This window comes from Onychomys torridus, chromosome 13, assembly GCF_903995425.1.
Source record: "Onychomys torridus chromosome 13, mOncTor1.1, whole genome shotgun sequence".
NCBI classification, from domain to species: domain Eukaryota; kingdom Metazoa; phylum Chordata; class Mammalia; order Rodentia; family Cricetidae; genus Onychomys; species Onychomys torridus.
In genome coordinates, this window is record NC_050455.1 from 52,706,532 (window position 1) to 52,778,620 (window position 72,089).

At 45.3% G+C, this 72,089-nt stretch overlaps 1 protein-coding gene across 1 annotated transcript; it reads left to right on the forward strand.

Annotated features, from left to right (window-relative positions):
• Window positions 1–804: 804 nt before the first annotated feature.
• Onecut2 (one cut homeobox 2) lies at window positions 805–51,287 on the forward strand. The gene is made up of 2 exons (XM_036204282.1): window positions 805–2,134; window positions 46,302–51,287. The coding sequence occupies exons 1-2, from the start codon at window positions 898–900 to the stop codon at window positions 46,586–46,588; spliced, it is 1,524 nt and encodes a 507-aa protein (XP_036060175.1). The 5' UTR covers window positions 805–897; the 3' UTR covers window positions 46,589–51,287.
• The last annotated feature ends 20,802 nt before the right edge of the window (window positions 51,288–72,089 follow it).

A 72,089-nucleotide genomic window follows, 5' to 3' on the forward strand; every position in this document is an offset into this window, starting at 1 on the left:
GTCTCGGAAATCTACCTTGCATTAGAACACATTAGCGCCTGCATTTTAAAAGCTAGACTGCTAGCTCCCTGCGAGGGAAATGGCTAGCTAGGAGACGCGCGTTTGTTTTTACCGTACCACAAGCTTACGGGAGTGAAGAAAAGCTTTGAGGTGAGACTAAAGAAACCGAAGCAATCAACCCAAATTGTAGCTAGCTGCCCAGGAGAGGCGGAAAGCGGCATCTCTCACATAACCCCCTTTGGTCCCCCGCACTCTTGCTTCTTTCTCTCTCCCCAGCACCCCCCTTCTCCTCCCTTCTTCTCCTTGACGCTTGGTTCCAGGAGCAAAAAAAAAAAAAAAAAAAAAATGGGGAGGGGGGGTGGCGAACCGAGCTGTCAGCCAAACCTGAAACACTCAGCCCCGCCCCTTCCGCATCCATTGGCAGCTGCCCCGAGAAGGTCTGCCTTCCGAGGCCGTTCCTGCCGCGGATTGGTTTCTCTTAATGCCCATCGAGCACGGTCCCGCCCCGGGCCCGGGAGGATAGGTTGGCTGCTCCGGCAAGCGGCAGAGCCCTTCTGGACAGCTCCCGCTCACCCAAACAGAAGACGTCGGCGCCAGAGTGGGCTCGGACATGGCGAGGCAGCGCGCCCGCACAAGCGGCGGGGCCCGGTGATCCCTCCCTCCTTCCCTACCCCCTCCCCTCTCCTGCACGCACGCCCTGTCCGCCCCCACCCCACCCCCACCCCGGGCGCGCCCGCCCGCAGCCCGGGGCACACACCCGCACGCACGCCCCAGCACACACTCCCGCACTCCCACGCCCGCCCCCCGGAGCCCCTTGGCCGAACCACGCCACGCGTGCCTAGCCAGCCCGCCGGCAGCCCCCGCCGCTCCCACCGCCCCCGGGCCCCGATGGACTGAATGAAGGCTGCCTACACCGCCTATCGATGCCTCACCAAAGACCTAGAAGGCTGCGCCATGAACCCGGAGCTGACAATGGAAAGTCTGGGCACTTTGCACGGGCCGGTCGGCGGCGGCAGCGGCGGGGGCGGCGGCGGGGGCGGAGGGGGCGGGGGCGGGGGCCCGGGCCATGAGCAGGAGCTGCTAGCCAGCCCCAGCCCCCACCACGCGGGCCGCGGCGCTGCTGGCTCGCTGCGTGGCCCGCCGCCGCCGCCAACCGCGCATCAGGAGCTGGGCACCGCGGCGGCGGCGGCGGCAGCCGCGGCGTCGCGATCGGCCATGGTCACCAGTATGGCCTCGATCCTGGACGGCAGCGACTACCGGCCTGAGCTCTCCATCCCGCTGCACCACGCCATGAGTATGTCCTGCGACTCGTCCCCGCCAGGCATGGGCATGAGCAACACCTATACGACGCTGACGCCGCTCCAGCCGCTGCCACCCATCTCCACGGTGTCAGACAAGTTCCACCACCCGCACCCTCACCACCACCCTCACCACCACCATCACCACCACCATCACCATCAGCGTCTGTCGGGCAACGTCAGTGGCAGCTTCACCCTCATGCGCGACGAGCGCGGGCTTCCGTCCATGAACAACCTTTACAGCCCTTACAAGGAGATGCCTAGTATGAGCCAGAGCCTGTCTCCGCTGGCTGCCAGCCCCCTGGGCAACGGACTGGGTGGCCTTCACAACGCTCAGCAGAGCCTGCCCAACTATGGTCCGCCGGGCCACGACAAAATGCTCAGCCCCAATTTCGACGCGCACCACACTGCCATGCTGACCCGCGGTGAGCAACACCTGTCCCGAGGCCTGGGCACCCCGCCTGCGGCCATGATGTCTCACCTCAATGGTTTGCACCACCCGGGCCACACTCAGTCCCACGGGCCAGTGCTGGCTCCTAGCCGCGAGCGGCCCCCGTCGTCCTCCTCGGGTTCGCAGGTGGCCACGTCGGGACAGCTGGAGGAGATCAACACCAAAGAGGTGGCCCAGCGTATCACCGCCGAGCTGAAGCGCTACAGCATCCCACAGGCGATCTTCGCACAGAGGGTTCTATGCCGCTCTCAGGGGACTCTCTCCGACCTGCTCCGGAATCCCAAACCCTGGAGTAAACTCAAATCTGGCAGGGAGACCTTCCGCAGGATGTGGAAGTGGCTGCAGGAGCCCGAGTTCCAGCGCATGTCTGCCTTACGCCTGGCAGGTAAGCTCAGGGGCTGCCGGCAGCCAGGCTGCTGGGGAAACTGCACCCGTGTGCTTGTGCAGCTGGTCTGTGCGCGGGTTCTGGTCGTCCGCCGTGTGCTCCCTTCTCTCCTGCATACGTCCCCTTTCTTCTTCTTCTTTTCCTTCCGTTTTCACTTTCTCTTCTCCCCCATATTTCTCTTCTCCCTTTTTTCCTTCTTCTCTTGTTTTCTCACTCATTGCTTCTGAGTTCCCATTGCCCCCTCCCTTTCATGTGTCCGCTTATCAGTGTGTTGACCTTTCTCCTCCTCCTACAGTGGGAGGCGGGATCGGGGCTCCTGGTGTCCCCTAGAAGCCCTTAGCCCAAACCGGTGTACTTGAACTTTCTTAGGACAACACATTCCCGTTTTCCAAGGTGCCTAGTCTCCTAATGTAGATGCTTTTGACTGTTGGGGGGGGGGGGTTGCTCCTTAGAAAAGAAAAAGTTATTCGCTCCCCCTCTACCCACCAAAGCAAGCAAACTTCTTTGGTCATTGGCAGGAGATACACCCTTGCCGCGCTGGAAACTAACGGACAGGATACAATGCCGTTTCCAGAACCTATCTGAGGCTTTGGTGTTAGTCCAAGGACTTTATGACCCACCAAAAGAGCGGAGTCTGGCCGACTCCGGTGTCACTGACTACTGAAAAGAGGGTGCAAAGACGAAGGTTGAGGCTGTCACATTCATCGCTTTGGGAAGAGACCCCAGAGTAAGGAGCTCCTTGCCTCACTGGCCTGCAGCCCTTGCTGGGCTACAAGCCTTTGCAAGGGTTTGCTGAGGTTTGACAGGACTCCAAGAGAGGTTAAGCTCTCGGGAAGAGGTGCTGAGAAATTAAGATGCGAGTTAGTTAATGCTTCTTGGCCTCAGCAAGCCGTAAGCTCCGCCTTTGCATTAAGCGGGCGCTGATTGTGCGCGTAGCGGCGTGGCGGGGAGGGCGAGCAGCCCGCGGCTGGGGACCGGTCAACGCGCGGGTTACATTGTTCTGGAGCGGCCACGGCTCTCTGTGCCTCCTCTAGCGGCCGAGAGGCGAGGTACAGCCCTCTATTGTTCTAGGAACACTGAAACCTCCGGTGTGGGGCGGTGGGTGCGAGACCGAAAGACGCAGCCCAGGCTGCGGCTGACTCAGTAGCGAGCTTTTTGTACTGCACGCAGACTCCTCTTCCAGAGAGCCACGACTGCTCTCTACCCCTAGGCCTGAACAGCGGACCCAGATGGGCAAGGTGTCCAGACCTCCCACTGGTGAGGACATACAATACCCAGCTGCAAGCCTGGCTGGGCGACTTTTCAGAAAAGGCTTGGTGCTCTAGAACAATTAGTGTTGGCCTTAATTTGCACAAAGCCCGCACTGAGGCTCCCGCAGTCTGAATCAGGCCCTCATTGCTCACTGGCGCTCTGGGTCTGCTAGCTCAGGTGTCCACTCCGGACCCCCAGAATTTTCTTTCACCACTGAACCAGGCTTGTCGGGTGCATCCTATGGTTGCCTAGCGGGACTAGGTCACTACTTCGGAGGAGGAGGAGGAGGAGGAGGAGGAGGCGTTTCCGCCTCCTTTGGCTACTGTTGGATTTTGTTCCCTGCTCAGTAACCTCCCCTATCAATCTAAAAGGGTAAACAAACAAACAAAAACCAAAAGAGGGAAAAAAAACAAAAACAAAATAAAAACGAGATTTGATCCAGAGACCTCCAGTCAAAATCAGTGGGCCGAGGACAGTTCTGGAGTTCAAAGTCGACTTTCTCTTTTTTTCTCCTTTAGTTTATTCTGCACCCTCTCCCTGCATTTTCCTCAGACTTGCTCCTGGCCCCTAGCAAAGACAAAGCTGTGGAGGTCTGGTGACAGCTCCCATTGTAGTAACTCTTTGTTTTAGACTCCCCTCTCCCCCAATACGGGAGGCGCTAGCTCCAAGGGGTCTCCAGCCTCGGCTGGCTTCCAGCGCTTGGGGGCTAGAAGGAACTTGGCAGCTGCTCTTTGGGGTACAGGAAAAGGCTGGATGACAGCTGTTCTTCTCTGGCCCATCTCGGAGCGCTGCCGCCCCCTCACGCCCGTCCAGCAAAGAACAAGCCTGTTTGAAAACCCTAGCGTTCTGCCTGTGTAGGTCTTGAAAGTTAAGCCTCGCCTTGCTAGGAGATCTTGCTGCAGTGCGTGAGGAAGAGTGTGGTACCTGGGGCTCTCAGCCGCAAACTCCTGGAGAGTTGCCGGGTGACTCTTAGAGAGAGGCAAGCCTTCCAGACCACAGACCGTGTAGAGTGATTTTCGGCGGGGGACCCTGAAGGGGAAGTGCGCCTAGGACCCGGCCTTGCTCAAACATTTAAATGTGAGTCTGTTTTTATTACCCTAGGTGAAAAGGGACAAGAGCCTTCGCCTTTTTATCTCACCGTTTTATCAGCAACTACAAGTGTGTCGAGTGGTTATTATCACACAGGAGGCTTTTCAGTACGGGGTCAGTAGATCAGTCTCTTCAGACACCGCAGCAAAAGCTGGGACAAGTAAATAGGAATTATGTGCTCAGTAGAGTAGGGAACAGAAGCACACAGAGGAGAAAAGGGAGGCCTTTTGATTGTTATTGATCGATGGGAAACCCCGCTGGGAAGCAGCCGGGGACCAGGCCTTTGGGACCCTGGGGTTAAGCAAGCCAGCGACTCCCCAGGATGGCCGTCTCAGCCCAGCACCTACACGATCTGGGACCACTTCCGGCCACACATTCACATTATCGTTGTTCATTCATATAGTGTTCTCTCTCTCTCTCTCTCTCTCTCTCTCTCTCTCTCTCCCCCCTCACCCCCCTTTATCATTTTGAGACCCATCTGGACAGGGATTGGAGGGACTCGGAATTAAAACCTTTTGATTTGGCCACCATATTCAAGCTCTACTTTTAGGTCAAGTACATCCAGTCTCCCGAAGACTAGATCTTCCAGCCTGCCCATGCACGCTCCGGGTCTCTCTCTGCTGCTGGCACAGCCAAGTCCAGGTTACTCTAGAGAGGACCCGGGAGGATGCTGAGGAGGCTCGGATTGTCCCAACCTAGAAATCAGAGAAAGGAACTCTACCTGCGCTGGGTGGTGAGAACCGCAAGTGGTTGCAACTAGCAGAATAGGCTGGGAGGGGCCCAAGACGGGATCCCGCTGGGCGGTTCTTATTATCCCGGCCTGAGGACGACAAACTCCCGCAGGTTTGAGCACACTTTCTAGGGCTTTGATCCTCAAGGGCCTTCTGCACCAAGCACAAAAGCGAACTAGGAGGAACCTGGAGAGCTCAGGGGAAAAACCGAGTTCATTGCCAAGTGGAGGAAAACCGAGATTTTAAAGATTAGGGTTTTTTTCCCCCTCATGAAGGAAAACAATAGCGTGGCTGCCATTTCTTTCCCAGCTGAGGTTTCTCTGCCTCCTGGGCACCGGTCTCTGAGATTGGCCCTCCCAGAGCCCGACTCTAGTGCCAACTGCGGGAAGACAGTGCAGCCGTCTCCAGAAAGCAGCCCCCCAGACAGTCAGGATGGAGCCCACTCAGTTCAAGGTAGTCTAAGACCCCTAACCAGCCCGACATCGTCGGACCCACTTGACGGCCGCCGCAGTGGTATGGTCGGAGCATTGATTGGCCTTATGGTTTCTGCCCAGGCACACTTGCGTGCGCGTCTCCAGCCGCGAGGTGCAGGTATAAGATGACGCGGGGGAGCGGTTTTTGCTAAACTGAACGACTGGAAGAGGGCCTCCACCTAGAGTTCCTTCTGTCCCCTACCCAGCCTTCCCCACCATCTTGTTTCTCCAACCCGGGCCCAGCCCGCCACTCCCAGGGACTTAGTTCCCGGACACGAGCCGGGAGGCCAAACCCTACCCACGTCCGTGCAGAACAGACTGATCGGTTAGTGTTCTGGTTGATCCGATGAATAACTGAAAAGCTCACTACTGGCGTCCGTGCTTTAAGTCCCTAGTCCCCAAAGAACGCCTTCCTAACACAGATTGAGAACGGCAGGAGCTTGCGGAGGAGGCGGGACGCGAGGGAGCCGAGTGAATCCAAGGAGTATTCCAGGCCGCCGGGAACGGTGGATTAGAGGGGCCGCGCATTTATTTTTATTCCAGGCTTTCCACCGTGTGGTTATGTCACTTTCTCAAACAAATGTGTATACCGAGGGAGATCGATGCTGATAATGTTTAGAAGATTAAAAGAGCATTAATGCTGGCAACAATAACGTAAACGTGTGGACCCAGATTTCATTGATCTGGAACCTGATCCGGCGCGTTTCCAGTAAGTCCGACGGCGGCGCGCTCTTCCCAGAAGAACGCTCGCCAGTGCCCAGGATCCCTGGCGCTCCGGCCACGCCACTTCGCCAGCTGGGGCCAGGTTCTCGGGTCTGACCGCAACTCCTCCCACGAGTAGCCAGCGGAGCCAGCTCCATTCTTGCTAAGGTTTTCTTAGCCTTGCGCAGGACTTCTGAGCCCTCTCCCCAACCCTGTGCACACACTGTACACTCTCTGCACTCCCTGGAGTGATTCAGTTGGTGGCCTGGCAGCAAAAAAGGGTGCTTCGGTTCTCCCTACCCTTGTCACCGTATTACTTGGTCCGATGGGTTCGTTCTCTCTCTCTCTCTCTCTCTCTCTCTCTCTCTCTCTCTCTCTCTCTCTCTCACTCACTCACTCACACACACACATCAAAACCGTTCCTGGAAAGCCCCTTAATTTTGAAATTCGTTGTCGATTAAGTTTAGAAGTAATGTGTCTAAAGCCGCCTGCGAACGTCGCGTTTTAATGATCCATGTATGCGCCCCCCCCCCCCGCCTCCCCCAACCCCGTCCTTACAGGTTTCTACCCTAAAAGTCCTACTTGGAGACTGCACTAGCTGAACTGTTAAACTCAGTCTCAGTAACAAACGCCTGGGCTTCACCCCTCAGAACGGCCCCGCTCTGCGGTGGCCCAACTTCTGCCTTGAAGTGCCCGCGATCTTGGGCAAGGGATTTTAGGAGAACAACCACCCCACACTTTACCACCTGACTCTGAGGCCACAAGCTCTTCCATGGTGTGTGTGTGTGTGTGTGTGTGTGTGTGTGTGTGTGTTGGTGGGGGGAGTTGTTGCTCAGAGACACATCTAATCTGCCAGATTTAAAAAAACTCTAGAACTTTTCCTTTTTCATCTAGCGGGGAGTGGGGAGAGCTACGCTCTTAATCCCTTTCCTTGCAAAATGGTGGCTTGCTCTTTGAGAAGAAGCACTGAGGTGAATTTTCTAGAGAGAGGGCGAGAGCTGTTTTAGTTGTTTGTAATTACATATAATTATGAGAAAACTAATATTTTCTTTCGAAGGGGTGTTTTCCTACTTTCTCCAAAAAGGGGTGGGGAGAGCTATAAATCTTGTGTTCTGCTTTGAAATGTGGGAAAAAGCAAGTGGTTATTTCTTATCTTTCCACCAGGGGCTTCCCAGCCCCCCACAGAACACCTTAGTTTTGCAGATCACAAACTACCCTATTCCTTAAAAGCCATGTGGTCACCAGATACCCTGAAGAGCATAGATGGTTTCCTTTTGGAGTGGAAGGCAACTGGCCCACTATCCACAAGCTCAGAAGGATAGATTCCTCTCCCCTCTAGGAGAACTGAGCAAGCCTTTGTTGAGTGGGAGTCTTAGATTATCCCCACCCCATTTAGAATCTGAACAGCAGGATTCCTGATGAGAGGTGTAGGGTGGAGATTAAATTGATTGTTCTTCATTCTCTCTGTCCCCAAAATGTCTTAGCAATAGCTCCATTCTTAAATCAGGACCATTCAGAGAGCCCAGGACCCTAGGTCTGCTTTCTAGGAATTTATATGATGACCACCTCCCTTTGGCTTCTCTCCGTTTAAAATGTCCACTTACACCGGAGACCAGAGGAATAGAGGAGAGCTCTTGGGAAGAAAATACCGCGTAGGTCATGGCTAGTGGGGAGGGTTGTCAGAAAATATCTTTGCAAAAAGTGGTATCATCCTGGGGATCCCTAGAGAAATGAAAACCTCATAGGAAAAAGCGGAGAGATTCAGTTTCTGGGTTCTTGCCAAAGGAAGAGAAACAAGGAGAGCGTAAATTGAAATAATTATCTGGATAAATGGCCCTGGGGAAGAGGAGGAGATACCTATCTTCAACTTCATCTGCACACTCTCTGGGTAGTATTTACCTTCACCCTTCTGGGGACTCTGTTCTCCCTACCGAACTGAGGAATGCCATTTCCTGCAGAGGAGTAACTCCTCTTCATGGGCTGAGTGCATCAAAAGAAGCCGTGTGTGTGCGCTGTCCTTCAGCCTGTCTGGTGCAGGGGAGACAGAGCAGCTTCCTCCTGGTGAGAGACAATACCACTGCTCTTCAGTCCAGCCTTCCCTTCAACCAACCTTAGCACCCTTGAGGGAGATGTTTCACAAGTATCAGGCAAAACAGTGATGGTAAAGATCACACCGGGTGTGTTGGGGGGTAGGGGGTAGGAGGCAGGGAAGTTGACTGGGAACCCCGACTTGTGATTCCTGGAAGATGAGCCACGGAGACAGAGATGGTCTCACTTGGAAAATATGATTCCTAGAATCTGTGGGCACTTGCTATGAATAAAAATCCCACACAGATTTTCCCAGAGGGCCAGGAGGCTCTCCATTCCTCCTTGGTGCCTCTCACCACTTGAGGATCCATTACTCTTTCTGGAAAAAGCAGACTTTGTTTGGGTTGGAAGCACACCTCCAGTGTAATGTAATCAGCATTGGACTTCGGCTCCTGTAATCAAATACACATATACTTTCTCCTGGAGGAAGAAAAATAATTTCTCTGTAACCGGTATTGACTTGAAATCCTGTGATTTCTGGAAGGTATCACATTTTTAAAGGGAAAGATACAATTATGAGGAAAGAACCCACCATTTCTGTGGCTTGCCTTGTCATTACTAAGAAGACCCAGTTAGCACCTAAGAAAGGGCAAAATGAGCACTCACAGGCTCAAGTGTTCAGCCTCTCTAGTTGCACATATCTCGGTACAGCTTCTGTGCAGCCGGCCTCTTAGATCTATATTGATAGGAAGCTAGATTGACTGGCTCACCAGATCCCAGAACATGAGCTTTGTATTTCCTGGACATTCTTAAAGGAACCTGTCTGTCGTGCATCTTGCTCCCCTCTTCGGAGAGGTCACACAGGCAGTGGGATCTGGATGTGCCAGAAGCCAGTTGTTGCTTGGTGGCTAATACCAGAACATTCCCCATTCTTCCCTACAGCATCTCCCTAGGGCAGCTTGGTCTCCCCACCTCCTGGGGTGAGGCTTTGGGTTTTGCCCAAGCTGAGTCTGTTAGGGAATCTGTTGTAAACACAGATCCATTGATTTGCATTTGCCAGAGAGTAAAGTTAAACCAGTGGAAAGAGAAGCCCTTACCCTTTTATGCAGGGCCAGGGAAACCTTTCATATTGATCCTATTGATCCAACCTTTCCCTTTAAGGAAACCACATAGTTAAAGACCCTCGTTCAATAGATTTACCCTTCGTGCTTATGATATTCCTCTAAGTGTTCTCATCTAGGATAGCTGGGCATTAAGCCCACATTCCAAGCCAAACAAAAAAATGAAAAGGGGGCGGGGGATGAATGGAGAGGGAGGGGGTCGGGAGGCAGAATTGTGGGAAGTGAAATTAAATCAGACTGAAATGTATAGTGACACAGCTGGGGATGTTTTGATCATTCTGAGATGACATGCAGAGATAAAGATAAATTAGATGCATTTAGCATCTTTCTCTCCCCTTCCACCCCACATTCTCCCACAAATGTAAATCAGTTTCTATGCATAGACTAGCAGTGTCTTAGGAACATCATTTCCTAATGTAAGGTGATTTCAATCAAACCACTAACCTGGCTCATTTAAACTGGTTCATGTAAAAGCACTATTGAGCCACAATAATTTTTTTGGTTTGTAGAAAATCAAGACTAGAATTGACCTACAAATGCAGCATCTTTGACTCCATATAAGACCATGGATACCAAAACCACTTGAGTGGGGCTTAGAGCCATGTGCTCTGATGGAAGCAGTAGAACCCAGCTTAAGCATGAAATACAGGGTTTCTTACAGAGCAGTGTAGGTGAAATGGAAGTTGCTACCTATGGCTTAGTGTTCCTCTGGCTTGCAGATATGAAAATGAAAGTTCCTTTGTCCTTTGAACTATTGGCACAATCCCATCCCTTTTTTTTTTTCTTTGCTCCCTAAGTAACTCTGTTCGTGATTTTTTTTTTTTTCAATGTGGCACATGGACTATCCTCAATTGGTTATCTCTTGGGTTGTTTTTGTACACTTGTGTTTGTTTTATGTGATTGAAAAATATTAATGATTCCTTAGGTGAACTAATGTATTTATCTGCTGAGTGAGTTCAAAGGGCAGAGTTCAGCTATGGTTCAGATTAATTGAACAGGAAGCAATGGGCTCTCTAGGCTGTGCTGGACAAGGGACTAGCCCCTGAAACTATCACTCTTAGCAAACACACAATGTCACTGTCCTTATCCTGGTGTCTGATGTAAGGGGGCTCGGACTGACTTGGGTTGCCTGTTTAAAAACCCAAAGCAAGGCGCAGCAACTGCAGCAAAACCCCAGAGTCCCCCTCCGGGAAGAAGAGTTTTCTCATTGGCTAATTGCTTTATTGGTAGCCTGACCTGCAGAGCAGCTGCAGGGGCCTGGATGAAGACTTAGGCCTTGGAATAATGTGATCCATTAGAACAGGGTAAGGCATTTTTTTGTTTACTCAATTGAAGCTCCCTGCAAAGTGCCATTAACCCCATCCCAAATGTGCTCGTGCTGCAAAAGCCAGAGGTCACACTAGTCATCTGCTGGTGGAGCCAGCCTCTGCCCCTAGTCCAAGGGAGAGCATCTTGCTGGCTTCACCCTTCCTTGGAGTTTGGCAAAGCCTTTTGGGCCCTTCCAGGGTTCTGACCAAAGCTAGTAGTTTTGTCCCTTGTTTACATTTCCCAACTGCTGAATCATGTTATTGCTGATTAAACAGTTTTGAGCCGAACACCAGCGTGTATGCGCATGCGTGAGTGAGCAACCACACACACACACACACACACACACACACACACACACACACACCCTCACACCCTTCCCCACTAGCCCTCTCTATTCTATTTATGTTCCCTCCATTACTGTGCATTATAGTAAATAGAATTGTGCACACAAGGCTTTTAGCAGAAATACAGGACGGATACCGTGACTTGGATCAAACAGAAGGTACAGATTGGAGCAGAAGCAGAGTTAAGACTTGCCACACAGACCCTAGTAACTATAGTTTCACCTTCTGGGAGTCTCTGATCAGTAGTGTGCTTCACCTCACCTCCCTCAAGGTCAAAACCCCTTCCTTCGATTCCTTTCTAGTATTAGTGTCCCATTCCTTACCTCCCACCCTGCTGTCTGTGGCAAACACTACCTTCCTAGATATATCATTAGGGGACCTCTCCATGCTCACTGGGGCCTCTAGTCTCTGCTTCTTCTAAGGCATTGCCAAGGAGAAATCAAAGAACAGTTCTGCCTGGAGTGAGGTCTTGGCCCATGGAGCCATTGCGGTAACACTATCCTGCTCAGCTGGGTGGTGTTTAGGGGGATGGGGTGGCAGAGAAAACAAGAAATTCGAGGTGAGACAAAAGAGAAGTGGTTGCCTGTGGAAGAATGGCACAGTCCATAGCACCAGGGATGTGCACAAGCGAAATATTATAAAGGAGGCTAGAGCGACGGGGGACATGGTGAGAGCTAGGATGAGAAAGGCAGAGACCTGAGCCGGTGAGGTGGACTTGAAGCCTAAGGGCGGAGCTGGCTGCAGCTCTATGACATTCGACTGTTTCCAAAGTTTCCTCAAATCCACCCCAGCCAGGACCCTCCCTGCACCCCACCCCGACCCCAGTGCCTGTGGGTGGGTCGCAGCCTCTCACCAAAAGAGCTTCAGCACCAGGAACAGCACCACCTAGCAGCCCTCCAGCTGCTGTGCCTGGCTGTGGGACCCTCAGCCTGGACCGGAGAAGTGTGCTGGCATGAAGCCTGAGTAGGATCATAGCTCCAGCTCTGTAGACTCCTGTGCCCAGATTAAAAATAGCGCCTCAGGTTTTCCTCACGCTGGATGATTTCTTGGACAAGAAGATGCTTAAAAAACAGACAAAAAAACTCACCTTGCCTCCCAAAGGGGGAAGAGGCGAGTGTCTGTGCAAAAAGACAGGGTGGAGGGTGTCAGGGTTTAGCTTTTTTTTCTCCATGTTGTTTTCAGAGTCACTGACTGACGCTCTCAACATGGTTTTTAAGATGTAAGGTTCCTGTTAAGCTCTGCTGCCCAGTCTCCCTCTCCTCCCAGGTATGTACACAAATGGATGCTTTGGCTCTCCACCTGCAAACTTCCGGTTTTTGAAAACACCAGCCTCATCATATTGAGCAGCATCCTCACAGTAAAATCAGCAGCGGTGTTCCAGAGAGACACCAGTTATGAGACACTAGCTCATATAAACCCAGAGTCCAAGTTGAGCTGCCCAAGTGTCGCTGGTGATGGGGCTGTGTTTAAGAAGATATTTTCTACCAGATGCTCCTCCACACAAAAAGAGCCAAGAGCCAAGATGTTGAGGCCACCCTGTGGACTTCCCCAAACTAATTAACATGCAAAGCCTTCATTTTCTTTATTTCAAGGGCCTCCGGTTCTGGCCTAATCTATTACTAAGTGGCTATTGGGGAGGCAGAGCCTAGGGACAGAAGAGTGACTCCTTTGCAAGAAGGCCAAGGGCAAAATACATGACTCTGGTGATTCATTTGAAATATTAGGCGACGCTTTATGAAGATAACCGTTCATATCTAAAAACTAGTTTTGAGTACATTCGGAAAGCTGATTAAAGTGGTCTGTTTAAGCTGTGTAATCTCAATTTTCAGACCGTTCTAAGCAGGTATTGGGTTATGCTTTTGAAATCTTTTCTAGTAAAACACAGACAGTCAGCATAGCCCCTTTAAAATCTCTCTCTCTCTCTCTCTCTCTCTCTCTCTCTCTCTCTCTCTCTGTCTGTCTCTGTCTCTAAGGTATTAATACTGCAAGATGTAGTACTGAATTCACTGTCTTTGTAGTGGACTCAGTATGGCTTTTAAAATATACTTTGGCAAGATGTCACGTAGTAAGGCCTTTTCTATAGTCTTTGACTCTAAACATTAAAAGATACAGGAAATAAAATAGCTTCATATTTTCCAAATCAATGGTATAGACGCCTAACTCTAAGATACATAGAAAATTTTTTTCATGGATTCACTGCCTCCTACTGTGTACCAAAGTTCACCTTAGGTCACATTCAAGGTACAAGAACAGGTGTTTTACACCTGATCCCTTTTGCCATTTTTTCTGAAGAGGGAAAAGTGGTCTCAGTATTGAAGGCTAAATCCTCTGACTTGTTCTTAGCTTCTGGCTCAGGACCCCACTCTTCCTTTACCTCATGTCAACACATACCCACTCAGACCCTCACACACTAAGACTTCCTACCGTTCTATTTTCAGCTTATTGGGGGTGGCGTGGGCGGTGGGGGGGGGTGTCTCCACACTGATTTCTGCTATGGCCTTGCCAGTCTGCACTCCCATCAGCAGTACATAGGGTTTCGGTTCCCCTCTAGCCTCTCTGATATTTGCTATCATGTGTTTCCTTCATGATAGCCATTCCGGGGTGAAATGCAACCACAATGCAGTTTTAATTTGCATTTCCCTAATGGCTAAGGATATTGAACACTTTTCAAATATTAATTGGCCCTTTGTGTTGCTCTGCACCCTGGAAGAGCTCATCGATGCGGTTAATATCTCCCTATACTGAGGACTTCAGGACTCTCTCCAGCCCTGGGATCTCTCCCTCTCTCTCTCAAGCTCCAGGAACCTGTTTCCTGCTGCATCAGGACATCTTTGCCTAAATGGCCTCAAACATAATTTATCTTAGAGTGAACTCACTTGATTATCTTTCGGCCTTACTCAGTCATCCCCGAATTTGAGACTTTTATTCAGTCTTTGAATAACAATACCACGTGTACAAACTTTTAATTCAGAAGCCAGAATGTCAGCACAAGTTTTTGCTTTTCCCAACAGTCAACCACAAATTAGCCACGTGGATTACAATGTTTAAATATCTACATCTGTTGTTCACTTCTGACGTTGGCCCAACTGGAGCTCTCTCCAGTGTCTCGCCACTGATTGGTCTCCAGCATTACCCTGTGTGATCATCCATGCGCCATGCTTAAATTAGAGGGATTTTTCTGGAATCTGAATCTGACCTTATCTTTAACACCCTTCTTACCTGGAAACAAGTTCCAGGTCCCTGAGTGGAACACACTGCCCTTGTGAGTTCTGACCTGTGATTATCTCCTCTCACATCCCCAGTGACTCACAAACCCCTTCCTGTAGCTCCTCAAACATCAGACCAATGTTTGGGCCCAGAGTATTTTTTTTTTCTCCCTTACTTAACCAACTGGAGCCCAACTTGAGGTCTTGGCTCTACGAAATGTTCCCTGGTCTCTAAATTGGGATATCTGTCAGCTGGCCTTCCTGTTGCATTTGGAACACAGCAGAGGCCACCTGTTAACTTGGTGGTGTGACCCTATTTGATTAAGTTCGAGGGAACAGAAGTTAGGTAGAGCATACACTAGGTCAATAAATATTTGTGAATAAATTTTGAAATACTTTATACGATACTACTTCTACGTATCATAGATTTCTCCCCCACCCCCGCCAAGTTATTACATAATATCCTGGGAAAAACTTAACCAGAATTGTCACATCATTTGGAAATATTGAGTATTTCTCATTATCAAATTCTTATCAATACGCTTTTCCTCCAAACCTAACACTAACTTGAGGATTCGGGGTTTTTTGAGCCTAGGATCGAACCCCAGGCCTTGCGCTTGCTAGGACCATTGAGCTAAATCCCCACCCCCCCCCCCCCCCCCCCCCCCCGAGGATTCGTTTTAAAGGGAGCCTTAGAGTGAAGTCTTAACCAGGGCTTGAACAGTGAGACAAGGAATTCAAAGTGACAGACACCAGAAAGGGACCTATTTTCCTGTGGCTCCACCACCACCACCACCACCACCACCACCACCACCACCACCACCCACCACCACTCCACCCCACCCCACCACCACCACCACCACCACCCCACCCCACCCCACCACCCTACCCCACCCCTGTAACCAGTTCCAGGCAGACAGTTCTGCTTATGTGTTATCCTGTGTATCATGCCCATGTGTTTGTGTATCTGCTTTCCTGGAATACCTCACCTCTTCTCCATCCTGCCTTGCCTCCTCCAGTCTCACCTAATGAAATCATTCCAGCTGAACTGACCTATTCTTTCCCCTCACGTCCCTGAACATCTGGATATAGTCATCTGCCCCAAATTGCATAATATAGCTTCTGGGCTAATCTTACAATTCTCCTTAGTTTTTTTTTTTTTTTTTTCCTTCCCCGCCCCAGGTCTCCCCTTTCTGTGGCACTAGGGGGAAAGCTATATCCTTGTTACCCATGGCTGCTGTCTGTGGCCATACCCCCAGGAGGCAATGTTTTTAAATCACTCTGGACTATAACATCTACTCATTACATTCATCCTGAGAGTAGGTTGCATATATCTGCATATGTCTACCATTGTTCCTTTTCTTTTCTTTTGCATTACTGGGTATTGAACCTATGGCCTAATGCATATTAGACAAGCACTGTACAACTGAGCTGTAGTCCCAGCCCCTTTCTCTTTCTAGCAGCTCCTTTCAAATGGGTCTTCTTTTCTAGAAGTGGTGAGATCACTGATAGAAATGTTTGCTTCTGTAATTAAAAGTAGATGTCAGTATTAACCCACCGTTGGACATAAGCCAGTCTACTGTGGATAAAATAGTGCTTATAGGAGCTTGGTTACTAGCAAAGGCTGTTCTGCCTCAATACACATCTTAGAGCAGCAGAGCCAGCTGCTTGCTTAGCAAATCAGAGAGACTGGTTTGTAAGTCATTTTAATTACCAGTAACCTACATTTAAATGATCATAACGGCATATTGTAAGTTCTTAGACTCTTGTTGCCTTAGTTTGTCTGAAAAGAACAAAGCCAGAGGTCACAATTTTCTATTTATAAGCTTAATTTCATTTTTATTTTTATTATATGTTGACGAGCAAATACATAAATAAGGCTACAGGATATCTTTGGGACACAGTAGTTCAACATTTCCGGGATGAATGTAGTTTTGCTGGTACAGTGCTGGACAGGGTAATTAAGAGAGGGAGAAAGTTAACCACGAACACACATACACACACACACACACACACACACACACACACACACACAGGTTAAATATTGGAGACAGGATCTTGCCTGGAAATCGCAGGGATCTGCCTGCTTCTGCCTCCACTTCCTAAGTGCTGGTATGGAGGGCATGTGCCACCATGCCCAGCAGCCTCCCCTTCTGAATTTTAAAGATTTAGCTGGGCGGTGGTGGCGCACGCCTTTAATCCCAGCACTTGGGAGGCAGAGCCAGGCGGATCTCTGTGAGTTCAAGGCCACCCTGGACTACCAATTGAGTTCCAGGAAAAGACACAAAGCTACACAGAGAAACCCTGTCTCGAAAACAAAACAAAACAAAACAAAACAAAAAAAGAAGATCTAAGAGCTTACATCCACTATTGTATTTACAATATCCATAAGGGGCTATAAGGTAGGACTTGCTCTTAACTTTAGGACAAAATAGTGAAACTAAAACCATTTACTTGCCATGTGATCTTGTCTGGAAGCAACGTACCACACTGTGATCTTTTTTCTTTTTAGTTACGCTCTGATAGCTTTGTATTGTAACAGACTTCATCGAGCAGGAACAGAAGAGAAAGAGGTGCTGTATTCAAACTTTTTAGTTTTCGTTTGGTGTTGTTTTGTTTTTTGAGACAGGGTTCCTTTGTGCAGCCCTGGAACTCACTCTGCATAGCCCAGGCTGGCCTCGACCTCAGAGATCTGCCTGCCTCTGCCTCCCGAGGACCACTATCACCTTGGTTTATCTTTTGATTTTTTTAAATTGAGTGCATCACTGGGCTGCATGATAATTATGTGTGTAAGATAAACAACTGGCTTAAGAGCCTGTCATTTGGGTGCCTGGAATAGCCAAATCAAACTTCCTTTAATAATGAGGTTGAAAGATGGCAGGCCTGAGCAGAAAAGGAGGCAGTTCAGAGGCCACCCTGAGGGCCGTAGACCCCCACCTGGGGGAGTGTCAGTGGCTATCCTCTTTGGTTGGGCACCAGAGCTAGGGTATACTTGGCATCATATCCTTCATTTTTTTTCTCTTGCCTCAGCCTTTTGTCTGCCAAAGAGCTGGAAAGGACCAGGAGGAGCTGGCGTTGCTGGCTGGGTTCACCGCCCCTTCCCAGGGGTTTGAAGTTCTCCATCAAAGGCCTCAGACTGAGGTTTCCATAGGCAGATTCTGGAAAGCCTGTTAAAGGTCAACATGGGAAGTGGGGAGAGGGGCAAGTTGGAGGTTGAAGGAAGGAAAATTGACATTACAAATTGATTGGCTTTTCCACTATAAGCCATGCCAGCCAAGTATTCTGTCTCTTTAGAATTCTAAAAATTCTGAGGGTATGAACATACAAACATCCCTTTCCCCCTGCGCTCCCTTTTCCTCCTCCTTTCTTCCTTCTCCTCTTGCTGATATTTAAAAAAAAATTGTATTTTACACACACACACACACACACACACACACACACACACACACACACACACACGCACGCGCTCCATGATATGGGCAGAGGTCAGAGGACAACTTCTGGAATTTGGTTCACTGTCTTCCACCCTCTTGCTGGTCTTTACTCTGGCTGCCCGTAGAGAAGCAGTAAGGGCTGCAGGGTGCACAGGGTAATAGTGTAGTGAATCAGCTTTGTGTTTGGAATCTTACAGACTCAGGTACACAGCTTTGCCTTTGCATAATTCTAATCCAATCTCCCTGAACCTCAGTTTTCTCCTTTATAAAATCAGAGTAATACGTTAATCCTGGGGAGCATATATAAGTATTAGATCCATATAAAGTACCTGCCAGGTAACAGATTGGTGTATCTTCATGGTTTTTCCACAGAATCCCATACCTAGCATAATGACCCAAGAGGCAAGATGTTGAGGGGTAAGAAAGTATATGAAGTACATATTTTATTGAAGGTCTGTTATATTAAATATATGTAACATATCACCTGCAGACTCATGGAGCCTAACAATTAATACTTATTTCTCCCGCATCTACAGGAACCAGCTAATATAGGCTAGTCCCAGATGGGTTTGCCCATGCTCTATAATTGCAGAGCTAAAATGCTCAAGCATTAACCCTCTCTGTCATCCCATTGATGAAAGCAAGTCATATGACTGAGCACAGAGCTAAAGGGGAGCCCATTATTTGGTTCTGCTTCTGGATCATACTTAAAAAAAAAAAAAGGAAGCAGCATTTAAAAAAAAAACACTTGAGTGTTTTGTCATGATTCTCCATGCAGGTGTTAAGGGATGTCTTCCATTAGTAAGCATGCCCCCAGATAACTTTGATTTGCATTTTCTTCTCTTAATGGTCTAGTACACAGAGGGCTACTTGAGCTGATTTATATGGATGTCAGCTCCTCACACTTGTGCATACTTAATTCAGAGAGGTGATCCCATTGATTTCCAAGACCTGTATCCCAGGACATGGGACTAGCGTAGAGATTTCAGCTGCTCTAACTACATTGTCTGAAAAATGGAAAACACTTTAAACCCCTACAAGAAGTAATTTTGACGGACATCTCACTGTGCTCTACATTACTCCCACCATTGAATTCTCTTTACTTCAAGATCTGTTTAAAATTAAATTGGAAAATATTTTTGAGTTCCATTGGGTAAATAATTTTGTTCTGCATACATATGGAATGGTACCTATAGCGTGATACACAGCTCCCCTTTCCCAGGTGTCCTTGTTTGCTTCTCTGTTGCTGTGATAAACACCATGTCTAAAAGCAGCTTGGGGAGGAGAGGGTGTATTTGGCTCACAGGTTATATAAAATCCATCATCAAGAAAAGCCAGGGCAGGTGCTCAAGACAGGAACCCAGAGTCAGGAATTGAAGCAGAGAGACCACAAGGAACGATGTTTACTGACTTGCTCAGATACCTTTTTTATGTAGCCCAGGGATGGTCCTGCCCAGGGACGGTCCTGCCCACAGAGGGTTGGGTGACCTTCAGTCAGATAGCAATAAAGAAACTACTCAGAGGTCAATCTAATGGAGGCAGTTCCTCAATTGAGAGTCTTTAATCCCCTTTGTCTAGGTTTGTGTCAAGTTGTCAGAAACTGACCAGTGTACCCTGGGTGTGAAGAGGTACCACCTTTAGTATGCAAGTGCTGCTTTGCTATATTAAGCTTGTTTACCTCGAAATTCCACAGTCTTCAGATTTTGTGACTACTCAGTGCTTAGTGTTGAGAATACAATTTGGAATTTGTTTTTTACTCCATGGGACTCCCATTTAGTACAGGAGATGTGAATCCCAAAGTCCCCCATCTTTGGAAAGGAGACGGGGTAGCCTTGTCTCTGGACCTGCCCTGCTGCTAAGGACAGGCAACATGCTTCTTTTATCCTGGATCTTACCAAAATCACCCTTCCACACATCCTCTTTGCTGCTAGAAATGTAACTGGGGAGCTGGCATTCCTTAAGTACTGGATTAATACTCTTAAAATGGTCCCAAAGAAGTGCACTATTGCTTTCTCTTTAGAATTCCTTAGAATAGTCAGTCGTACAGACTCTTCAAGGCTTATTTTATTTATCTCAGCACTTAGATAAGGTGACTTAGAGACTGAATGTATATAATGCTTAGAACAACTGACGTGTAGCAAATGGTTGCTAATTGCTAATATGAATAATATTCATCACTAACCTTGTATAGCGTCTCTGAACATCAGCAAGAGATTGCCTGAGTGTGTGTGTGTGTGTGTGTGTGTGTGTGTGTGTGTGTGTGTGTGTGTTTAGCATTGTCACTGAGAACATGTGCATGGGAGTCACTTCCAGTTCTTCTCAGCCACCATTACTAGCTCTGTAGCCTCAGACACATCCTTCTCCCCCACCCCCCTAAAGACCTAGGAGATTTGGGTGCCCACTTTAGTTGGTATGCAGATTGAAAGAGGTATTGTGACGAGGCTCCATGCTGGCACATCCATCTCTGATGTTCTTAGTGAAGACATCTGTCTATTACACCTGGTCACATCTGTTCTCCTGAGTAATCTGAGTGTCACTTATAGTGGTGACATTTCAGATGAATGAGATCTCCAGACTGGACATTACCCCACTGAATCCACTCTTTACATTCCCAGTGCCCCTTCAATACTATGGTTATAGCCTTTGGCTAAGTTGATGCTTTGAGTCCAAAAGTCAAAGTGAGCACGGTGGATCCCGCTGAATCCTTACTGACTCATGCTGGGAAGAAATAAGTCCATTTTGCAAGTGTTTTGCCAATTGAACCAACGTTCTCCACTTGACATATAGAAATTGGTACAGAGACAAGGTTCAGTTCATCCTCATGAAGAATGATGGGAAGTGGGGTCTTAATAGAGAGTCACTTTCATCAACACCAAGGGGGCCATGGGGCTTTTGGTGCTTGGGAGAATGGCTTCCTCTTTCACATCTTAGCTGGTTTCAACATGCTCAGGACCTGCCTCTTTACCATGCTGGCCAAATCCATTTCAACTGATTTTGAAGGGCTCCTGTTTGGGTCCACTCTATAGTATTTGTTTCCATGTCCACGAATCTCAACAAGAAAAAATACAGCTGTTTCCTCCCCCCCCCCCCCCCCCCCACCTCCCCACCCCACCCCCTGCCGCCGCTTTTTTTGAAGCAACAACTAATTTGCTTGTGTAAGATTTTGAAGCCATGGTCTCTGAGTTGTCAATGTTCCCAGCCTGTGTAAACAGTCTCCAGAATCCCTGCCTGACCCCAAATTACTCCCAAGCATTAATTGTCCTGGTGGTTTCATGGCCACATTATTTCATATTCATTAGTGTTTTCATGAAAAATTACAACACTAATTAGAGCGGCTTCCAGTTAATTCACTTGATGATTCATTACCTCTCTCCTCTCTTGGTGTTCTGCATGTGGTCATCCCAGAGAAAGCATCTGAGAGGTAATTACAGTTGTATTCCCTGAGTGATCGCCTAATGCCATTAGTTCTGATCCACCTGCACAGCCCAGCTTCTATGATGGGGTCTGGTTACAGCTGCACCCTGGTCCCTGCCCTGTGGATGTCCAGAGAGAGGAAAGGAGGAAGGGAAGCTCACAGTGAAGACAGCGCTGCCGAAGGCATTCAGGACAGCAGAGGGGAGCAGAGCCTCAGACAAAGGGAAGCCAGGGAGCTTAGGCATAGGACCATCACTAGTTCCTTCTGCAGCCTGGAATGAGGACAGGGTGGTGGGCATCCGTGCTGTGAATTTAGCATGTATATGACCAGGCTAGATTTCTCAAAGTTCTGGGGTCCTTTAGTAAGAAGTTTGGGGGCCTATTAACATGGATGCTATTAAAAAAATAGGAAATAGCTGTTGGAAAAGATGTGGAGAAATTGGAGGCTTATGCATGACAGGTAAGAGTGGGAAGTGCTAAAGGGGCTGTGGAAGCAGAACGCTAGCTCAAATTAATATTTGCTTGGAAATGTCACCTCTAGATCCATACTTTTTTTTTTTTCCGTTTTGAGACAGGGTTTCTCTGTGTGGTTTTGGTTTCTGACCTGGATATCTCTCTCTCTCTCTCTCTCTCTCTCTCTCTCTCTCTCTCTCTCTCTCTCTCTCTCTCTCTGCAGATCAGGCTGGCCTTGAACTCACAGAGATCTACCTGGCTCTGCCTCCCAAGTGCTGGGATTAAAGGCGTGCACCACCACCACCGCCTGGCCCATACTTTAAAGGAACAGAACTGCAGGGTCTCAGGAAACGTGTGCACGTGCACCCATGTTCATTGCAATAGACCAAAAGTGGAACTTGAGTGTTCATCATCAGGTGAATGGGCAAACAGCATGTAGCCCACACATGTCTATACTGGACTCTTACTTAGCCTTCAAAAGGAAGGGAATTCTGCCAGGCATAGAGGCACATGCCAATAATTCCAGTACTCAGACAGCTGAGGTAGGGGATTGTGACGTAGAGACCAACCTGGGTTACAGAACAGAGCTTGTCTGAAAGAAAGGAAATTCTGATTCATGGTGTGATTCGGGTGATCCTTGAAGGCATAATAAGCTAGTTCCTAGAAAACAAATACTGTATGATTTTACTACGGAGTGTCTAGCATTGTGAATCTCATAGAAACAGAAAGCAGAAACCAGGGATGAGTGTTGTGTGCCTATCATCTCAGCACTTGGGAGGTGGGAGCAGGATGATCCAGGGATTCAAGGTCATCTTTGCCTGCATAGCAAGTTCAAGGCCAGCCTGGTCTACGTGAAACCCTGTTCAAAAGAAAACTCGGAAGTAAAGAAGTAAGAGAAAATAGAATGGTAGGTGCTGGGAAGAAGGTAAAGAGAACCGTTTAGAGGGCTGTAGTTTCTGTTCTGCAAGATGAAAGAGTCCGCACAGTGTTCACATGGGTAACACTGTGATTCTGTGTACTTAAAAGGAGTCAAGCCGGGACCTGAGTGCAGTGGCCCATGCTTGAAATCCCAGCACTGGCAGGCTGAGACAAGTGTTCAAAGCAACCTGTGCCGCATTAAGAGACTCTGTCTCCCAAAAAGTGTGTGTGTGTGTGTGTGTGTGTGTGTGTGTGTGTAAGCAAACTGGTAAGTTTTATGATATATCTAACACATTTTGCATGAAGAAAAATGTAATTGTAATGGGTGCTCAATTTTTAAAAATTGGAAAATAGAAAACAAAATTCTGCTATAATATTTCTGTTCTGTTTCAGTTTACCTAGGCATAGCATTAAAATCTTGTCCTTGGGGCTGGAGAGATGGTTCAATGGTTAAGAGCACTGGCTGCTCTTTCAGAGGATGGGTTCAATTCCCAGCACCCACATGGCTGCTCACAACTGCCTGGAAGTCCTGTTCATAGTGCATAGACATATGTGTAGGCCAGACATCCATACACATAAAAATAAATAAATAAAACTTTATCCATGTAAAAATCCAAACATAAATAGTTTTGATAAAGTCCTCTTTACATTCTCCCCTTAATTCCTTTCTCCCATATTACTTCTCCGAGGTAACCTTCGTTTGGGCTGCAAGGTGGCTGCCAATCTAGGCATGCATTTATTTGCCTACCTATGTACTTGTGGAAGTTTTATTCTGTAAGTATGTGTGTGTTGTTTTAATATAAAGGGGTTCACGGAGCCCACGTTGTTCCAGGACTCCTCACTTTCATTTCAAAATGTCTACCAGCTTTCAGTCTATAGCCTGGTGCACCATAGACTTGGCCGTTTCCTTTAGTCATTCTTGTGGTGATGGGCAGCTAGGCCACCTTTATTATTGTTAATGTTTAAGATAGGGTATTCCCATCTGGGCCAGGCTTGCCTAGAACATATCCTTCTGCCCTAGTTTCCTGGGTGCTAGGATTGCAGGTATAGACCCACCATACCAAATGATAAGGCTATTGATCCTTTGGGTCATTGGTAAACCACTTTGTGTGAACACATTATGTATACCAGTGCAGATGCTTCTGGGGGGGTAGACATTAAGAGGTCTTCCTCCACGCCTTCCCGAACTGTAACCATTTTCTCTTCTTCATCATCAATATGTTAAAGTCGACTGTGGTTTCCTTTTGGTTTATTTGTTGCTGTTCATGATTTCTAGTGAAGATGGAGATATTCGCATACTTTCCAGCCATATACATTTCCTCTTGACCATGTCCTGTACCCATCCCTCATCTCTTTTTTTCCCCTCTGCTCATCTCTCTCTGTGTCCTTCATATATGCTGTGTATAAATCCTTTGTATTTTGCAAAATGTTTTCTCCCATGCTAATTGGTCTTGGTTGCTTGTTTGAGGTTGGTGTTGGTTTTGTTCACTTTAGTTTTGATTCTCTGAGGTAAGTTCAGGCTGCCCTAGAACTTTCTACATAGGCAAGCTAGGCCTTAAAATCCTCCTGCTTCAGCCTCTCGGGTAGAATTGTAAGTGTCTACCGCCATACATGGTTCCACACTATTTTATGAAATCGAATGCATTGCTTACTTTTCTGTTGCTGTGATAAATCATCACGACCAAGGCAACTTATAGAAGAGTTTATTTGGGCTACAGTTCTAGAAGGTTAGAGGTCATGATGGTGGGACAACACGGCAGCAGCTTTGGGGGCTGGAGCAGGAAGCCGACTGTGCACGTCTTCAAACACAAGCGTGAAGCAGAGAAAACAGACTAGAAATGGCCCCTGTCTTTAAAATCTCAGAGCCCTTCCCCAGTCACGTACCTCCTCCAAGAAGGCCACACCTCCAAACCTCCCTGAACAGTGCCAGCAACTGGGGACCAAATCTTCAAGTCTATGGGGGAAATGATCTCATTCAAACCACCACATTTAGTAAGGTTTCTTTGACCGTGGTGGTGGTCAAATTTATCTTTCTCTTGTTATTCTGTTTCATGTCCTCTTCCCTGGTAATGTTTAAACACATGGATCTTTACTGTGTCTCCAGTTTCATTTTATAAGTGACATAGTGTTGATATCATGCTGGTGTCCCTCTCAGATGAGGAGCTGCTCAGTCCTGAACTACTTTCTGATGATTCTTTTCTCCCCTGTTATTGGAAATGCCTCTCAATCACATGTGAAGTTCCCTTACACACTCGGGCCTTTTCCCATCCATCTGCTCTATCCTGTGGATATATGTTGGTTTCTCCGCCAGCATCATACCTTTAATCACCTTTGCTCAAAGTGTCGTTAGCTTTGCCAAGGCTTTTTTTTTTTCCTTCTGATCTTTTGTTTCTATGTTTGTTCGGCCTTCCTTACCCTTCAACTCTTCCAGAAAGTTATAGAGCAGGCTGTAATTTATAAATGATTTTAATCATCCTGATTGCATATAGGGCAAAGTCCCATGTATCGCAATCTTTATGTCTTCCTTAAGAGGAAAAGAGTTTGAGATTTGCCCTTTTCACTGTTTGGCTAAAGTCATCGGTAGTCACTCATTCTGTTGTGAAGAAATTATCTTTCTGTCCCCTTTAATAGATTAGTTCTGATATGTAGAAACAGCTATAACCTTTTCCAATGTATTATTGTGAGTAAAATACAGATCGGCGTACATAACACACTGGTGTGTGACATTGTTCTTGGGAAGTCATGAACAAACATCTTCTCACCCCAGACAGGAAGCACCAAAAGACCAAAGAAAAGAGACCCCAAGGTTCCAGTCTGGTGAACAATGAGTTTGGTTGAGGTTACTCACAGAAATATGGATAAGGGGTTACTTACAGGAGCAGACGTGACTCAAAGACATCACCAGAAGCCCACCCCAGCATGGGTGACAGCTCACAGAAGCTGGGAACCTGGAGTGCACTGCACAGCCTGCACGCAGCTCAACGGGTTGGAGACTGCCCCTTCCAGACGGCTCCGTTGGTGTCAGCCTCTTCTAGGAAGCTCAGTTTGTCTGAGAGTCTCTCACAGCCATCCTTCCTGCTTAACTTTGCTTGTGGAGGGAGGAGCTTAGTGTTTCTGCTCAGTTTCAGAGACTTCCAGAAGCCTCTGTGTGTGGGGGGGGCGGGGTTTTTGTTTGTTTGTTTGGTTGGTTGGTTGGTTTTTTGAGACAGGGTTTCTCTGTGTAGCTTTGCACCTTTCCTGGATCTCACTCTGTAGATCAGGCTGGCCTCAAACTCACAGAGATCCGCCTCCCGAGTGCTGGGATTAAAGGCGTGTGCTGCCACCACCGCCCGGTGCCTCTGTGTTTTTACTTCCTAAATTTCAGGAGCTTCCCTATGGGAGGGAGTGTTTCACCTCCCCTTAGGACATCTGTTGTTCGAGCTTTTCTAACATTCTGTGACAAGCTTCCCCCCCCCCCCCCCCCCCCCCCGCCAAGTCAGAAGTTTTAATATCAGAGGAAACATACACAGAATACACAAACACATGCTTAAATTCTAAAGCACATGGAATATGGTCAGCTCTCTAGAGGGAATGATCCTTATCAAAACTCCTTTTCAAAGACGAGCAACATCCTCAATAGTCCGACTTAGGGGTATTACCTCTTGACTTGTCTCACTACCCTTAACACTCATGTATGTATTCCTAACCACCATAATTTAGCTTTTCGAGTTTTAACATTAATCATATATATATATATATCTTCCTGGTGTATATTTTATGAGTCAAGGTTCTTTTCTTGAAGGTTTTTTATGCTGTTGCATGTTATTTCATGTAGCATCTATATCCCTTCTTTCCAAAGCCATTCCATCAAACCGCTATGCCACAATTGATCCAGTCTCCTGTTGGTGAACTCATTCCCAGACAGAGTCACTCTTGATACTCCAAATGCATGTGCACTCTAAGTGTACACAAGCATACATTTCAGAAGAGTTTTAGATTTCCTTGGAAGACCTTGCAGCCAGGACTTAAGTCTTTCTGAAAAGGGATTCTACAAGACACTAATGCAGCGGTCCTCAACCTTCCTAGTGCTGTGACCCTTTAATGCAGTTCCTCATGCTGTGGTGACCCCCCAACCATAACACTATTGCTACTTCATAACTAATTTTGCTACTGTTATGAATCGTAATATAAATATCTGATATGCAGGACATCCGAAATATGTGACCCCTGTGAAAGGGTCATTCAGATCCCAAGGGGTCACAACCCACAGGTTGAGAACAACTGTGCTAATAGAAGGTTGGAAAAGTGACAGGAGAGTTGTTTTATGAGGAACATTTCCAGTGTCAGCAAATGGAGCCTGACCTTCGGTGACACTCAGTAACATGCCATAGAAACCACACGTTATGGATTTTTTTTTTTTTTTTGGTTTGGGTGGTGGATAAGTGCATAAAATATATTCAGTCCTGAATGTAAAACTTAATGTGAAGCTCTGCAGCGTCTGTTCTGAATGCCCACACTAATTGTATGGAAGTTCATTGAGTTGTGTGAATTTAAATTTTACGTCTGGTTACTTTTGGTGTGTGGTTTTTATTTATGCTTTTTTAAATAATAAAGTTCATTTAAGAAAGGAAGAAAGAAATAGCAAGCATGCATACAGTCACACACACACCTCAGAGATGCCCTACCGAAGGAAGCTGATTCATCTGGTAGTCCTAATTATTCATTGATTGGGGAATTATAGAAGGGGCACTCTGGTCTTGCCTATGGGCGGGGTAGGGTCTGTCATACAGAGAAAAGAGTCAAGCAAGGGAATGCCAGTGCTGGCAGCTGTGGCTTGGGAATGATGCTGGCATGAGCTATAGTGGTGAGGGCCCCTGGGAGCGTGTGCATGTGCTTGGCACAGGCTGCTGAAGGAGAGTCTGCCCAAGAGAAGACTGCCAGTCCTGTGGCCCCCATGTATCATCCTCTGCAGATGCTGCCAAGCTCTCCAGATGTACATTCCTAACATCAGTCCAGACAGCACCCGACAGGCCCCAGCCTTGCAGCTCTTGAAGAGGAAAGACTTTTACATTTCCTGCCACTTTGGTGTATGTGTGATTGACATTTTAACTTGTATTCCTAGATTAGCAATAATTTTAAGTAACTCTTTAGATTCTTATTGGAAACTCCGGTCTCTTCTGTGGAGTACCTGCTGTGGTCCCTTGCCTATTTTCATATTAGGATGTCTGGGTTTTGCTTATCGATTTCTGGTAGATTTTATATATTCTGGCTTCAAGCCCTTTGCCAATAACATGTATGGCAAGTATCCATGGCTCTGTTTCTGCCCTTATTACTGTCTCCAGTAAACAGACGATCTTAATTTTAATGGGTCCTAATAGATCATTTTCTTTTGGATTCATACTTACTGAGTCTTCAGAGATCTTCCCCAGGATTATAAGATATTATCCTGTATTATTTTTCGGAGCATTTCATTTTATATATATATATATATATATTCACACTTAGATTTGTGATCTGTACAGAGCTTGTGTTTTGTAGAAGAAATGAAGGAGAGATTGAGATTACACCTTGCCTGGGATGAGGGGGGATATGACTCAGTAAGTAAAGCACCTACTGTGTGTATGTAAAGATCTGAGTTTGAATCCCCAGAATCCCCAGAAAGCCTGGCGCAGCAGCGCGCGTCTGTCTTCCCAGTGTTCCCACAGTGAGAGGGGTGGATCCTGGGATGTCGGCAGGCATGTTTTGCCATTAATCGAGTATTCATGGGTTCAAACCTTTCTTTGTGCTCTTGGTTCTGTCCTGTGGCTCTAGAGTTGTATGTAAGCTTTTCCCTCCCCCGTGTGGCACTAGGTACCTTACTGAACATCTGGGTAGTGGATACAGCATGGCTTTGTCGAGAGCAGCTTGGGCATTCTTTACCTTAGTGCTCCCTGTACATTTCCGAATTAGCTGATTAAATTCCAAAGACTGTTGAGAAGAGGAAGGAGAAAAGAGAGGGAAGGGCACCAGTATTCTGATTAGAGTTAGCATTGTATCGACAGACCGATGTAGGAAGAATTGAACTCTCGCCGACACTGAATCTACCACTCCAGTTTCTTAAATCTGTCTGTAGTTTCTCTAAGAAACAGGAAAATTTCTGCCAGAGACTTGCACAATACATAGGGTTAGATCAATCCTATGTTCTTAACTACAAATAGATAGCATTTTTGACATGTGTATGTGTATGTGGCATATGTGCATGTGCTTGTGCATGTTTGCATGTGTATGGGCATGTGAGTTCAGGCACATGCACATATATGTACATGTGGAAGCTGAACTAGAGTGTCTGATTTGATTTCATCCCACCTTATATACAGAGGCAGGCTCTCTCAGCTGAACCCAGAGCTCACTGATTTCCCTAGTCAATCTAGCCAGCTTTCTCCAGGGATCTCCATCTCTGCCTCTGCAGGAGACTGCCATGTCCACCTGGCATTTATGGGGTGTTGGAGATCTGAACTCTGATCCCCATGATTGCACAGCAAATGCCTTACTCACTGACCCACCTCCCTATCCCTGACACATAATATTTGTAATATTCTATGTGCAGCCTTGTATCCAGAGACAGTTGATTTTTGTCTGCTGTCTAAAAATTCTTTTTAATTCTTGTATTAATTTTAACAGCTTATTTACTCTCAGATTTTTTTTATATCGGTACACTATTGATGTGTGTGTGTGTGTGTGTGTGTGTGTGTGTGTGTGTGTGTTTATCTTGTTACTGGTCATCTTATTGAACTTCCTTATTAGTCCCAATAATCTGTCTCAGGGGCCCTTGGGTTTTCTAGGTAAAAATGAGATCATGAAATGAAGGTTCTGTTTCTGTCTGGAGAAAGAGTATAGAGTGGCTGGAAATGCAAGGAGTCTGGAGCCAGACCACCCTAATTTCTTCTCCTTTGATTTTTTGAAACATGGTCTCTCTGTAGCCCTGCCTCTCCTGGAACTCACTCTGTAGACCAGACTGGCCTGGAACTCACAGAGATCCTCCTGCCTCTGCCTCCCGAGTGTTGGGGCTAAAGGGATGCACCACTATGCCTGGCTGTAGACTACACTAATTTTTTTTTTTAAGATTTTATTTATTATGTATACATCATGTATGACTGCAGGCCAGAAGAGGGCGCCAGATCTCATTATAGATGGTTGTGAGCCACCATGTGGTTGCTGGGAATTGAACTCAGGACCTCTGGAAGAGCAGTCAGTGCTCTTAACCTCTGAGCCATCTCTCCAGCCTGACTACACTAATTTTGATCCCAGCTTTGCTACTTTCTATGTGACTGTACGTAATTTGCTTAATTCTCTTGACTGTGGTATCACAATTGTGAACAGCATCTCATGGAGGAGCTGCAATAACAGATGAGTTCTTGGCAATAGGAAGAACTGTCAAAGAAAGAGCAGGAGCCTGGTCAGCTTCTACGGTCCAGCCAGTTTCACTATCTTCTGAATCTCAATGTCATATCTGTTTGTTTATTTCATTGTAATGGCTACTTTCCCAACATAGTGTTGGATAGTTGTGGGGCTTGAAGGCCTCATCTAAAAACACTGAAGCATTTCCATCTGATTTTATTGTAGGAATAGGTATTTTCCCATATTTGATATATCTGGCACATTCAGTGTTTAACTCTGAGAGGTTTGCTATTTACATAAAAATGGAAACATTAGTGCTGACATCATCTTTCCATACCACTGAGATGCGAAAGGAGAGACAGCCCATCCACCTCCCCATCCACACACCTCCCCACCTCTAGACCCATTAGTGTAAGTTTTCCAGAAAACAAGTTTTGTTATGTTGTAAACCCCCTGAGACTGTTCACGATGAGATCATCACGGAGCATGCTGGCTGCCCACTGTTTGAGAATAGTATCAAATTCCTGAGCTTTTTGTTTCATTAAACTCTTAGTAACTTGAAGGACATCTTCAAATTATTTTTCTTTTCAAGGAGAGCAGACAGACTGTTCCTCCAGGAAATACCAGCTGACCTACATAGAAATCCAGTACTGTGGTCTCTGTGTCCATTATTCCTCAATGCTACTTACTATATTGCTTATTTTCCTGCAGTTTTTAAATGTTTATTCTTTTAGTGTACACACACACACAAACACAAACACACACACACACAACTAGATATATAACCTACTTAGTCTGTTCAGTGTTGCTTGTATGTAGATGATTTCAATACCAACACTTGGTATTGGGTAGCCGACTAGGGAGCTCAACCCTGGAGAAGACTGTTTTGTTTTCCTTCAGCACCTCGTACTTGCCTCTACGTCTTTGTCTGTGGGTAGGGCACCATGAGATTTTTTCATGTGAGCGTGTCTATTGGTGGTGTACTTCTTCAGGTCTGCTTTAGGCATCCATATTGTTGGGAATTCATGGATGCAGCTTCCCTGTCATTTCTGGGAGACACAAGCTCACAGCGGCCTTCCCTTCCCGATCCTCTGGCTCTCCCATTCTTTCTGTCCCTTACTCAATCTTCCCTGGGCTTTGGGGGAAGGAGTTGAGTTGCAGATGTATCCCCTGGGGCTGGACACCCTGTGGTCACCTGTTCTCGGCACCGTTACTAGTTATGGTTCTCTATAATGGTATCCTTCCGTTACAAGGAAAGAGCAGTGTCTTTGGTGAGGGGCGAGAGCTCCCCTTACCTGCGAGTAGAAGGATAGATATTTAAAATGTGTGCCGGGCGGTAGTGGCACACGCCTTTAATCTTAGCACCCAGGAGGCAGGGACAGGCGGATCTCTGTGAGTTCGAGGCCAGCCTGGTCTACAGAGTGAGTTTCAGGATAAGCTCCAAAGCTATAGAGAAACCCTGTCTTGAAAACACAAAGCCAAAAAAATGTATTTAGAGACTATTCTGGCTTAGTAAAGTGAAAGTCTTGGGTTCTCTCTCTATGATCCATGACCTTAATAGTCCTGGCTGGCAGACTAGGTTTTTAGTACCAGGCGTGTTTTAACACCAGGCATGATTTCTCTCCTGTTAAGCGAGCCTTAAGTCCAATTAAAGAGTTTTATTTACCACCAAGGTATGAATGCCACTATTACACTCGTGTCTTTGGGTCATCATGCCATTCTGGTCATAATTGTGGTCTATAGGCATTGCAGCTGGGCAAGGCTATTGGTTGCTTCCCTACCTTGGAAGTCTACATACCACCTTCTGATGTGATGGAAGGGTATGTGTGGGAGGGGCTTTCAGGTCATATGCAACTCAGATCTCTGGGTCTTCTGTTCAAAATGCATGGTGTCTTCAGCAACGGAGATTTATCTTCAACCTTGGGGAGGTAATTAAGAGCAACAGCCATAGGCTATATTGTTTTGAGAGTCTTTTGTTTTCTCCTGACCAAAACCTCGTGTCTGATATTGCAGGGTTTTTGTTTTTGTTTTTGTTTTTGTTAGTAGATGGTCCTTGAAATGAATATTATTAGGCCAAGTGGGATAACTTCATTTAAACTATCTATATGTGTTTGCGTATACAGACTTATATGTATTGTATGTAATTTGGATAAATAAAAAATGGTGTGGTTCCTTGTGGATTTTCAGATATCTTTGCTGTTATTTTATGCTCTCCCCCAGCACCTCCTTCTGTGTGGACATCCCTCCCTTCATCCCCCAGTTATAGGTTTTACTGTGCTAAGTTTCAGCTTTTTTTTCGGTCTCTGAGATGATGTGAGTGAGAAGTTGCACCCACCCTGGATCCTCTAGCCATTGGAAATCAGGTGTCATTCCTGAGCTGTTTCTGAAGCTCCCAGCTCTCTGGGTGGCCTGGAGGCATGCTATCCCTGGCTATCTTGAGCTGTGTAGAGATCTCTTCCAGACAGCCCAGGCAGAGTGGATGGTCAGCAACTGTGATTTCGAAGAGTGGGTTCTCCAAAGATTATCACTGTAGACAAATGCGAAACTCTTCCTGGATCACATGGGGGAACAGCTGGATTCTCTAAGTTTTGCCATTCCCTGGCAATGGTTAGGACCAGACAAGGTGATGTCACCTCTGGGAGTTGTAGCCTCCTGAACTCATCCACGTGCTCTCTAAATCCCGACATCTTTGAATTTCGTGATTTTAGCAGCCAGGCTAGACCACCTGGCTCTAGCAGCCTAGTTTCCAGTTTTTCTTGTTTCTGCTCTTGGAGCCTCTGCTGAAAGGGAAGCGGAAGCAGAAAGCATAGCTTCCTTCAGGGCGAGCTTCCGAGAGCTGCCTGAGTGCCGCGGGAGCCAGCTGATGGTGAAGAGGCGAGTTCTCTCATATTGTGAGTCTCAGACCTTCAGTGACTGCACTGCAAGGATAGGAAATAGAGCTGGTGTTATCCAAAGACTGTCCTGGAGGGATGGGAACTGAGATCAGCCCCTCTGTGTGGCATTTGCTAGATGAGAAGTGAACATTGTTTGCTTATAGCCTGCCCAGCACTCACGTGAAAGGAGGATCTGGGGTGTGAAGAAAGAGCAGAAGCTCATCATCTATTGTTGTTCGAATCTTAGGTGGTCTCATAATAAAAAACCTGGAGCCAGATATTGGGGTGGGCGCTGAAAGATCAGAGAAGCAGAGCAAGCCACAGCCAACCTCACCTCTCCAATTCCTCAGCCGATCCTGTTTCCTCAGCCTGGAAACCTCTGAGTCCTCACCCAAAAGGATCTCAGCTGTACTGCTTTAGTTCCTGTTTCCTCACGCCTTATACCTTCCTCCGCCCAGCCATCACTTCCTGGGATTAAAGGCATGTGTGCTTCCCAGCACTGGGATTAAAAGTGGGTGCCACCACTGCCTGGCTGTTTCCAGTATGGCCTTGAACTCAGGGAGATCCACATGCATCTCTGCCTCCCGAGTGATAGGATTAAGGGTGTGTGTGCCACCACTGTCTGGCCTCTACGTCTAATCTAGTGGCTCTGTCCTCTGATCCCCAGGCAAGTTTATTAGGGTACACAACATATCACTACAGTCTATCACCCACATTTTCCAAAAGAGCAGAGGAGGGTATGCTCAGAAACACCCACATGGTAAGAAATGTGTCCTGGGTTAGTAGCTCAGCTCAAAGCACAGCATAGATATGAATGGGCAGCACCAAGACCCTTTAGTCTCCTGGACCACTGAAGTTAAGACCCCTACTGTCTAGACTCCAGAATGTTTGTGTGTATACACGTACGTGTGTGTGCATACATTTCGAAGCCAGAGATCAACCTCTGGATGTCATTTCTCAGGTGCCACACACCTGGTTTTTAAGACAGGGTCTCCCAATGGCCTAGAATTCCAAATGCAGTCTAGGCTAGCTGGCCATCAAGCCTCAGGAACCCACCTGTCTTTGCCTCCCCAGCACTGGGATTCCAAGTGCGCACCACCACGCCTTGCTTATTTTTATGTGGGCTCTGGGAATCAGGCTGGCTCGTGAGCTCATGTTTGCTGGACAAGCAGATGGCAGACTAGCACAGTCTCCCTACCTGAGGCAACTCCTCAGCCCCTCTACATCTCCCATGTTCTTTCTCTTACTCTCTCTTTTCTTTCTCTTCCTTACTAACTCCTCTTTCCTCCTGCCTATGTTTGCTCTCATAGACTGAGCTGCACCTCCGAGGTCAGTACATTGAATGCCTCGTGCATCAGCGATGATCTGACAAATGTCTGAGGTTCTTCTCGGCAAGGTTTTACCTAGACCACAATTAGAAGAGTGTGAGAAGAAGGGACTATAACATTGATAAATGCCCCAAGGCTTTTTGTTGTTGTTGTTGCACACCATTTCTTCTCTTGGCCTCCCAGATAGATGTTTTTTCTTTTAGATATGGCTGGCTCGGATTGGTATCAGGTCTGTAGAGACAGTTTCTAAGGAAAGCCAGCTTTCTCCTTTGAGGCAAAGTCAGTACGCTCCCCATCTGACTCTCACTAAGGGTATTGGGAGAAGTGGGGTGGTTAAGAGTTTAGCTTTTGAGAATCAAGTTCACAGTACTGAGTCTATGGTCATCTGGCCCATAGTACACCTTATTGATGAACCAGGAACTTCCAAAATATTTATAGTTTCTTAAGTTCATGGAGCACAAAACAATGAAATAAAATTTCAAACTTCCCTGGGCCTAAAGTGAGCCCTTCCTTCACCCAAGTGTACTCAACTGGCCCTTGGTAGCCATCACGACATTTTGGAGCCCGAGACCAAGTCTGCTGTGTGTTAGCCCCTTCTCCCCATGTCCTTTGAGCAGTGTGCTGGCACCTGTCCCTCTGCTGGCCCAAGACTCAGTCTGCAGGACTGGGACTTACCAGCACTGATGGCCGACTGAACACTAGATATGTACCAGCCCAGTGTGTGAGTCCTACTTGCTTCCTTGTTGGAGTGCAGGGGATCCCCTTATTCTCCCTGTAGACTCCTGACTGCAAATTAGTTCCAGAGACAGGGTTAGCATGCTTTTCTGTCTGTGCTGGAGCATCACCTCTGAAAACCACAGAAGGGAAGGGAGTTAATTTCCTTTCTTCTTTACTCAGAAGCCCATAGACTGTGAAAAACAAAACAAAACAAAACAAAAACCCAGTGGTGCAAACGTGAACTTTCTGCCACTGGTGTTTCCAACCCAGTCTTCCTGGGTCTCTCTCGGGATGTGTCCCCTTTGCTGAAGGTCACTCTCTCCCCTCTTCGGACAACCCCTGGCTTCAGGCTCTTTAGCTGTAAAGGAAAAGGATTTTCCTGCAAGCTTCAGACCTATAGACTTGCAGACGGATCCACACCAGTGATGGTTCCCTTCTCCCTCCTCCACCCTCTCCCCTGGCAAGTTCATAATGAACTCTTCAGGGGAGTATTTACTGAATTCAAGGTGAATAGAGCGTGGCTGCATGATTTCTTAGGGGCTAACAAGAGCCATCGCAGATAGAATGTATTTGAACATAAATTAGTGATGTTAGGAAATAGCCACGGTCCAGAGCTTTTTAGGCCCTCTGATACAGGCAAAAAAGGTACACCATGCTCTTATCTTTTGTATGATACTGGGAACTAAATGAGAAAATAAGGAAAACAAAATCATAAACTTTTATTTGCCATTAGCCCCATGGCAAGTTCACGTACTATTGCGTGAGGTGTGGAAAATCATTTGAAATCATGAATTATAAACTTTTTTCACGTTTTTGAAAATGTGTGTTTATGTCTCCGTATTGAGTGTCTAGCACGTGTGTGCAAGTACCCATGGAGGTCAGAAGAGAGCTCCCAGAGCTGAGGTAGCAGGCCATCCTGAGCGGTCTCCCATTGGTCACTGCCCAGTGTTTGGAAATGCCTTTTAACCACAGAGCGGTCTCTCCAGCACTCCAGATCGTGAACTCTAAACCTCACCTTTCCCTTTTCTCTGTGAAAGAAAAACAAGAGTCACGTTTACTGCACATCTGTATACTGAATGAGACAGCTAGTGGGTGTGTGTGTGTGTGTGTGTGTGTGTGTGCACACGCACGCATGTGGGAATATGTGCATGGGTGTGTGAAAGCGAGATGCTGAGTTCAGGTATCAGTTGCTCTCTACCTTGTTTCTTGAGACAGGGGCTCCCACTGAATCAGGAGCTGGGTGACTCAGCTAAGCTGGCTAGCCAACGAGCTCAGGGAATCCTCCTGCCTCTGTCCTCTCTCCTAGCAGTAGGGTCATAGACACCACCAATATGCTTGGTTTTTGTTTGTTTGTTTGTTTGTTTGTTTGTTTTTGTTGTTGTTGTTGTTTTTAACGTGGGTGCTGGGGATCCAAACTCAGGTCCTCATGTTTGCACAGCAGGTGTTTTACTGACTGAGTCATTTCCTCAGCCCATAGTTAGCCTCTTGATGTCCTGGAGTGGTGGTGAGCATTAGAGTCCCCAGTAAGTAAGGAAAGCTAAGGCTAAAGGTAATGCAGTGGCCAGTGGCCAGTGAAGAACTGGACGCAGCTGGCTTCTGAGAGGAGGCTTCTACCCTGCATTTGGCTCACCCCCTGAGCAGAAAGGCAAAGGTTGTTCTTGGCTTTCGTGTCCACTGTCTCTCACCACAGTTAGGTTGCATAACATAACCACAGAGCAGGTGGCAGGAGCCAGCATGTATTTCTGTTCAGGAGTCTGTGGCTTGGCCTGGCTGTTTTGCTGATCCAGGCCTCACTTGGCTGATCTCAGCTGTCCTTACTCAAGCATCCGCAGTCAGCTGCTGGGTCAGCTGGGGGTGGGGGGAGATCCAGTATGGTTGGAGTTGGGTCATCCCCTCTCCTCCTACAGCTAGCCTTGGCTTTTGGTAGAGTTCCCAGAGCCTGGACAAACTTTTCGTCTAGGCTGAGAGCACTAAAGCTGGGCCCCTCGTCATCAGCCATCAGGCTAGTGCCCATCACCCAGCCCTGAGCATCTGTGGCTGACACTGTGTTTTGCTGGGGGAGCCAGGGCTCTCTTGCTTTGTCTCAGCTCTCTGCGATGACCTCCATGTTCTTTTTTGTGATGAAATAGCTTAGGCTGGGCACTTGACAAAGGAGAGGGGGCACATTTAACTCATTACTGGCGATTCGGTGACATGTAGCGATGCCATTGTGGCTTTGATGAGGACTGTATAGCAGAAAGCCATAGGGTTGGAGGCTTTATGACAAGTGAGAGGGAAGACAGAGCTGAGACAGTGGGGCAGGACGCTGGAAAGAGAGATGTGAGACCAGTGGGAATCCTCCAAGAGTGACATTAATTGCTCTGATGGTACACCTTAATAACCTCAGGCCTTCCCCACTAGGTCCTGCCTCTTAATTCACTGCACCAAGCATCTACACACTTAAACTATATCCAAACTGTAGCAAGCTCTTTTTTTGGTGCATGCACTCCTGGTTTCAGAGGGGAAAGGGTTAAAAGAAAAAGCCATTTATGAAGACTCCGGGTGTCACCAGATCAACACAGGAGACAGTGTTGTACTTGGAGGTGACACATGAGCTGGAGGGTGAGGTTGGTGGAGGGAGTGTGGTTGCAGGGACAGGAAGGACTGCTAGACTCTTGGAGGACAAGGGTGGACAAGACAGTCCTAGAAAAATAAGCGAGAACTGAAGGGAAGTCTAAAAGAAATATAGAAGATCGGAGATGTGGGGACAGACCATCATCCCCAGACACTAGCATCCCCTTGGACCATATTCATCCTGCTGCTGATTGGGACTGAGGATTTGCACGGGCCACTCACTCCAGCAAATAACTCACGAGCCTCAACTATGACAGCTATAGTTCTCTCCACACGCATCCCCTGAAGCTGCTAGTACAGGAAGGATGAAAACCCATCTCTTCCTGTTAAATGAGGCCACTACATAGGGGTTCTATTGTTACTTCATATTAATAATTCTGTTGCAGAGCTCCAGGCTTACAGAGGGTCTCAGCCCAATACAAGAAGGGCAAACACTGGGGATCTGAATCAGGTAATGTGGAGCGTCTCTGCAGGGGGATTGGAGCCTTGCTCTTGGTCACTTTTACCCCAAGGGGGAGGAGAGTTACTAGAGAAGTTGAGAAGGGTGTTTCCGAGCCTGCAGACCATCACCCTCAACCAAGAGGGGCCACTGAACTTGTACGAACTGTGAATGGGAATCTGTACCTTCCTCTAAAACGTGTGGGAAGGAAATTCAGCCGAGCATCTTGGTACTAACTTTGATTCTGTTGGTCCTCATTTTTTTCTGGGTTTCTCATTCCCTTATGAAAGTGATATATGGGGACTATGGGGGTCCAGCCCCTCAATAGTCCCCTCCCAGGGCCCGGGAAGAATCTACAACCAAGAAGAAGAAAAGAAATGAATCTATGTACACGAAACTCCTTAGTCCATAGACTTCGTTATTCTGTGTCAGTTACAAGCTCATATTCTGCTCTCATATTTAGCTTCTTTCTCTGCTGTTCCCTCTAAGTTCTAACTTAATTCTCTCGTCTTATTTCTGCCTCATCTAGGTCCTTTTCATCTTGTTCTTACCCAGCTAGGACTTCCCCATCTGACTCTTCCTCATCTTTCATCTTGTCCACACGTACTCTGGTCAAAATCCTCCTTATCCCTCTCTGTTCTCCATCTCTCCATTCTCCACGTGTCTCCCAGGAATCCAGTTATAAACTCAAGCAATAGCAAGCTCCTGGTCGAGCAAGGTCACCCGGCTTGAATTCTACAGGGTCATAAAGGCAGGTAAGAGTTTTCCTCAGGCAGTGACCACCAGGCTTCCAGGGTCAAACAGAGGGGTGATAAAAATCACATAGAGGGGCAGTAACTGTTAATTATCATTTGCAACCCAAAAGGGAAGTAACTAATGGGGAAATGAATTAACTAAAGGCTAAATTTGGGTAATATTTAAGAAGAAGGATCTTATGTGCTCAACTATAGTCTTAAATGTGATTGGTAGAAAATGTTAAAAATCTATAAGTTTCTAGGTCAATGGGAAAAAATAAAACTGCCTTCTTTTTTTCTGTGGCTCCTATCTGTACAAGCTATCTACCGTTTTTTCTGCAGGGTAGGGGAAAGTATGCTTGGTCACTGGGAAACCTGTGTACAGCTAGATGCCTCTGGTGATAGTTAAAGGGAGATCTGGAACTAGAGGTAAGATTTGGGAAAGGAGGAAGTTAAGCTTAATTGGCACATCTGCCAGGCCTTCTCAAACAGGTAGCCTGGATGCTTAAGTCTGTTCTTAGAGAGTACAGAGGTGTCTCTGATAAGGTACTTTCCTCCAACTGGGGATGGACCTGGCCGGATGCTGCCAATGGTGATAATTACAGGGGGGCTTGAACTGGGGTTCTGGCTGAGCATAGCTGTTAGCGCACAGGTTCTCTAAATACTCCTAGAAGTGGTTAGGTAAGGAGTTAGAGGTCTATAAAGTTAATAAGGCTGTAAGAAGGGAGGGTCCGAGCTAAATTGTGTAAAGCTATTACTTAATGTCCACCTGACCTAGGTGGTGTCTCTTTGTGGAATTTACCTTACATCAGGAGCCTTGCATGTGGGCTGTAATTACTGCGAGTCCTTGAAAGTGGCTAAGGGAGATATCTGATTCCAGAGTAAGCCTTCCCTGAGGCTGTTCTCCAAATACCTTAGGTGTGTTTGTCCAGAGAGTGATCAGTCCACACTGTTAGCTCTTCTTAGGGAAAAATCAACTGGGAAAACTATGAAGGCACACATGATTTTCATAACAGAATACAGCTGATATATAACAAGCCAAATAACACCAAAAGCTCCTTGGAATTTGGCCTTCTCTGGAGGAATTCCCTGATCCCTCCAGGTAGTGACTTTGCCATAACCAGCTGAGTTCTTATGATATATTCCTGCGGCCTGCAGCAGTGACATCCTCTGGCCAGACAAGGACCCTAAAGGTCTATGACTGTGACAAAGACTACAGGAGGCAAAAGATGTTCAGGTGACCAGGCACAGTAACTCCTGCCTAGAATCCCAGCACTCAGGTGGCAGAGGCAGGAGGGTTGCCACACATTCAAGGATAACCTCGTTGAAACAGCAATCTCCAGGCCAGCTAGGACTACATGGATCTTGTATTAAATCAAAACAAGGCAGTGTTCAGATGCTTTGAGAAACTAAAGGCACTGAACCTGTGGGATAGATCAGGAGTCTAGGAGAAGTGTGGTACCTGGAATGACCTCACCCATCTGGACCTGCCTCCTGCACCAGTCTTACACACACACACACACACACACACACACACACACACACACACTCACACACTCCTGATGTCTTCCACAGATGCAAGTTGTCTTTGGCTTAATAAATTCTGCCTCAATTTTCTGACCACATTCCTGCACGTTGCCTGTGGTGACCAGTGGGCAAAGTTAAGACCTGAGTATCAGGGGACAACTGAGACCCCAGAATTCTAGGAGCAGCCCCCTCCCCAAGGCAAATAAGACATGGCTGTAGCAGGAGTTGGGATGGAGAGATGTGGAAAGAGAATCAGTCAGGAAAGAATTGATCTCTCCTCCTGGTTAAGAAGGATCAGCTATGGGGAAGTATCACATCCCGGGCTTTACAGTGTCTTTATCTTATCAATATTCCTGATAACAGCAAGGGGACAAATAAAATGATGACCCAGTAAAAGGCAAGTTGACATGTTGAGATGTGAGAGTTGGCTTGTGCCTGGAGCAGAGCCTCCCTTAGAAACAAATGGTTAAAACCTCAGTCTGGCAATGAGCCTGCATTTGTAGGTAGGTAGTTGGCTGTTGCTCTTTGCTATCAGTCACAGGTTATGGACAGACCTGTGGATTCTTGTCTGTCCAAAATTACCAAGCTGAATCAATGGAGCGCCTTCTGGAAAGAGGGAAACGGCGTGGTGGCATGGGTAGGTCACCATGGATAGGTAAACAGACGATTAACCCCATCTTTGAGGTAGAAACGAGCTTTAGAACTTCCTTATGCTCCACATAAGGGGAGGGAGTGAGGGGACAGTCACAAATGGCTTGAAGCTTCCTGATTCCCACCTGTCTCACTAGCCTGGAGGACATTCATTAGCTCACCTGTCTTTTCCCTGCTTTTTGTTTTTCTAGAAAAGGGAGGAAGAGAAATGGATCCGTTAGTCAGGATGAAATTGGACCTACTATCTATTGCAAAATTCCCCTCAGGTAGCTGGAAGCTGGACAGGACTGGCCAGCATTAGGCTGTGGCAAGACTCCATCAACACTGCCTGAGAACATCTGCTGTTATCTGGGGTCTCTGACACATTCCTCCGTTGTAGGGAGTCCCTTGGCACTTCCCTAGCCATTCAGAAATGAGTACATATTGACTATAGAGTATAATATCTTAACAATACCTGAGCCATTTACAGACTACTTGTGTCTCTGGGGATAGCTGGCTCTGTGGCTTGTTTTAAGAATACTGAGATTCACAGCCTCACACCACCTGTCATTCCATCTGTTGACTTTTTTTTTTAAGGCTTTCAAAGCAAGTCAAACTTTATTTCATTCTGTTTCTGAGCAACGGACTTTGTTTTTTGTTTGCTTATTATAATATAACATTTTAATTTATTCTTTGAGAATTTAATATGTCCATGCGATGTATTTCAATCATAAACCTTCCCTATCCCCACTTCCATTTCTTTACAGATGCCCCCCTTTTATATCTCTCTCCCAACTTCATGTCCTCATTTTTTATAGCTCATTGAATCCAATCAATGCTGTCCATATATTCATGGTTGAGGGGCCATCCATTGAAGCATGGTCAACTTATCACACCACTAAAGAAAACTATCTCTTTTTTAAAATTTTATTTATTTATTTTTTACAATCAGACCATGGTTTCCCCTCCTTCCTCTCTTCCCAGTCCTTCCCTTCCCCTCCCCTCCCCTCCCTTCCTCTCCCTTCTACACCTCTATCCACTGCTCTTCCATTTCTATTCAGAGAAGCACAGGCCTCCCAAAGATATCAACCAAACATGGCTTATCAAGTTGAAGGCTGGACAAGGAAACCCAGTATGAGGAAAATGGTCCCAAAAGCCAGCACAAGAGTCTGAGATAGCCCTTGCTCCCACTGTTAAGAGTCCCATCAGAAGACCAAGCGACATAACTGTTACATATATGCAGAATATCTAGGTCAGGCCCATGTCGGATCCCTGGTTGTTGGTTCAGTCTCTGTGAGCCCCTATGAGCCCAGGTGAGTTGATTCTGTGGGTTTTCTCATGGTGTCCTTGATCCCTCTGGCTCCCACAATCCTTCCTCCCCATCTTCTGCAGGATTCCCTGAGCTCCACCTAATGTTGGCTGTGGGTCTCTGCATCTGCTCCCATCAGTTACTGGATGAAGCCTTTCTTTTCTTTTTCTTTTTCTTTTTTAAAGATTTATTTATTATTCATACAGAAGAGGGCGCCAGATCTCATTATAGATGGTTGTGAGCCACCATGTGGTTGCTGGGAACTGAACTCAGGACCTCTGGAAGAACAGTCAGTGCTCTTAACCTCTGAGCCATCTCTCTAGCCCCCTGAATGAAGCCTTTCTGATGACAGCTGGGCTAGGCACCAATCTATGAGTATAGCAGAATATCATTAGGAATCATTTCATAGCCTTTTTTTTTCTTGGCAGCCATCAACTATCAATAGCTCCTCAGCTTGGGATGGGGCTCGAAAGCCCTTCTCCCCTCCATGCTGGCATGTTGGCTGGCTTGCACTTGGGAGGGCACCTGCAGCTTCTGTGGATTCATGAGGACATGTGTCCAGAGACACTGTTCTGCCCTAGTCTTTCCCCAAGCTCTGGCTCTTAGAATGTTTCTGCTCCCTCTTCTGCTATGTTTTCTGACCCTTGGCTGGGAGGGCCACAATGTCGATGCCCCATTTATGACTGAGTACTCCACAGATAACGTGCTTTGCACACCTGGACTGCTGACCAGATGACTTTGTGAGTAAAAAGCATGAGTTGCCAACCACCAGCTTTTGATAATCTGAGCAAGTTCAGTCCTGCTACTTCATTATTTTGGCTTTCTTGGCCTGGTGTACATTGACTGTAACATTGCATTTACTGATGTGTAATCTGGTGACTCTGGAAAGCAATTGGAAAAGCATAGAAAGAAAGTATTGATCTATTATTTCTCTGCAGTGCTGAACATTTTAAGCATTTAATATTTTTCTAAGTATATAAATCTAATATCTATCTAATCTGTCTGTATCTCACCAAATATAATCTGACAGACCAATGTGGACTTCTCCCACACAGTGTAATCACTCTACTAAAAACACAAACAGAGGCTTATCTGAAGGGTGATCAATATTGGTATGAAAATTGAGGGCTACGTGACTAATCCAGAGAAGGGTGAGTTGACAGAGGACTTCAGCCAATGTTTACAGAAGCTATTTGCTCAGATTTTACCAGGTGATAATTGTGCATCACTATTTATTAAGAACCCTCCAGATGAAGGCTCCACCCCCAGGAAGCTGGGGCAGGGCTGGGATCTGAGAACCTAAAGTGGCAGTGCATGGCCAAGCAGCACATTGTTTCCCACATCTCAGGAAAACCTGTGGGGAGTGTGATGGCAGTACTCCACAGAATCTCTGGAGAGGACTGAACACTGCCCTGCACAGAGGCCCCTCCCCTTGCAACGGGTGCTGTTCTATGGAAGGGAAGGAGGAAGCTTGGCCACTTATTTCCTTTTAAAATGACAATCATCCTGCCTGATGTGTCTAGCTCAGAGTTGCTGGGGTTAATCCAATGAGTGGAGACTGGCACTGTGACTTCCTTATTGGACTCAGGAATACAGGCCCCGAAAGCTGAAGTACTCTGAGGTCCCAAGCTTTAGAAGTGGGAGTCAGAATTTGAACCCGGGCACCTCTAACCCCAGAGCTTTCCATGTAGCAGGTGCTCCCAGAAGATTTTAGGAAGCAAGTAATTCAGACTGAGGCATGTGGAGCACTGGGAACAGCATCACCTAGGAGCTAATGTATAATGCAGAATCTCCACCCACCATCCAGCCAGGCTGCATCTACATCTGTGTTTGTAAAGTGCTCTTCAGATGGCTCGTGCACACCCTAAAGTTCAGAACCACTTTGATAGGTGACCCGAAATATGGCGTGAGAGTCTCAGCATGTGCTCATGACAGCCAGACAGGAAGCCACATAATCCAACAAGCCATGAGAACCTTGTGGGGCGGGCAGGGGTGGGAGTGAACAAGGAATGTGCACGGGGAAGCTATCCAAGGGTGGTGTGGCAGGAAGTCTCAGTCACTGCTGTCTGAAATCACATGGCCAGGGAACTTCCCCTCATGAGAAAACCATAAACCCTCTAAGAGAAAAGTTCTTGTGTGGATATGTTTTCTTTTGGAAGATAATACAGTTTGTTTCTTTTCCTCCCTCCCTTCCTTCCTTCCTTCCTTCCTTCCTTCCTTCCTTCCTTCCTTCCCTTTTTCTTCTTAATGAGAGAAGAACAAATCAGGAAGAAATTATTTACCAAAACTAACGTGCTCCAGCAGTTTTTCCAACACAGGTTCCTCTACTCTTGCAGCCCTGGGAGGGTATACATCTTGTTTCCTTCAGGAGTGAGTTCTCTTTGTTTCTGTGTGGAGAAACAAAGGTGAGAGGTTCAGTTTCCAGAGGATTTTCCCTTTGAGTGTTGTCCTTGAGTTAAATCCTCTTCAAGTCCATTCCAGCTGCCATGGTAAAATATCATGAGCTATATTGTGGGTGGTACCACCCTTGGGCTGGTGGTCCTGGGTGCTATAACAAAGCAGGTTGAACAAGCCCATGAGGAGCAAGTCAGTAAGCAGCACCCCTCTGTGGCCTCTGCATCAGCTCCTGCCTCCAGGTTCGTACCCTGCTTGACTTCCTGTCCTCACTGCTTTTGATGATGACCCGTTATATGGAACTGTTAGTAGCATAAAACTCTTTCCGGGGCTGGAGAGACGGCTCAGAGGTTAAGAGCACCGACTGCCCTTCCAGAGGTCCTGAGTTCAATTCCCAGCAACCACATGGTGGCTCACAACCATCTGTAATGAGATCTGGTGCCCTCTTCTGTATACATAATACATAAATAAAATATATTTAAAAAAATAAATAAAACTCTTTCCTTCCCAAGGTGCTTTTGGTTATGGTGTTTCACCACAGCAACAGAACACTGCCTAAGACAAACTGGTATCAGGAGTTGGATATTGCTGTGACAGAGCTTACCATGTTGATTTCAGAGGGCATGGAGGACTTTGGCACTTTGGGCTAGAAAAGTCACTGAGCGCTGAGGGCTCAGTGAGATGTTCTGAGGAAGCCTGGACGATAACAACGTTCAGAGTAACCCAGACAACGGAGGCCTGGCTTGGACAGTTTCAGAGGGAAGAACCCAATTCCCTGAGTCAAATATGTCATTTGTCACCACTTGGTGCCAAGTATAACCCATATCCCCTGCTCCAACGAGTAAATTAGGAATATCAGATGCAATTGGTCACTGCCTTCTAAGGAGCTGCAGACTGAGGGAGAGGGGCTGATGGGTAGAAAAATGTCCTGGTCACATATGTCATTCACATGTAGCTTCTCATGTCTGCTAAATCCAAGCATATGGCAATAGACATATTTAGGACCCTAAAGGCTGTCGTTGCAACTTAGGCTTATTTCTTACCCCTAACCCCCTCTGCTCACACAAACACACACCTGTTTTCCTGTTTTGGCTCCACTTCCAAGTGGCCACAATAGAGCTGGCTAAACTGACTTTTCTGAGATTTGTTTTTTTTTTTTTTTTTTTTTTAAATGTCTGGATGGACAGGATTCAGGTCAGGATGCTTTCATCTGTTGCCTTGTGTTTCATCCTGTTCACAGTGTTTGAAGTTGTGTGAACTGAAGCCTTGCTTGTGTGTTTGAAGGGGTGAACTTTAACTCCAGGAGTGACTTCAGCTTCGCTGAGAACAGTTCTAGTGAACAGGGCACCCCGTCACCAACTGTCCCCCTGGTGGGGGACTTTTTCACCTTCTTCACCACAACTGGTTTCAGAGTCACAGAGAGGAAGTGGGTGGGAGGAAGGGAGGGAGAGAGAGACAGAGACAGAGGGGGGCGGGGAATTAAACATGTACAGAGGGATGGGAATAAAAGAGAAAAACAAGTTGAATCAGATCCAAACCAGACTGTGGAGCAGCCAGCCCTGGCTCTCCTTTCTCCTGCTCCCCATTTGCTAACTGAGGCCTTCCATCCCCGAGACGAACTGGGTTGGTGTGCTATTGACTGTCGGGTAGTCTACACACCAAAGCTTAACAATCTCCACCCCCTCTAGGACGGATGTTTTCAATGGATCACTGAATCACCGTTGGGTCCTCACACTGCCACTGACTCCTTTCCCTTTCCTTGTCTTTCCCTCAAGCGTGCAAGCGTAAAGAGCAAGAACCTAACAAGGACAGGAACAACTCCCAGAAGAAATCCCGCCTGGTGTTCACGGACCTCCAACGCCGAACGCTCTTCGCCATCTTCAAGGAGAACAAGCGCCCTTCGAAGGAAATGCAGATCACCATCTCCCAGCAACTCGGGCTGGAGCTGACCACTGTCAGTAACTTCTTCATGAACGCCCGGCGCCGCAGCCTGGAGAAATGGCAAGATGACCTAAGCACGGGAGGCTCCTCTTCCTCCTCCAGCACTTGTACCAAAGCATGATCCAAGGACTTTCACCTGGGCACAAGTCACCTCCAAATGAGGACAACAGATACCAAAAAGTAAATCAATAAAAACCAAAAACAAACAAACAAACAAACACAAACAAAACAAACAATCACAAAGACATCAGATTCTTAGCTGGGGCCCTTCACTGGTGACTTGAAAGCACAATTCTCCTGAAAATTCTATTCTAGCTGTAATCATAGGCCAGGTGTTCATTTTGTTTTGCTTTGTTTTAAATGGCTACAGAGTCCAAGTGCACGCTGAAAACTAATCTCTTTGAACCAGACACTATCCTCTGAGCATGCTAGGCATCCCAGAGATCCAAATGGGGCCTTCTTGGAGGGAGTTAATTACAGCAGGGTGTCCACCAAGCTCAGTATTGATGTAAGCGTCAACAGTCCCATTCAGGCCCAGGCAACCTCTTGTCTTCGTTGCCCATGAGTAACAGTGGGAATTTGGCCCAAGTCAAGACACAACTTAGGATTCTAAGACACTACATCATGAAAAGAATTTAACAACAAGAAAGACCTCATTTGCCTCCCAAGTGCTTAGCTTCTTTATATCACAATACACAAAAATTCTCAGCCATAACATTTCAAAAAAATGAATCAGAATGGCAATTACTGAGCACAAGTTTTAAATATGAAAAATCAATAAAAATCCAAGGACCTGTTTTTTCCAACTCAGGCATCTTTTCACTGGATAGTTTAGAAAGCATTAGGTTGATTTCAGTTTACAATTTTTCTTTTCCTTACCTCCTGGAAATCTCATGTGGTCTTTTGGATCCGTCAGGGGGAAATAAAAAAGTCAGTTCACTTGAGCTCAAAGTATCAAGCACAACAAAGATAAAACAGAAATAAGGAAGGTTCTGGTTTCAATGCATCCAGCTTGGCAAGGCGGTCTATATCCGTCTACACCGTTGTGAAGTCATTAGGAAATCACTGGGAATATGGCTTCAAGCACATTTTGCAGTTTGTTACAAATTCTGTTTGTACATAACGCAGATGCACACTCAGGAGGCCAATTTAACTGTTACAGTACAGGAGCAAATGCATCGTTTAAGATCTAGATTTTTTTAGATCATTGCCATGTCCTTGATTTACTGGTCCACCCAGTTCCTCCTATGTATGTTCTGACTACCATGCAGTTCATTCTCATCCTTGCTGATTTGTGTGGTCCCTGTCCCATCCCATCAGCGGGGATGTTTCTTTTGCTTTCTAGAAAGAAACAGTTTAATAAGCCACATCCTGTTGCCTCTTCCTAAATCTCTTCCATTGTTGACTCATCCTTGTGAAACAGCCGACTGAATCTGGAGAGAACACAGCACACCAAAGAAGCAGAATACTGCAAACCAAAGACATTTATTACCTGCCATTTTCTAGCCTACAAATACTGTGATTACTTTTAGAGATCAGAACACCTCTGTAACTCCTAGTGGCATGCGGCTCTTGTCTTGGGCTCACCCTCTGGCTGAGCAAACCAGCCATGCCTATGACATTCACCAAGCATCCAGGCAGTGGCTTCACCATGCCAGCCCTGGTTGTCACTTTCCCATAGCGAGTGGAGAGGGCCCACAGAACTCTGGGAGATTACAAAGGTCACTATGTGCATATTTACCAGTGAATGGCCCCAGGTGGGCACCGTGGGTGTTCAAAGCAAGCCAAACGCTGCAATGATTCTTTACAGACACTTGAGACTGACTTTTGTATGAATTACTTATTGAAACCAAAGAAACTTTTTTCTGCACCTACTTCTGCAACAAACAGAACTGTCCCATTAATTGAGTAAATGATTCCATCAATCACTGGAAATCACCAACAAGAAAAGCACGCTAGAATCAAAACAAAACACCGAAGATGCACTGTGTTCAAACAGACCTCTTGGGACATTTTTTTTTTTTTTTAATTTTTTGGAAGCAGATTTGAAAGAAAGGGTTGAGACAAGAATCAAAACACAGAACAGCCTCAGTGGCTGCTGCTTCATTTGACAACTCACTCGGTAATCTTAAAGTTGAAGATTGTCTTTAATTTGTGCCTATGCAGTTTTTCAAAAGAACATGGAACAGAGCAACAGAAACCTCAACAGCTACAATACCAAAGATGAGGATTCTCACACCTTTTGTCTCAGTTCATTACCTTCTTTTGCCTGGCTAAAATACTTGTAGCGTCATTGATCTGTACAAAGGTAATTGATTTTGTTTCTCTAAGCAACAAAAGGAAAGGGTCATTCGTTTGCTTTTATTGCCTCCCTTTAGTTTTTGCTTTATGGCTTTTTAGTCAACATGGAATCCCCCACAAAGGTTCCATGGACCCCACATTTGAGATGTTGGGATACTGAATGATGTTCCCCTCTCTCTTCAGCGGAGTATGGGAAATCCTACCGTCACATGAATGTTCATTGCTTCTAAGTTCAGAGTCTCATCATTGGGGGAGGGAAGGGGAGCAAGGGTCAGGGGTAGGAGTCTGGGTGATAGGTCCTCTCCAGAGCCACAGAACCAAAGAATTTATAGAGAAATCTACAACCTCATCTTCATGTGACTGCCACATAGTAACAGGGCTTCATTTGGGGGTGGGGAGACATGTAAAAAGAATTGCCAGTTTCTACTTTTCTATTAGCTTTTTAAAAAAAAAAATCAGCTGTAAAGTTGCATTTCTAAAGAAAGATATAAATATATATATATATATTAAATGTATGAGTACATATATACACCAACCTGCATTGGTGATAACCCAAAAATTTTGCTGTCCAAATTCATGCCATCTTTTTGTCATAGGCTCCGTTCACTGAGTGTTCAGTTCACAACAATTGTCATTTCCCATGCCATTCCAGAGTTAATTTGCCACTGTGGTTGTCTGGCAGTATTCATATTTCCATGTCAACTTATGGGAAAGGGTGAAAGTCATGTTTAAGCATTTCTACATGTAACTTGTTGATGAATGGATTCATGATATAAATGAGTTTTAGTTGTATTTAGTCATCTCTATTCTATGCCTCGACCATGATGAGCAAGGTTTCTCTCCCAGATTAGCTCAGAGCTACTGCTGCTGCTAGCAGTGAGGAATTCATCTTCTCTCATTGCTGGGAATGGCTAGTGGTTCATTCCCATCCTCTGTGGAGTAGAACACCCAGAAATCCACTTTCCCGTAGATGCTCTATCCATCAGAGTAGCCTAGATTCTTCTAAGTGAGCAGACTCACCAGGGACTTCTCGTGGGGAAGTCCAGCTCCCTTTGCAATAGGTTAGCCAGGTGTCCTCAGGGTAGTACTTACCAACTTGTACTGATAAACTTGTATGCAACCATAGCTGCCACTGGGGTGGGACAGAGTTGTTGGGGGGATGTAGCTCAATCCTGGAGGAAAGACAAACAGCAGACTGTGGGGAGAGCCCAGATTCCTGTCCCTGGAGAGCCACATCATCTGTTGTCCCACTTCTTTACTTGCTCAACGTGGCTATCCTATATACAGAGCATCATTTCTACAGCCGAGAGAGTGTGGCTCTGTGTGATTTTTTGTAGTGCGTCCTGCCTAGAGAATTTTTTTTTCACTTTTCCCTTGGTTCTCTCTGTCCCTTGCTTATATTCCATGGACCCTTGGTCAAATGACCAAGAGAAAGGAATATTTTCTTCTGGAGATTGCTCCCATTTCAGCTTAGTCAGGTGAATTTTAACTTGGGTAAACACTAAATGAGTCCTTGTGAATTGTGGCCAATGGGAATGGTGGTTCTGCTTCAATACAGACTGAGGGACCACGCATCTTACTTTGGTTGGTGACTGACACTAATTAACAGCATTTGGGTCTCCACATCCTTGGAAGATGGTGGCATGAAGATAAAAGGCAAGAATTTCCCTCCAAGAACTCTTGGTAAATGTCTCACATATCTCAGCTCATATCAAAGAGAATGCTTGCTTTAAAAAATGTTACACACACACACACACACACACACACAAACACACACGTATATGTGTCTGTATACACATGAATCAAAATTTTAAGCCGTACAAAGTTTCATTTTGCTAGATAAGTGAAAGGAAAAAAGTACTATACTGAAAAATTATAGAATTTAATCCAGTGTGTTTTTTCCCCAAAGCCTTTAAATTTTTATTTTAAATTAATAGTTTCAGAAAAATAACTATTTGGACTTGGATATACCTATAATCCACATCCTCAATCCAAAAAAAGTTCCAGGCTGCCTCAGCCATCAACAACAGCTGGACACTGTGAAATAATAGCTCACAACCCAATTTCACATTCTTGGGGTGACAGAAATCCAAAGGTTCAAAGCTACTGAGTCAAAGGTGTTTTTCTTTAAGCCTTTGTGTAACTAAGCTTTTGTTTTGTTTTGTTCTCAGTGTGATTTTAATAATGGAGATTCAATTCCAGAATTCTTTTAAAGGGGAGCCAATATATTTCTTTTTTTTAAAGGACAACAACAACAATAATAAAAATTTGATTCCAGTATTTAAAAGATTTTCCCATAATGTTATAGAGCATTTGGTCTGTGCCACATAGTGGTACAGGCTAGTCTGAGCCAGGAAGGAAAGATCAGGCTTGCATACTCAACTCCTGTTTTTCCAAAGGCTCTTGGCAGCTTTGGCTTTGGAAATCCAATCTCATCATCACTTTAAGGTAAAGGAAAACAAAAACTAGGAAGTTAAACCTACTAAACTCTAGACTCTCTCTCTCTCTCTCTCTCTCTCTCTCTCTCTCTCTCTCTCTCTCTGTCACACACACACACACACACACACACACACACACATACACACACACACACACACACACTTTCCTAAGGCAAGCAGTTAGTTTCAAAGCCAACTATTAATAATTTAATTTTAAATAAGCAAACATTGTCTATGTTGGGCATCCATGTTTTAGTGCCAGTACATCAAAATTGAGCCAATTTTTAAACAAATAGCCACTATTTGGTAGATACAGAGAGGAACTGTCCCATTATCAAAAATGTCTAGGGATATGTCTGTTAGCTTGATACTATCAAAATATCATGGGAATACACTTTTGGAGGAAATGGGTCTTCAGGAGCTTATCTAACTGGAGTTTTTCAAAACCTACAAACAGACTAAGTTCCAAGGTTGTTAAAGAACTATAGAGTCTTTTGAAAACAAGGGGAAGTAGATAGCAGCTGTGGTTAGTTAATGTTGACAGTACCTCTTCTAGATTCCTACCCAATCAGAGCTGACTTTTTACTGTCCTTTGATGCTCTGATTCAAACTCACTGGCCTAACCAAGTGAGTGAGTGGGAAGCAGATGAAGGGATAGAGCCTTTCTGATGGTTATTTGCAAAGCTAGACAGCTCAACAGTTCTCTGCAGTTTAGCCAACCAGAGAGTCCAGTTGTATAATAAGCCAAAGTAAATCCCCACTTAAGAAGAGCAGTATCCCAGGTGGTTGCTTGAACTACGGATGCCCTATTTCCTAATTTCTATCTATACTTTGTTTCTTTGCAAGGTAAGGGGTAAGGGTAGGTGGTTGATTGGTTTGTTTTAGAAAGTCCCAGGTACTTGTGAAACAAAACAAAAAATTAATTCTTAAAATAACATAGGCTCTCATATACATAGATAGATGCAAAACATTTCATTAAAGCCCATGGGTTATGCTAGGAGTTCACAGGACCTTAAGCATTCATCAACCTCAATTACCCAAGTGAAAGGTCTAGAGCCCAGGCTCTACCTCTGTGGACTTTGAGTTAGGTTGATTGACATTAACCAGTTTATACTTTTTAGTGGAGAAAAATGTATGTAGGGAAAAAAAATATCACCATAGGCATGGTCATTCCATGGGAATTTTCCATTTGGTTCCATTTTTAGCAACAGGAATTTTACATGGCATAGACCTTAGTAGATAAGTTTGCCTGACACTTATACTGTCTGTGGGCTTGGATGTATACAGATCTAGATACATATTTCAACATAGATCCTCATAATTAACTTTACATCCACATACGTTGCCTAGAGGTATCTAGATGTGTACATGCAAGTGTGTACAGACATGCTTAATACATATATATATATATATATATATATTGTAATCTGTTACAATAAATAAATTTCAAATCATCATGCAACATGTATATGATACTTTGACAATGTACCTTGTCTTATTCTTTGATGTAATGCTGAAAACCAAAGTGCAGAAATGTAAGCTAAAGTATCCAACATCATCATTCATCATGATACTTGAAATTACTTTCATTTGGGTCCAGCAAGGACAAACAACTAATAATGGAACATTAGATATTATTTAATTATCTGTGTTAGATGTTTGATGACTTTGGTTGAATAGCTTTATTCTGAATCTCTCATAACTAAAGCTAAATCCAAAGACCTGAAAAAGAACAAAAAAGGGGTTGGAGGACTCAGAGTCAAGTCAAATCAATGGGAAATAGTGGGCTCTGGTTTCCAGGGTTGAAACAGTGGTGGTATGAGTGAGTGGAGGTTAGCTAATTGGGGTGGTGATTTTTTTTTTCCCTCATGCTTGTCCCATCAAAGTGATCTTTAATGTGATAAAGCTTTAGAAGTCATGCTTTGCTGCTTTATTTTGGCTTAGACTATAGAAAGAAATGACCCGTTTTGTCCATCAAAAGGAAAAAAAAAAAAAAAAGACAGCCCATCCTCCACCCCTCAGCTATATTTTAACATGTCTTTTTCAACTGTGACCCAACAAGCTAGCTGTTAATATAATTAATTTATTTAAATTAGTTTCTTGTATACTAGCACGTAGGATTTGGGTAATTATTTAATTCTCTTTCCTTAGTTTGATTTTACTCCTTGTTCTTATTTATCAAGACTTAGAGCAGTGATGCATCTGAGATGCAAAACCTTAGCTGCCCTCCTCCCCTAGTGGAGTCTGCTTCCTAAAGCAGTGAACTTCTGTTACAGACAGGGAAGAAACAGGTTACAAGGAAAATGAAAAACAATCTGGGGGTATTTCCCCTTGCTGGAGTAACTTTTGAAATGGTTTAATGGTTATTATATTATTTAATTTAAGTTCACAGTGCCACCGGGTACCAGGTGAACTTCACCTCTTAATTACCGGGGCCCTCAGAGCCTTTCTATGGTAACTTATTTATTTAACTTATTCGGCATCTGTGACAGATGCGCTGTATAGTTTGTGTTTGTTATTTAAAACAACAGAGCGAGCACTGTGGTTTGTTTGCTGTCAGACAACAGAGCAGATGTGTGGACAAGCAGTGACCTGCTCAGCCTGAACCTGCTTCAGAACCCTCGAGCTGAGATCCAACTTCACCAGCCCGGATTTCGGGGCTTCTACACGGAAACTGGAAAGATAAATTAAAAAAAAAATCATAAACCAAAAAGAGAGAACCCTTACACTAGCTGCTTCCAAGAAAGAACTCAGTGTGCGTGTAAAGCAACAAAACATAAAGGGAAAAAAAAAAAAAGCAGAAAAAAAAAGGAAAAAAAAACGGAAAAACTTTCTATTTGTAGTGAGAACCAAAGAAGGCTACCTCACTGACTTTTTCCATTTGTAATTTTAATCGTGTTGATGACACCAAAGATACCAAAGATTCCTTTCTCTGTGCGGTCTGCATTTTGCTTATGCTCTTTTATGATTTGAACTCTTCTTTCTGACATATGGTATGTACAACCACAGCTCAGACACCCCAAAGAAACAATGATGTATGCGAAGGGGGCTGCTGACCTGGAAAGGGATATTTTCTGTGTCTCTGGCATTTGCCTGCTGCCCCTCCCCACCCCCCCCCCCAATGTTCAGGATGCAAGTTGGGATGCTGCTGTCATTGAATTCTTTAAAGTTCCGTTCCGTTTTGGTGAAGAAGTCTGCTTGGAGGTGGTTTCCTGGAGCTGTCACAGGGAAAAGTGCGGAGCTAATGCAACTCCAGAAATAAGCATTGGATAGGAGAGCTGGAAGGGACTTTAGAACACAGTCTGTCACCACCGCCCACCCCACCATGGCCAGGTTGAAATAGTTATCTAAGGCCAGTAACCCCAGAGCCAAAGTCAACCCTTGCTTCCTGGCTCCAGGTCCTATGTGCTGCCTCTTCTGTGGTGCTCTGCAGGTTCTGCCTGACATTGATCACATGCTATCAAGTAGGAAAGTAATAATTCTTTAATACTATTTGAAGAATACTATTCAGGTACCTACATCTTATATGATAGATCCAGAGTCATGTATGATCTGTTGCCTTGAACTTGCAGGGTTCACTCAGGGTATCTGCCCTGGGAAGCATATTGACCCAGATAGTAAGATGACTTTTGAACCCACCCATTACAAAATTTTGAATAAATAAGCTTGTAATCAGTGGAAGGAGAAAGCTCAGTCTCGACCCACTGAGTTTAATGGCTATGGCTATTCTGAAGTCAATATTTATCAAGCAAGGGAACTTGATTACCATTTTCGGTAGGATATTTTAGCTGTCAGCTTTTTTATTTGTTTTTTTTCCTTTTACTGGACAGTGTTCCCATTACACTTCTAAATTAATTTTATTTACAAGATAAATATAAGCCTTATATTATTTGATACTAAGATGTATCAAACATCAATGAAAAACATCCCAGTATCAGAAGAATGTGTCTACCAGTTTAAATAACGCTTACTTAAAGTTACTTCTCTCCTTTTTTCCTTGTCAAAACTTAATAGATTCTATTAAATGACTAAATCACTATTAAGATCATTCACCAATGTGATTGAAATGTTAGCCAGTGAATCTTTTTCAGCTTTTGGGATTTAGGTACACACCAATTCCTATCTCTAGTCCACAGAGCTCTTTATTGAATACTGCGATTTTACATGTCACATTATAGTTATCACTGAGCTTTTAAAGAGACTATTAGATAAAACTAAGAAGGGGAGATCAATTAACTCATCAGTTCCATATACCAACAGAGTAGAGATGATAAAAGAATTTAAAACAGACTTATACACTATGAAACACATATCCTTTCTCTTTCTCCTTTTCTCCTCCTCCTCCTTCTTTTTAAAGACAGGGTTTCATGTGGTCCAAGCTAGCCTTAAACTAATTGTATGGATAAGGATGGCTTTGAATTTCCAATCCTCCTGCCTCTGTGTCCTTAGTTGTGGGACCACAGTTGTGAACCACCACCATGTCCGGCCAGTTGTCTTCTTTCTGAAGTTTGCAAGCTCCATCCTGGCATATGTGGAAGTCCTTTCCCACCTAGACAGAGAGACTAAGATGTCATGGTCTCCATATACAAGGCAAACCTGCAAGGCCTTCTTTCCAAGCAACCCATCACCAAATTTCTATTGGAAGCAAACATTCTCAGAAATACCTGGGAGACAACAAATTCACTACGCATCATCGGAGTAGTTGTGCCCTGTAAGCAACATCGCCTGCCCCAGCCTTCCTACCACTGAGCCCCTAGGACAGAGAACCTAGAAAGAGCAATGGCAGCCAGAACACAGAAAACATCTCAATTGGCAGACCCTCCCTCTTCGGCGACTCCCACCCCACCCCCACCCCCGCCCCCACCCCAGCCTCATGCTTCACTTGCAAAGTGTGACATAACCACGGGACGAGTGCCTTGCTTGAACCAAAGCAGTGATTTAGCCAGTCTGGACCTCTCTGTGCTTTTTTAAATCCTTCCTGTGAATACCTCGGCTTCAACGGGGCCTCCATACCAGTAAATTGGTGGGCTTACCGTACTGCGGTGCTTTGCAATGCAACCCTGCAAAGAACAAGATTTGTACTAATACCAAAGCTTCTTTTCTCGACGTCTCTTCCTTCTGCCTCCCCATCACCCCCCTTTTCTAGTCCCTCACGGTTCCAAAGCTTTAATATGAACCTGGGCATGTTGGCAATGCAGACCGCGCAATTCCTTACCGAATTTTCTCAGATATACCTCATAGATAATAGTGTTTAGAGTAATGTTATTATAGCGTATGTAATAAATTATTCACTGTTTTCTTTTGGTAACTGTGATTTAAAAAAAAGAAAAAAAGAGAAAAAAAAAGCTTTATACAGTTTAGGTTGTGCTTTTGTAATAGATGACAATGTACGCTTAAAAAGGAAATGTATGTGCTTTTTATTTTTCTTTCCCCGACCCCTTTGGATTTCATTTATTCTGGATTGGGGAAAGATGCAGAATGAGCCCAAAGTTTACAGTTTCATATTTTGCTGAAGAAACAATCTGTGTTCATTTGCTCTGTTGAAAAAAAAAGTTATTTTCTACATTTGTGCTAATTGTTCTGTGTTAACAGTGTAGTATTCTAATTAGCAACTGCCAATCAGTGCTATAATTTTCTGCATGAGGCTAAAAATTTAGCAGTGTGATGCATTGTGGTTTTACTACTAGCAACATTTTCCATTTTGTACTAGATCTTCCCCTTTGGTTCAATGGGCATTATTTATGCATGGGCATCTCTCACTTGTTAGCAGTCGTGAAGTTGTGTATTCATTAAACTGTGAAAAATGTACACAGTTTGGCCTCAGACAGTGATAATACTGGTTTTCTTGGGAGATGTATTACCTTGAAAATACCTTTACATCTGTTGGGATTTCAAAATGAGTCAGATTGAATCAGGCTTGAATTTTATAATGAGAAAGGCCATCCAAGTTGGAGTTAACCTACTTGACCCCCACAAATTGGGACCCTCATACCCAGATAGATCACTATATCTGAGAGAGTTGAAAATGAGCAGTAGAGAGCAACACACCTCTGCATTTTTAATTTCCACTGAAAGGAGTTTTAGCTTTATGTTCATGACCTCAGACCTTTTGGGCCATGTATATGACAATGCTAATTCATCTAGGTCTCTTTCCCGGATTTTCCCATGGGGACTGGCTTCTTCTAGGAGTCTGTTGTCAGTTCCCAGTAGAAATGCATGTAACGTCCATATCAGCAGTTCATCCCTGGCCTTTTGGTACACTCTCACAGATAACCCCACCAGTTATTTGGACAAGAATATATGGCCATTCCCTAAACGTTCCCTCATGTGGTCCTGTCATAGTTTTTCCTCCTTAGGGTCAGAAATGACGCTAGATTCCTTTTTACAAAGTTATGCCTATATTCTGAAGGGGAGTTAAGAATTTTGAGAACCAATTTAGAAAAACCATCTTGGTTTGAATTCCCCAGTCTTTGAGGTCTCTCTAGCTCAAAAATTATTTTTCAGTCCCAGTGGATTTGGCAAACATATTCTTCTATTTGGGTTCTGAGATCCATTCTTGAGTTTCATACCTATTTCCTACACCAGTATGCTCCCCATAAAGCCAAATCAACTGCCAAGTTCTGCAGAAGAGAACGAAGATAAGGAAACAATGGTGGGAACACAGCAGTGTGCCGTGCAGAATATTGGGGATCACCAACAGACAGCAGAACGTTGCATGTGTGTCTGTCAGTGAGTATGTTGGAGATGTTCTTTCATTGATGCAAAGGAACGGCCTTATAAGTAGGTTGTGATGATGAAATTTGTAATGTAGTCTTTTTGTTTGTTTCCTTTTATTAATCTGCCAAAGATGGGAATGAATTCAAGAACTTTAAAATCAGCTTTTGTAAGCCAGTTGTTGATTGTAATAGTGTTTAATCTTCCAGAAAGCTTTACATATTCTTCTGCAGTAAGTCAAGTCACTATTTGTTTCCCTAAGTTCTCTTCACACTCACAAGCCTGCAGACTGTTCCTTCTGATGCAGATGTAATAATATCGTCAACGTTCTAATGTATTTTGATCCAAAGCAGACAAAGGGGTGTGTGAGACGCAAACATGCCTGGCCTTCTTTACTACAAGCAACACAGGGGTCTGGCTCATTAGAATTTGCCAAGAAGACTTGTCTTATGAAATTTGAGGTATATTTTGTTATGCCGTTTTATTTCCTTTTTTTTTTTAACTGTGGAAAGTGATACGTTGAATCAAGTATAAGCTGAGTTTTCCAGACAACTGAAGTAGCTACATTGTGAATGTTATTTTGTTATTAAAGGGTTTTTACTCAATCTTTGTGCCAGTGAATGTCCTTTTCCTTGGAAACACAAGAACCACGGAATTACCTCTACTTGGCCTAGATTTTCCTCCTGTGGAGGTGTGTGGAGCTGGCCTGGGAAATAAATGGTAATGCCTGGGCTTAGAAGGTAGGTTTGGGGTTCTAGGAAGAGATCTCTATGTCTATCAGCTTTAAAGAGACCTCGGTCCAAATTTTCCATCCTCAGCCTCTCAGGACCCCAATACATCTCTAAGAGCCCTTGAGCAAATGCCAGCATAAAGTTAGGTCCCAATTCATACAGGAAAGGGAAGGGGGAGAACTTGGTGATCATGTATCATCTGTGAGCCGCTAAGTACACACACACACACACACACACTCCACCCAGGGGAAGCCTGGGCCTTCACCAAAGGACTTTCTTCCATATTGACTCCTGCAAAGGATTCAGTTATTCACTCAAGCCAGGAGAAGGTGCTTGCTATCAGCAGGCTTCCCAGCCACCTTCTACATACCATTTACCTATCACATCTATAATTTAGGGGGCAATTCCTTAATAACCAAAGGTATGATTTTCTAGTGTTTAATTTCTAAGTGATTGTAGCTTCACAATTCTTAGATCAGAAAGCTTGCAGGTGAGAAAAAGAGATTCCTGGTCTTCCTGTATCTCAGAGGGGCCAGGCAGGTTACTCACACAGTGGATGGTGTTTAGGGGCTGGTTGAACCACAGCTACCGAGCCTACCAGAACCTTGGCCCACCAATGCCTGTTTTATTTCTGCTCGAAAGTCTTTTTCAAAAAAGTTGTAGAACTTGGGTTCTTCTCCCATTTCCCTTACTTTGGCTACATTTGGCATTTGGCTTGACTCAGTTTACTGTCTAGGACAGGTTCCTTTTCAGGTAAGGTCAGGGAGTCTGCTATTTGAGAACGGTTAAGTATATACAGGCTACCTAAGTAACAGATAGTCACATAATTAGAACACCCTTCCTGAAATGTAAAATACAACCCCGTCCCCACCCTCCCCCCACCCCCCTGTATTGCTTTGTGTCACACAAGCCCAAACAGTGTGAGCCAGTAGCCCATCATGAAAGGTTATAAAACACCTGGCTTATTGAATTTCCCAAAACAAGAACACAAGCTTCAGGCTCGAGAAGTTAGGTGAGAGCCATGGCAGTGTGGAGCCCAGGTGATATGGCACACGGCACCATCTTGTTAGGTCGCTTTTAATCACCACCTCCAATCAACAAACCTCTTTTTCTTCTCAGTCCCCCAAAACCGTTCAGCGTCTTCTCTTCAAAGCGTGATGCCAAAGAATGGCATGGGCCAGGGGACTCAGGAACTGACCACCATTCTAGTGAGTTCTCATCTGCATCTCCTCAAAGAAAGTGTTTCCGTGGGTTGCAGAAGGAGCCATTCCCCCCCCCACCCCCACCCCCGCTTCTTCTTGTTTGAATAGTTCTCCTAGGACAGTGCTTTATTAGCATAGATCTGTAGAATCTTTCTTACTCAGTGAATTCTTACTGCTCCCACCAAAGAGAAGTAAAAACAAGTTCCAATACATTTTCTTTCATCCAGTTTTGTTCTTATGACCCGCCTCTCACATTAGGCCCTGCCCCCCCCCCCCCCCCCCCCCCCCCCCCCTGATGTTTACTTTTGGTTCAGAAATCACTATTGAATTTCACCTGCTGGCCTGTGTGCCTTTAGCCCTCCCTTCTAGTCTTTTGGTTGCTTTATGGTGGTTGTTAAAGGTGAAAGAAAGAAGAGGAGAGAGAGAGGAAGAAAAAAAAAAATTTGCCCCTCCGTGACGTCACAGGGGCGTGGCTATGGAGTCGGGGGGCCTCCCTGCTACTGTCCTGGCTCTGTTTCCTGTCCTGGCTGGCCATTCCAGGACTCTACCCCTTTAGTGGAAACCCAACTCCTTGTCATAGATCTTCAGCCAGACTCAGAGAGGCCAAGAGACCCCAGTCACGCGCAAAACCGTTATCTCCAGGAAATTGGAGGTTTTATTCAACTTCCTTTAAGTCCCGTTAATCATCCCCTCTTGTGTTGAAAACCAGGAAAACATATTCCCTCCTATTTTGAAGAAAAGCCCCGGTGCTGATCCTCAGCCTTCTTTCCCCGCTGAGTTATGTTTCCAAGCACGTTATACCCAGGTCTTACCCCAGCTCAGACGTTTAAAGTCACACCGTGATGAAATAGTTTCCAGGGTTGGTCAACAGGGTATATATTCCGCGGCTGCCCTGAAATCCTGGTGGGAGTGAGGATCACGCTTTATTATTGAGAATGAATAATCATATTCATCATATGCTCAGCCCTTCGTAAGTCCCCAGTCCTTTCTTTTCTGGAAGATTTCTTTGAATGTTGATTGCATTTTCAAGATGGCTCATTTCCCTACCTTGATGTTTGATCTGCAATGCTGCTTACACTGGATTATTTCTATTTTTATTTCTATCATTAAATGGTAGTGCTGTAAATTCTACAATTAATGTCAAATAAACTGCTTTAATTCATTGATCATTGACTCAGTTGCTGTCTTTATTTTCTTACTCTCTCTTCTCTCTCTCTATTTGTGTGTGTGCGTGTGTGTGTGTGTGTGTTTGTGTGTGTGATGTGTGTGTATGCACATGTGTGTATATGTTTTCTTCTTCCAGCACGTGGGTTCCAGAGATCAAACTCAGGTCCTCTGGCTTGGCTAGAAGTATCTTTACCGGCTGAGCCATCTTGCAGACATTTCTTTTTATTTTGATTGAAAGAACAAAGTATTATTTCCTCTTCTTGCAGTTTCATAGAGAACAGCAAAGTTGTCCTACTTGGACCAGGACACACAGCACATCCTATGATCAACTAACCTGTCATTCTTGTTAATCAATCACAAAACACTTAGGGATGCTTGTCAGTTTTCTTATTCTTCACCCATTAAAACTTGAGAGATAGCCTGTTCTATCCTGCCTTGCCCTTGTTCAGATGAGACCACATGTGGCAACTCCAAAGGATTGTCACCTATGGAAGAATCAAAACACACAGAAAAGCATAGATGGAACTGGGAGGGAGGTCTTACAGCGAACCTAGATTCTGCCCAAATACATAGCTCACAATTCTAGTAGTTGCCAGCTTGAGTTGGCCCCAGCTGAGTGGTTCTTTGATCCTGGCTATGCTCACTCATGTATCTGCCATCAGTTCTCTGTTTGACTACCGTGGCATTAGTTTGGACAACTCTAATTTTTCATCTCCCAGCTAGCTGGGCTCAGCTGCATTCCAGGATTCAAAGAAAGCACCAAAAGCTCCTTAGGGCCCAAATGTGAACCTGGTAGAGACACTTCTGCTGTATCCTATTGACGGAAGGAAACCAACGTCTGTCCCAGATTCATTAAGGAGAAATGGGATGGCTCCACTCCTTTGTGGGAAAAGCTGAAAGACCACATGGTCAAGAGAAGAGTCTTATTGTGGCCATGTTTTGCAATCCATCACAATCAGTGTTTTTAAAAAGATCTCCATAGATTCAAATGCTCAGCTAAGTTTTCAAAGCCCAGCAAAATCCTGTGTTTCCTTGTTTTGTTTTGTCTTTGTACAATACCAACCCTTATCCTTATGGGTGGATTCTCTCAAATGCTGTCATCATGATCATGAACTCACTTTATGAAGGTACAGTTTCCAGCTTTCAGACTTGCAGAGCAGATATCACCTAGACTGGGCAGATACAGGTTAAAAAAAAAAAAGCCATACACAAACCAGAGTGAGTCTGGCACATGTTGACTGGGAAAAGTATCTAGAGAACACACAACCCCTCCTGTATTACATCAAGACTGAGCCAGGTGACCACTGGACCTCTTCCACATCTGCTTCCCTTGACTCCATGACCTACCACTGTTGTTCAGAATATGAAGCTGTGATTACAGCGGGCATACATCAAGACTGAGGGTCCCTGATCTCTACTGAGACCCCTATATTTTTATATAAAAAAAAAAGACATTCCAGACCCTGACAGGTTATGCAACACCTTAGATAACACAGTCATGGAATAAAGACTTACAGCAATTCTTCTGTCTTAAGCCTCTTGAATGCTAGGATAGTACTACACCTTGCTCAGCAATTAGCCTTGTTTAGGCAATAAGAATACAACTAATAGAAGAATTTAAGAATGTGTCTGTTGTTCCCATAAAGACCATTCATACAAGTTGCCATGAACTGACGACTTCAATTTAGTCATAACCAACATACATTCTTTTGGTGGCTAACTGTAGCTGCTCAAAAGCTTTGAGTTGCCAGATGTGTTGGCACAACCTGTAATCTAGCACTAGGGAGTCAGAGGCAAGAAGAGCTCAAGTTTAAAGTCAGTTTGGACCCCACGGCAAAAAGTGAGGGTTGATGACCTGAATTCAATTCCTGGAACCGGTATGGTAAAAGGAGAGAACCAACTCCTGCAAGTTGCCCTCTGACTTCCACATACACCCCATGGAACACACACACACACACACACACACACACACACACACACACACTAAAATTTAAAAAAGAAAAAAAGGAAAAGAATAAAATAATTCAGATGGGTGTAAACGGACATTTCCTGTCCCAACTGCCCTGTCCCAAATAACCAGCTCAGAAGCTGAATATGAATTATGAATACTTGATCAACAGCTCAGGCTTGTTACTAGCTAACTCTTACAGTTATATTAACCCATTTCTATTCATCTATGTATTGTCCTGTGGCTCATGGCTTTACCTGCCCTCTGGCATGTCTTGCTTCCTGGGCTGGCTGGTGTCTCCCTGACTCTGTCCTCCTTCTTCCCATCATCCTCAGTTTGGTTTTCCTACCTAACTTCCTGCCCAGCTACCAGCCTGTCAACTTTTTATTAACCAATGAGAGTAATGCATGTTCATAGTGTAGAAAAGGATTGTTCCACAGCAGATGGGCAAGATTTATTCCTGGTATCATGAGTATGCTATGTTACAGAAATATAGATGAACATACTTGTGTCTTTACACAATGTCAGAATTTATTCAGTAACATTTCACTAGGTACAGCAGTCTCATTGGTGGCCATTTGCCAATAGTCCCATTTTCCTGGACACCCTGGCTAAAGCAAACACAGGTTCTTTCAGTCCATTCTTTATTAATATTAGCTCTCAGATCACACATTATGCATCCATTGCTAAAATCCCTTCCCTGGGGCAGAAGTAGACAACACCTCCCCTCCTTCTAAGGTCCTAATGACAACCCAAGGTATGACTCCACCAGAGTCCAAACATCTTATCAGGCTTACTTACAGAGCACGGGTGAGCAGTTACCAGAAGGGGCATGGGTGAAATTAAAACAGCCACACTGGAAGATCTATGCTTTCCCCTGCATAGATGGAGCCCCCTCCCCTCATCCTTTCCCATCTATATCCTTTCGCTCCTCCCACAAGGACCCAAGTGTGCAAGCAGAGCAGAGTTTCTTACAACTGGTCAGTGTTCAGTCCCAGAAACCCGGAACAAAGGGCTAACTGGTGCCTATTAACATATCAAAGCAGATACTGGCCAGCTCTTCCAATATCACTTAGTGCTGGGCTCCTCCCAGCTCTCCTCACTCCACCCCCTACCCTAAGGCCCTCCCTCCAAGGGGCTGGGCTTCTGCTTCCCTTCTCCGTGCCTGATGCCGACATAACTCAGCTTTTTTGGCTATGCTAGTCTCTTGGCCTCTTGCTCTCTTGGCCCCAGGGCAGCATCTCTTGCTCAGCAGCTCCTGTCTTGTTCTCTCCCCATCTCTTATCTCGTGGTCCAGTGTAGTCTGCGGCCATGATCAGTCTGGACTCTTCCCTGTGCCTGCGATCTCCCTGGTATCTACAATAAAAACTCCTCCATACTTTAGGACTCGTCATGCCATCCCCCTTTGATTTCATTTTTCATTCAGTTGGGACTGGAGGCTGGGTACTCAGGTGAAGGTCCCCCAACCCTCCCACCTCCTCCTTCTAGGAGAAGGTCAACAGTCTGAGCTGCGATGAGCTTTTTGCAAGCAGACCCTATAGAACTCTTGAAGATGGGGGAAGTTTGGCTGGGAGGATAGTTCTGTACAATCACAACTCACAGTAAAAAAAACAAAAAAAAACCAGTGTGCTCATGGGTGTTGCAAATAGATATGTAGATTGCAGAAAGGCTACAAAAGGCTAAAAAGGCGAGAAAAATGTACGAAGTGCCAAATATAGAGGTGGAGGTGGGACAATGAAGCAGCCGGAGGTCAGCTGGAGAGGGCTAATGCCACCACTGCTGCTGAGAATCAGGCTTCTACAGGTTTGAGTGGCAGATGTCTCATGTATCTGGCATTTCCAGTATCTTGGGGTCTCCAACACAACCCAGGCTTCACTGCCACTGCGTCAGACAATGATCTCTCAAAGCTCCTTGCCCTCTCAGGACCTTCACTCAAGGACTTCCCTGACACAAGTTGCCTGGCCTCAGCAACAATCTGACATGACTATGACCCCTTAGCCTTCGTGACGCTGCCCATTTCAGCTACTAGTTTGGGATGGACCCTGGCCCCCTTGAGCCTCCTGGTCAGCAGCTTTTGTCTGTTGTTACTTTATAGGAACTGAAGCTCTTTAAGCCGTTTCCTTTCACAAGTTGGAAGCTTTGGTGGGTGGGGCCTTGCCCTGAGAGCATTCTTCCCTTTATCCCAATGCAGATCCAGCCTCTACTTAATCTTCTGTATCCTTCAGCACCATCGTTGGCTATAACATTACATCTCCTGGTGCTCTTGTTCTCTTTAAACTGTTCATTTTGTGTTTCCTTCAGCAGCATTTGCTCTTTCACATTGCAGACCTACATAAGAGTGATTACTAATAATCACATGACAGACTCAATATTAGGCTTTCTCGGAATCTTCTCAGCCAAAGAAATTAGTGCATTGCTTTTAGATTTAGCCCCAGGCAGGTTCTTAGGAGCATAAAGCAGACACATTCTTTTCCAAAATACCACAATAAAGGAAGGATTCTAGCCCAGTTGCTAATATTGTTCCCCTATGAAATCTGCCCCTTCTCCCTCACCCCCCCCCAAATCTGCATCGTTCTTAGCTCTGTCTTGTAGGCTCCTTGATTACAGTATTCAGTATTTTTATAGTATTTTTCTAGTCCAAAGTTCCAAAAGTCTTCTAAATTTCTCCCAAAACCAGCATGGCCGGGACAGTCACAATTGCCCACTCCCTAGTGCCACCTTCTGTTTTACTTCCTTTACTGTTGAGATAAAATACCACTACCAAGGTAACGTATAGAAAGAAGGGTCTATTTGGACTTAGAGGTTCCAGAGGGATAAGTGTCCATTTTGGCAGGGAAGACTGGCAGCAAGCAGTAGGCAGAAGCTGAGGGCACTCACATCCTGAACCATGACTCAGTCACTGTTCTGCCGCTGTGAAGAGACACCATGACCAAGGCAAGCCCTATAAAATAAACGTTTCATTGAGGGTTTGCTTGGAGTGTCAAAGACTTAGTCCATTGTCATCATGGTGGGAAGCATGGCAGCAGGCATGGCAGGCAGACATAGTGCTGAAAAAGTAGAGGAGAGCTACACCTGATCCACAGGCAGCAGGCCGAAAGAGAGACTGAGACTGGGCTTGACATGGGCTTTTAAAACCTCAAAGCCCGCCCCCAGTGACATACTTCCTTCAACAAAGCCATGCCTCTTAATCTTTCTAATCCTTTCAAAGAGTTCAACTCCCTGGTGACTAAGCGTTCAAATATGTGAGCCTATGAGGGCCATCCTTATTCCAACCACCGTAAAACTACAGGCAGGAAACAGAGAAAATGAGCAAGCAATGGCGTTAATCTTTAAACCCTCAAAGCCCACTCCCAGGGACATACTTCCTCCAACAAGGCCACCCCTCAAAGAGTGCCATCAACTGGGGATCAAGTATTCCAATGCCCAAGACTATGGGGACATTCCTCATTCAGAGCACACTGCACATCAGCATCTGTAGGTTGTTGGCCAAGGCTATTAGAAGCTGATATGGATTTCGGCTCTCCTCCAGGTACCAGCTCATTTACAGAGATCCCACTTTCCCTTCCCTGTTCCAATGTCCTTAATTGGTGCTTATGTTGTTGTGGTAGTTTGAGTGTATTTGGCCCCCATAAGCTCATAGGGAGTGGCACTCTTAGTGAAAGACCCCCCGGCACCCCTATAGTAATGCTATGTTTGCAAGGCTTATAAGGGAACAAAAGACAGTTCCAGGAAATAGAATGGCCCCACCGCAGCCCAGATAGCCGATAGATAAGCAGGATGTCAGGGGCAGACTGCCTGGCGTCAGTGCGGGAGGGCCAGAGCAGCTGGAATTCTAGATAGGGGTTGAGCCAACACACATATCTGGTTACCAAGGGAAAAACCCACAAACCGCCCTGAGCCTGAGTTCACGCCCCATTTGATTTATGCTCATATATTCGTGCCTCACTTTGACAGAGCTTTGTCCAATTAGAACCCTTTGACTATTCACGCCTCACTTTGACAGAGCTTTGTCCAATTAGAACCCTTTGACTATTCGCGCCTCACTTTGAATTGTCCAATCAGAGCTTTGTCCAATTAGAACCCTTTGACTATTCGCGCCTCACTTTGACAGAGCTTTGTCCAATTAGAACCCTTTGACTATTCACGCCTCACTTTGAATTGTCCAATCAGAGCTTTGTCCAATTAGAACCCTTTGACTATTCGCGCCTCACTTTGAATTGTCCAATCAGAGCTTTGTCCAATTAGAACCCTTTGACTATTTGCGCCTCACTTTGAATTGTCCAATCAGAGCTTTGTCCAATTAGAACCCTTTGACTATTCGCGCCTCACTTTGACAGAGCTTTGTCCAATTAGAACCCTTTGACTATTCGTGCCTCACTTTGAATTGTCCAATCAGAGCTTTGTCCAATTAGAACCCTTTGACTATTCGCGCCTCACTTTGACAGAGCTTTGTCCAATTAGAACCCTTTGACTATTCGCGCCTCACTTTGACAGAGCTTTGTCCAATTAGAACCCTTTGACTATTTGCGCCTCACTTGAATTGTCCAATCAGAGCTTTGTAACCATTCGCGCCTTGTTTAAATTATCCAATCAGAACCCTTTGACTAATGCTTTCCCGTTGGAGGAGGCTGGATGACACACACCTTTCATCCAGACCTTGAGGCTGGAGGGCAGACCTTTAATCTGGGCCACATCTTCTGTTGGAAGTGTGTGACTGTGGTGGAGGGCTTTGGGGTCTTTTTCTCAAGCTTCACTCACTGCGACAGTCAGTTGACTTCCTGTTGCCTGCAAGATGTAGCAATCTCAGCTACAGCACCACATCTGCCTGCATGCCGCCATGATCTCTACCATGATGATAACTGACTGACCCTCTGAAACTGTAAGCGAGCCCCCTCAATCAATTCTTTATAACAGTTGCCATGGTCATGGTGTCTCTTCTAAGCATTAATAGTAAACCCTAATTAAGACAGATACCATATCTAAGAAACCATCCTCTAATCTGAGGTCATGAAGATTTATACCTACACTTTTGTGTTGGTTAATTTCACATATCTGTGGTCAAATATCCAGGAAAAAACAGTTCAAAAGAAGAAAATATTTTGCATTAGTAAAATTCTTACCATGCAATGATGAGGGCCTGAGTTTGATCCCCAGATGTCATGTTGAAAAAGCCAGGTTGGGCTGTAGAAATGGCTCAGCCATTAAAGGGTAGGCTGCAAACTAAAATATAAGAAAAAGTCAGGTGTGGTGATGTGCCTTTGTGATCCCAGTGCTGGAGAGGCAAAGACAAGGTAGATTGCTGTGGCTCCCTGGCCAGCCTGCCTCACCTACTTGGTGAGTTCCAGGCCAGTAAGAAATTCTGTCTCAAAAAATAAGGTGGACAGTGCCTGAGGAATGAAACCTGAGGTTGACTTCTGGCTTACATGCACAAGTACACCTGCATGCACACACATTCTTACACACATGAACACACACACACACACACACACACACACACACACACACACCTTAATTTGGTTCACTGTTTTGGATAATTCAGTCCACGGTCAATTGGCCCTGGGCATTTGGGTAGACTATTATGGCAATTGGAGAATGTGGCAGAGGAGGTGTTTTGCCTCATAGTTCACAAAAAATAAAGACTGGAGAAGGGACTGAGAACCCGGTATAAACTCTATAGTTACACCCCAGTTCCCTAGTTCCTCCCATGTGAGCCCACCTATTAAAATTTCCAGAACCTCCCAAAAGAGTACCTCCAGTGAAGAGCAAGCTCTCAAAGTGTGACCTGTGGGGACATTTCATATCCAAACCATAAAATCTTTTTTCTAAACAAACAAAAAAAATTTACCAAAAAGTTTCTTTTAAAAGTTTTATTTCTTTTGTGTACGTAGTTTAAAGTTAATTTTTGCATGTGGCCTGAGGGGAAGATCTAGCTTTTACTTATATGAAGAAAAATTCCTGAAAAGAAACTATGTCTGTGAACAACAACAACAACACAACAAACTCCTGGGAGGAGTTTCTGTATCTACAGAAACCGACTGACCCATTGGAATTTCAGAATTGTGGAGAGATTGGAATTTTGTAGGTTCAGACAGAGGGTAATTGCCGCGGTCCCACTGCAGCCCGGGTTCAGGTCCTGAGATGAGGCAGGGGCATCCCCCCGAAGAAATGAAGTCATGTCAGACCATCAGATGAATTTCACACAAGTGGCCAGCCCTGAACAGCTCCAGACATCTTTATTTACACTTCAAAAACAAGCATGTTTTTCCATACTAACAAACATGTTTTTCCCACCCTCCAGTGTTAACCTCCGGCAAAAACAAATACGTCAAATATGTTCTTTTTTTTTTTTTTTTTACCAACTTTTACATCAAAACATCTTTAAGCCAAAAATGACACTTATCATTCTGCCAGCTTGGCCAAATATTGAGCCTGTCTTTACGGAAACTAAAAGGCGACAAACGTAGACACACATTTTTCAAGAACTGCAACGTTGTTCAAAACTTAACAAAGCATATTTACAGAGATGGGGTGGTTTGCCGTAGACTGCTAACACGCAGTTAGCTTATATTTTACTTGCCCGTTAACTTTTATTACCTCTGATCCTGTCAGCACTGAATCAGAACAATTCCCAGGATCTGGAGTGACAGCTGATATTTCCTGACAAGCATCAATTCCCAAAAAGTTTTAGGGGAAAATATTTGAGAAAAAAAAAAATGGAGTCCCTTGCATAACTGATAAAATGATACTAAAAATTGCCAAGAGAATCGTCAGTATTCAGAGAGAGAGGAGAGGGTGTAGCCCGGGGAATTCCAGTAGTGTTCTGCACCGTCCCAAAGTCCACTGGTCCTCACCAAGTGAGACTATCCCCGGGGGCTTTGCCTCATCTGCAGACCTGTTGTGCAAGCACTCATATACTGGTCTGGAACAAGGCCGCACGGCTCCCAACAGCTGGTTATCTTATCTTGGCTAGTATTAACCTTCTGAAAGATCCATGCCTTGCCCCACTCTGAACTAACACGTCGTGATCATAAATAAAAATCTCTTAGAAGCTGTGACCTTAGCAGAACACTAGCTTCTGCCATGCCAAGAGCTAAGGATGCCACCAGATAGCATTTTGGGTCTACAGAAAAGCTTCCCCCGTATCAATATGTCTGCCTCTCTGGTATACACACCAATGTATTTTAAACTTGCCTTGATTTATGAATTTCCTTGTTCTGTAACAGTAGGAAAATCTCATGAAACTGCTGTCATGGTGGAACATGGAATTTGGGGATAACCCAAATCTGTGTTCACTCCAAAATAAACTATTTCTCATTCCCTTTAAGATGAGAGCTCTGATTTTAGGTCAACATATATTTTCTAAAACCTATTTGTTCAAATGGTTATTTAAAAAAAAAAAAAAAAAAAAAAACTTTGTTTTTTTTTTTTTTTTTGGTTCAGTTATATGCTCTGTCCAACTCTATATAATAAACACACTGAGCTTCCAGGGTGCTGTGGTTTCTCCAGCAGAGAGCACAGGCCACCAACCCCAACTCTCTGTCCATTTTCCCATCTATCTTTGACTTTTTTTTTTTTCTGTCTCTCCCTAGTCAGGTCCAAGTCCCTGCCAACATGCATGGATGCAGCACTGGAGTTTATCTTTTCAACTAATAAAACTGTCCTCTTTGAATAAATATTGGCTTTGCTTGACTTTTAAACCTTTCCTGTCTTTTAGTTTCTTAATTGGCAGAGAAGACAATCCTGTTCCTAGACTGCATCACACACAATTAAACACAACTGTGCTTATTTCGACGAGATTACCACTCTCTCCTTGTTCTGTATGTGCCTTCAGCATAGAAGTCTCCAGGTGAAGCCTTCACATGAGAGTGGGCCATCCTTCTTCTTGCCCACCCTTCATACTACGTTTCCCCATGTTTTCAGGATCTTTAGCTCTGATTTTTCAGATCTTCACAGCATTGTAGTTCTGTCCTGAGAGGGAAAGCCTATTTTCAGTGAGCAGGAGATGCTCTGCTTCCTTCTGGCCCCTAGGACTTTTCAAGGTTGGCCAAGGGAGCAAGATCCTTTGTCTTGGGGAAAAGGGACCTGGCTCAGTTCCTCTCTCTTACAACAGAGTCCACATCCCTAAATCTGTTTTCATTCTCAAAGAGAAAAAAAACATAGTTATGAGGTCAATATTGTTCATGTACACACACACACACACACACACACACACACACAAAGTGTGATCTAGAGCACGGGCTCAGCAAAACTCTCAAGCAGGAAGAGTTCATTACTAAAACCCTCTCACTTGCCCCTTCAGATTGTCCCCTATGGTCCCCAGACCAACGCTGAAAATGTATTCTGTCCCTCCTGAGCATGGAAACAATCACAGCTAATTAGTAGCTGGGGTAGCCAACTGTGACCAAAACAGGAAGTGTGAATGTGGATGCCAGCCCCTCTCCACAGGGAGAAAGAAGCTGGGGAGTGTATGTTGGTAACGGCAGTAATTAATTGCTCATCATCTACTTACCTGCTATTTCCTGAGAACTTTGAAAGCTTCCTACTCCTCTGCCTTCACCCTATAGAAAAGGCAGCTATCATTGAACAGTGAAAAATTGATTCTGCCTCTAGGTGTTCGCACTTAGCCAGGGGATCCAGGGGCAGCGTTAGATTTGCATATCTATGGCTCCCTCTCCAGAGCTGATTACGGTACCCAGGACTTCCCAATTGCCCCATTAGTTTTCATAACCACCTCTGGCTTCTCGCAGTCCTAATCAAACTCCATTTTGGAAATGATAGTCATTGCTTGTGACTTGTGAAAGTTTTTTGCTTTCTCCCTGTGTGAAGTTTTAGAAAATGGTTTATTTTCCCCTCTAGGCTTATTTTACTTAGCGGAAGTCACTGGAGACCGCATAAACTTTGCATTTTCATCAGACCGCTTTCAAACGTGCTGGTACTGCAGTTGAATTTCAATGATTCGTTCGATGATTGCAGTACAGAGTATCCAAACGCCCACTCCCAAAGCTGCCCTGTTGGTAGAAGTTCAGACAGCACAGCACTCACTACCTGCTTATCTTCAAGACATGCACTGACTCCTTTTTCCTTTCACAATTATGAGGACTCTCATTTGGGTTCAGCATCT

Coding starts and splice junctions, on each gene's coding strand:
- Onecut2 (XM_036204282.1), top strand. CDS start 898: ATGAAGGCTGCCTACACCGCCTATCGATGCCTCACCAAAGACCTAGAA. Junction 2,135..46,301: donor GTCTGCCTTACGCCTGGCAG/GTAAGCTCAGGG, acceptor CTTTCCCTCAAG/CGTGCAAGCGTAAAGAGCAA.